Here is a 72,089-nt window from a genome sequence, read left to right as displayed (position 1 = left end):
ATTCCATAGAGCACATCCTCTATGTCCCATAAGCCACACAGGCCAAGCTGCTGGAGAAGTCAAGACGCCTTGCCTGTTCGCTTAGACACAAGATTAAAATTAGGAGGAGAGGGAGGATAGAGGTTGAGGGACGCAATTAGCAGTCCATCTTTCCTCACTCTGCAAGTGAGTATATTTTCTCCTTGGATGATTTGACAATCACTACAGATCCAATTACCATCAATAGGCTGATGATAACTTAATCTAAAACTTCAGCCCTGACCTTCAGATCCGTATTTTCAACTCATACTGAACACATCCAGTTAGATATTTCTCATTAATCTAAGATTAACTAATTACCTTCCCATCAAAACCTATTGTATCTCTCTATTTCTTACCCTAGTCAGAGGACTCATTAGCTCTCCTGTTTCCTAATCTAGAAAACTTGGGCTCCTTCTCAGCTTCTACTCTCCTTTTAAATCAATTATTTGATCTACTCCCAAACCATCTTCTACTCTAAAAATAGCCATTCTTACAACACTTTTATGCTCTTATGTTATCTTGTGTTAATCTTTTCTAATTTGAGCTGTTTAACAGTCTCTTAACCTCTCACTTTACTACCATTCTTTATTTTTTTATTGAAGTACAATTTACACAATGCTTTGTTAGTATCAGGTGTACAGCAAAGTGATTGAGATAGATATATATGCATATACATGTATATATATATATATATATATATTCCTTTTCATATTCTTTCCCATCATCAGTTATTAGAAGACATTGAATATAGTTCCTTGTGCTATACAATAGGACCTTGTAGTTTATCTATTTTATACATAGTTGTGTGTATATGTTAATCCCAAACTCCTAATTTCTCTCTCCCCCCTCATCTTCTTTGGTAACCATAACTTTGTTTTCAATGTCTGTGAGTCTATTTCTGTTTTGTAAATAAGTTCATTTGTATCATTTTTTTAGATTCCACATATAAACAATATCATATAATATTTGTCTTTCTCCATCTCACTTGTTTCATTTAGTATGTTAATCTCTAGGCCCACCCATGTTGCTGCAAATGGCATTATTTAATTATTTTTTATGGCTGAGTAATATTCCATTGTATATATATGTACCATATCTCCTTTATCCATTCATCTGTTGATGGACATTTAGGTTGCTTCCATGTCTTGGCTATTGCAAATAGTGCTACTATGAACACTGGGGTGCATGTATCTTTTTGAGTTAGAGTTTCCTCTAGATATATGCCCAGGAGTGGGATTGCTAGGTCATATGGTAACTCCATATTTAGTTTTTAAAGGAACCTCCATACTGTTCTCCATAGCGGTTACACCAATTTACATTCCCACCAACAGTGTGGGAAGGTTCCCTTTTCTCCACGCCCTCTCCAGCATTTAATATTTTTAGACTTTTTAATAATGGCCATTCTGACTGGTGTGAGGTGATATCTCATTGTAGTTTTGATTTGCATTTCTCTGGTAATTAGCAATATTGAGCACCTTTTCATGTGCCTATTGGCCTTCTGTATGTCTTCTTTGGACAATGTCTATTTAGGTTTTCTGCCCATTTTTTTGGATTGGATTGTTTGTTATTTTGATATTAAGCTGTATGAGATATTTGTATATTTTGGAAATTAATCTCTTGTTGGTAGCATAGTTTGCAAATATTTTCTCCCAGTCTGTAGGTTGTCTTTCACCACCATTCTTTTGCTCATTCCTCCTCCAGAAATTACCATTAAAAATAGATCCAATCAGGTCTTTCTCCTGCTTAAGGACTTATCTTAAGGTTGGGTTAAAAGGTTTTATCTTTGCATACAAGCTGTTTCACAAATTGATCTCCTTAGGCCTCTACAATCATTCACTTTACACTTCAATTACATTGAATTTATCACTGGTATTGGGATACCAGCTCCTTTAAAGATTCTGTGCCTTTCCCTATACTGCCTAGAAGCCTCCCCTTCATCCCTTAAAATACAGCTCAGCAATGTTCCTTCTGTTACCCTTTCCTTAATGCCCACCACAGAACATAGGACCAGGAATTGTTCCCTGAGCCCTAATAGTTTTTGTGTACATCTCAAAAATAACACAGTACATCTCTAACTCTGCCATATTTGTTTATGTTATTATGGCACCAGATTGTGGATTCCTTTAAGGCAGTGCTCATTCCTAGTGTCTCCTGCCCTGAACAAGACCGAATCACCTTAGATAGCCTCATCCACCAGAGGGCAGACAGCAGAAGCAAGAAAAACAACAATCCTGCAGCCAGTGGAACAAAAACCACATTCAAAGAAAGATACACAGGATGAAAAGGCAAAGGGCTATGTACCAGATGAAGGAACGAGATAAAACCCCAGAAAAACAACTAAATGAAGTGGAGATAGGCAACCTTCCAGAAAAAGAATTCAAAATAATGATAGTGAAGATGATCCAGGACCTCGGAAAAAGAATGGAGGCAAAGATCGAGACGATGCAAGAAATGTTTAACAAAGACCTAGAAGAAATAAAGAACAAACAAACAGAGATGAACAATGCAATAACTGAAATGAAAACTACACTAGAAGGAATCAATAGCAGAATAACTGAGGGAGAAGAACGGATAAGTGACCTGGAAGACAAAATTGTGGAATTCACTGCTGTGGAACAGAATAAAGAAAAAAGAATGAAAAGAAATGAAGACAGACTAAGAGATCTCTGGGACAACATTAAATGCAACAACATTCACATTATAGGGGTCCCAGAAGGAGAAGAGAGAGAGAAAGGACCAGAGAAAATATTTGAAGAGATTATAGTTGAAAACATCCCTAACATGGGAAAGGAAATAGCCACCCAAGTCCAAGAAGCGCAGCAAGTCCCATACAGGATAAATCCAAGGAGAAACACATCGAGACACATAGTAATCAAATTGGCAAAAATTAAAGACAAAGAACAATTATTGAAAGCAGCAAGGGAAAAACAACAAATAATACACAAGAGAACTCCCATAAGGTTAACAGCTGATATCTCAGCAGAAACTATACAAGCCAGAAGGGAGTGGCATGATATACTTAAAGTGATGAAAGGGAAGAACCTACAACCAAGATTACTCTACCCAGCAACGATCTCATTCAGATTTGATGGCGAAATCAAAAGCTTTACAGACAAGCAAAAGCTAAGAGAATTCAGCACCACCAAACCAGCTCTACAACAAATGCTAAAGGAACTTCTCTAAGTGGGAAAAACAAGAGAAGAAAAGAAACTACAAAAACAAACCCAAAACAATTAAGAAAATGGTCATAGGAACATACATATCTATAATTACCTTAAACATGAATGGATTAAATCCTCCAACCAAAAGACACAGGCTTGCTGAATGGATACAAAAACAAGACCCATATATATGCTGTCTACAAGATACCCACTTCAGACCTACGGACACATACAGAATGAAAGTGAGGGAATGGAAAAAGATATTCCATGCAAATGGAAATCAAAAGAAAGCTGGAGTAGCAAAACTCATATCAGATAAAATAGACTTTAAAATAAAGAATGTTACAAGAGACAAGGAAGACACTACATAATGATCAAGGGATCATTCCAAGAAGAATATATAACAATTATAAATATATATGCACCCAACATAGGAGCACCTCAATACATAAGGCAACTGCTAACAGCTATAAAAGAGGAAATTGACAGTAACACAGTAATAGTGTGAGACTTTAACACCTCACTTACACCAATGGACAGATCAACCAAAATGAAAATAGATAAGGAAACAGAAGCTTTAAATGACACAATAGAGCAGATTGATCTAATTGATATTTATAGAACATTCCACCCAAAAGTGGCAGAATACACTTTCTTCTCAAGTGCACATGGAACATTCTCCAGGTTGATCACATCTGGAGTCACAAATCAAGCCTCGCAAAATTTAGGAAAATTGAAATCATATCAAGCATCTTTTCTGACCACAACGTTGTGAGATTAGAAATCAATTAGAGAGAAAAAAATGTAAAAAACACAAACACATTGAGGCTAAACAATATGTTACTAAATAACCAAGAGATCACTGAAGAAATCAAAGAGGAAATCAAAAATTACCTAGAGACAAATGACAATGAAAACACGATGATCGAAAACCTATAGGATGCAGAAAAGCAATTCTAAGAGGGAACTTTATAGCTATACAGGCCTACCCCAAGAAACAAGAAAAATCTCAAGTAAACAATCTAACCTTACACGTAAAGGAACTACAAAAAGAAGAACAAACAAAACCCCAAGGTAGCAGAAGGAAGAAATTATAAAGATCACATTAGAAATAAATGAAATAGAAACAAAGAAAATGATAGGAAAGATCAATAAAACTAAAAGCTGGTTCTCTGAGAAGATAAACAAAGTTGATAACCATTAGTCAGACTCATCAAGAAAAAAAGGGAGAGGATGCAAATGAATAAAATTAGAAATGAAAAAGGAGAAGTTACAACAGACCCTGCAGAAATACAAAGCATCCTAAGTGACTACTACAAATAACTCTATGCCAATAAAATGGACAACCTCGAAGAAATGGACAAATACTTAGAAAGATATAAACCTCCAGGACTGAACCAGGAAGAAACAGAAAATATGAACAGACCAATCACAAGTGATGAAATTGAAACTGTGATTAAAAATCTTCCAACAAACAAAATTCCAGGACCACATGGCTTCACAGGTGAATTCTATCAAACATTTAGAGAAGAGCTAACACCCATCCTTCTCAAACTCTTCCAAAAAATTGCAGAGGAAGGAACACTCCCAAACTCATTCTATGAGGCCACCATCACCCTGATACCAAAACCAGAAAAACATACTACAAAAAAAAAGAAAATTACAGACCAATATCATTGATGAATATAGATGCAAAAATTCTCAACGAAATACTAGCAAACAGAATCCAGCAACACATTAAAAGGATCATACACCATGATCAAGTGAGATTTATCCCAGGGAAGCAAGGATTCTTCAATATACACAAATCAATCAATGTGATACAACATATTAACAAATTGAAGAATAAAAACCATATGATCACCTCAATAGATTCAGAAAAACTTTTGACAAAATTCAACACCCATTTATGATAAAAACTCTCCAGAAAGTGGGCATAGAGGGAACCTACCTCAACATAATGAAGGCCATTTATGACAAACCCACAGCAGACATCATTCTCAATGGTGAAACACTGAAAGCATTTTCTCTACGATGAGGAACAAGACAAGGATGTCCACTCTCACTGCTATTATTCAACATAGTTTTGGAAGTCCTAGCCACGGCAATCAGAGAAGAGAAAGAAATAAAAGGAATACAAATTGGAAAAGAAGAACTAAAACTGTCACCTTTTTCAGAGGGCATGATATTATACATAGAGAATCCTAAAAATGCCACCAGAAAACTACTAGAGCTAATCAATGAATTTGGTAAGGTTGCAGGATACAAAGTTAATGCACAGAAATCTCTTGCATTCCTATACACTAATGATGGAAAATATGAAAGTGAAATTAAGGAAACAATCCCATTTACCATTGCAACGAAAAGAATAAAATACCTAGGAATAAACCTACCTAGGGAGACAAAAGACCTGTATGCAGAAAATTATAAGACGCTGATGAAAGAAATTAAAGATGATACCAACAGATGGAGAGATATACCATGTTCTTGGATTGGAAGAATCAATATTGTGAAAACGACTATACTACCCAAAGCAATTTACAGATTCAGTGCAATCCCTATCAAATTACCAATGGCATTTTTCACGGAACTAGAAGAAAAAATTTTAAAATTTGTACAGAGACACATAAGACCCCGAATAGCCAAAGCAGTCTTGAGGGGAAAAAACGGAGCTGGAGGAACCAGACTCCCTGACTTCAGACTATACTACAAAGCTACAGTAATAAAGACAGTATGGTACTGGCACAAAAACAGAAATATAGATCAATGGAACAGGATAGAAAGCCCAGAGATAAACCCATGCACCTATGGTCAACTAATCTATGACAAAGGAGACAAGGATATACAATGGAGAAAAGACAGTCTCTTTAATAAGTGGTGCTAGGAAAACTGGACAGCTACATGCAAAAGAATGAAAGTAGAAAACTCCCTAACACCATACACAAAAATAAACTCAAAATGGATTAGAGACCTAAATGTAAGACTGGACACTATAAAACTCTTAAAGGAAAACATAGGAAGAACACTCTTTATTTTTTAAAATAATTTTATTTATTTATTTATGGCTGTGTTGGGTCTTTGTTTCTGTGCAAGGGCTTTCTCCAGTAGCAGCAAGTGGGGGCCACTCTTCATCGCGGTGTGAGGGCCTCTCACTATCGTGGCCTCTTTTGTTGTAGAGCACAGGCTCCAGACGCACAGGCTCAGTAGTTGTGGCTCACGGGCCCAGTTGCTCTGTGGCATGTGGGATCTTCCCAGACCAGGGCTCGAACCCGTGTCCCCTGCATTTGCAGGCAGATTCTCAACCACTGCGCCACCAGGGAAGCCCTATCAATGTGTTTTGATTTGCATTTCTCTAATGATTAATGATGTTGAGCATTCTTTCATGTGTTTGTTGGCAATCTGTATATCTTCTTTGGAGAAATGTCTATTTAGGTCTTCTGCCCATTTTTGGATTGGGTGGTTTGGTTTTTAATATTGAGCTGCATGAGCTGTTTATATATTTTGGAGATTAATCCTTTGTCAGTTGCTTCATTTGCAAATATTTTCTCCCATTCTGAGGGTTGTCCTTTGGTCTTGTTTACAGTTTTCTTTGCTGTGCAAAAGTTTTTAAGTTTCATTAGGTCCCATTTGTTTATTTTTGTTTTTATTTCCATTTCTCTAGGAGGTGGGTCAAAAAGGATCTTGCTGTGATTTATGTCATAGAGTGTTCTGCCTATGTTTTCCTCTAAGAGTTTGATAATGTCTGGACTTACATTTAGGTGTTTAATCCATTTTGAGTTTATTTTTTTGTATGGTGTTAAAGAGTGATCTAATTTCATACTTTTACATGTACCTACCGAGTTTTCATAGCACCACTTATTGAAGAGGCTGTCTTTTCTCCGCTGTATATTCTTGCCTCCCTTACCGAAAATAAGGTGACCATATGTGTGTGCATTTACCTCTGGGCTTTCTATCCTGTTCCATTGATCTATATTTCTGTTTTTGTGCCAGTACCATACTGTCTTGATTACTGTAGCTTTGTAGGATACTCTGAAGTGCAGGAGCCTGATTCCTCCAGCTCCGTTTTTCTTTCTCAAGATTGCTTTGGCTATTCAGAGTCTTTTGTGTTTCCATACAAATTGTGAAATTTTTTGTTCTAGTTCTGTGAAAAATGCCAGTGGTAGTTTGATAGGGATTGCATTGAATCTGTAGATTGCTTTGGGTAGTAGAGTCATTTTCACAATGTGGATTCTTCCAATCCAAGAACATGGTATATCTCTCCATCTATTTGTATCATCTTTAATTTCTTTCATCACTGTCTTATAATTCTCTGCATACAGATCTTTTCTCTCCTTATGTAGGGTTATTCCTAGATATTTTATTCTATTTGTTGCAATGGTAAATGGGAGTTTTTTCTTAATTTCACTTTCAGATTTTCCATCATTAGTGTATAGGAATGCTAGAAATTTCTCTGCATTAATTTTGTATCCTGCTACTTTACCAAATTCATTGATTAGCTCTAGTAGTTTTCTAGTAGCATCTTTAGGATTCTCTATGTATAGTATCATGTCATCTGCAAACCGTGACAGCTTTACTTCTTTTCCAATTTGGATTCCTTTTATTTCTTTTTCATCTCTGATTGCTGTGGCACAAACTTCCCAAATTATGTTGAATAATAGTGGTGAGAGTGGGCAACCTTGTCTTGTTCCTTATCTTAGTGGAAACGGTTTCAATTTTTCACCATTGAGGACAATGTTTGCTGTGGGTTTGTCATATATGACCTTTATTATGTTGAGGAAATTTCCCTGTATGCCTACTGTCTGGAGGGTTTTTTCATAAATCGGTGTTGAACTTTGTGGAAAGCTTTCTCTGCATCTATTGAGATGATCATATGGTTTTTCTCCTTCAATTTGTTGATATGGTGTATCACATTGATTGATTTGCGTATGTTGAAGAATCCTTGCATTCCTGGGATAAACCCTGCTTGATCGTGGTGTATGATCTTTTTAATGTGCTGTTGGATTCTGTTTGCTAGTATTTTGTTGAGGATTTTTGCATCTATATTCATCAGTGAAATTGGCTTGTAGTTTTCTTTCTTTGTGACATCTTTGTCTGGTTTTGGTATCAGGGTGATGGTGACCTCATAGAATGAGTTTGGGAGTGTTACTCCCTCTGCTATACTTTGGAAGAGTTTGAGAAGGATAGGTGTTAGGTCTTCTCTAAATGTTTGATAGAATTCACCTGTGAATCCATCTGGTCCTGGGCTTTTGTTTGTTGGAATATTTTTAATCACAGTTTCAATTTCAGTGCTTGTGATTGGTCTGTTCATATTTTCTATTTCTTCCTGGTTTAGTCTTGGAAGGTTGTGCATTTCTAAGAATTTGTCCATTTCTTCCAGGTTGTCCATTTTATTGGCATAGAGTTCCTTGTAGTAATCTCTCATGATCCTTTGTATTTCTGCAGTGTCAGTTGTTACTTCTCCTTTTTCATTTCTAATTCTATTGGTTTGAGTCTTCTCCCTTTTTTTCTTCATGAGTCTGGCTAATGGTTTATCAATTTTGTTCATCTTTTCAAACACGCAGCTTTAATTTTATTGATGTTTTCTATCATTTCCTTCATTTCTTTTTCGTTTATTTCTGATCTGGTCTTGATGTTTTCTTTCCTTCTGCTAACTTTGGGATTTTTTTGTTCTTCTTTCTCTAATTGCTTTAGGTGTAAGGTTAGGTTGTTTATTTAGGATGTTTCTTGCTTCTTAAGGTAGGATTATATTGCTATAAACTTCCCTCTTAGAACTGCTTTTGCTGCGTCCCATAGGTTTTGGGTCCTCGTGTTTTCATTGTCATTCGTTTCTTGGTATGCTTTGATTTCCTCTTTGATTTCTTCAGTGATCTCTTGGTTATTAAGTAGCGTATTGTTAAGCCTCCATGTGTTTGTATTTTTTACAGATTTTTTTCCTGTAATTGATACCTAGTCTCATAGTGTTGTGGTCAGGAAAGATACTTGATATGATTTCAATTTTCTTAAAATTACCAAGGCTTGATTTGTGACCCAAGATATGATCTATCCTGGAGAATGTTCCATGAGCACTTGAGAAAAATGTGTATTCTGTTGTTTTTGGGTGGAATGTCCTATAAATATCAATTAAGTCCATCTTGTTTAATGTATCATTTAAAGCTTGTGTTTCCTTATTTATTTTCATTTTGGATGATCTGTCCATTCTTGAAAGTGGGGTTTCAAAGTCCCCTAGTATGATTGCATTACTGTTGATTATCCCATTTATGGCTGTTAGTATTTGCCTTATGTATTGAGGGGCTCCTATGTTGGGTGCATAAAAATTTACAATTGTTATATCTTCTTCTTGGATTGATCCCTTGATCATTATGTAGTGTCCTTCTTTGTCTCTTGTAATAGTCTTTGTTTTAAAGTTTATTTTGTCTGATATGAGAATTGCTACTGCAGCTTTCTTTTGATTTCCATTTGCATGGAATATCTTTTTCCATCCCCTCACTTTCAGTATGTATGTGTCCCTAGGTCTGAAGTGAGTCTCTTGTAGACAGCATATATATGGGTCTTGTTTTTGTATCCATTCTGCAAGCCTGCATCTTTTGGTTGGAGCATTTAATCCATTCACGTTTAATGTAATTATCAATATGTATGTTCCTATGACCATTTTCTTAATTGTCTTGGGTTTGTTTTTGTAGTTCCTTTTCTTCTCTTGTGTTTCCCACTTATAGAATTTCCTTTAGCATTTGTTGTAGAGCTGGTTTGGTGGTGCTGAATTCTCTTAGCTTTTGCTTGTCTGTAAAACTTCTGATTTCTCCATCGAATCTGAATGAGATCCTTGCTAGGTAGAGTAATCTTGGTTGTAGGTTTTTCTCCTTCATCACTTTAAATATGTCCTGTCACTTCCTTCTGGCTTGCAGAGTCTCTGCTGAATGATCAGCTGTTAAGCTTATGAGGATTCCCTTGTGTGTTATTTGTTGTTTTCCCTTGCTGCTTTTAATACTTTTTTTTGTATTTAATTTTTGATAGTTTGATTAATATGTGTCTTGGCGTGTTTCTCCTTGGATTTATCCTGTATGGGACTCTCTGTGTTTCCTGGACTTGATTAACGATTTCCTTTCCCATATTAGGGAATTTTTCAACTATAATCTCTTCAAATATTTTCTCAGTCCCTTTCTTTTTCTCTTCTTCTTCCAGGACCCCTATAATTCGAATGTTGGTGTGTTTAATGTTGTCCCAGAGGTTTCTGAGACTGTCCTCAATTCTCTTCATTGTTTTTTCTTTATCCTGTTCTGCAGTAGTTATTTCCACTATTTTATCTTTCAGGTCACTTAATCGTTCTTCTGCCTCAGTTATTCTGCTACTGATCCCTTCTAGATAATTTTTAATTTCATTTTTTGTGTTGTTCATCACTGTTTCTTTGCTCTTTAGTTCTTCTAGGTCCTTGTTAAATGTTTCTTGTATTTTCTCCATTCTATTTCCAAGATTTTGGATCATCTTTACTATCATTATTCTGAATTCTTTTTCAGGTAGACTGCCTATTTCCTCTTCATTTGTCAGGTCTGGTGGGTTTTTGCCTTGTTCCTTCATCTGCTCTGTGTTTTTCTGTCTTCTCATTTTGCTTAACTTACTGTGTTTGGGGTCTCCTTTTCGCAGGCTGCAGGTTCGTAGTTCCTGTTGTTTTTGGTGTCTGTCCCCAGTGGCTAAGGTTGGTTCAGTAGGTTTTGCAGGTTTCCTGGTGGAGGGGACTAGTGTCTGTGTTCTGTTGGATGCGGATGGATCTTGTCTTTCTAGTGGGCAGGTCCATGTCTGGTAGTGTGTTTTGGGGTGTCTGTGGCCTTACTATGATTTTAGACAGCCTCTGTGCTAATGGATGGGGTTGTGTTCTTGTCTTGCTAGTTGTTTGGCATAGGGTGTCCAGCACTGTAGCTTGCTGGTCGTTTAGTGAAGGTGGGTCTTGGCGTTGAGATGGAGATATCTGAGAGATTTTCGCTATTTGATATTACGTGGAACTGGGTGGTCTTGTGGAACGGTGTCCTGAACTTGGCTCTCCCACCTCAGATGCACAGCCCTAACCCCTGGCTGGAACACTAAAAGCATTTCATCCACATGGCTCAGAATAAAAGGTAGAAAAAAAAAGAAAGAAAGAAAGAAAGAAGATAAAATAAAATAAAATAGTTATTAAAATAAAAAATAATTATTAAGAAAAAAATTTTTTTAAGTAATAAAAAAAAAAAAGAAAAAACAGACAGGCAGAACCCTAGGACAAATGGTAAAAGCAGAGCTATACAGACAAAATCACACACAGAAGCATACACTTACACAGTCACAAAAAGTGATAAAGGGAAAAAATATATATATCGTTGCTCCCAAAGTCAACCTCCTCAATTTGGGATGTTTCGTTGTCTATTCGGTATTCCATAGATGCAGTGTACATCAAGTTGATTTTGGAGATTTAATCCTCTCCTCCTGAGGCTGCTGGGAGAGATTTCCCTTTCTCTTCTTTGTTTGCACAGCTTCCTCGGTTCAGCTTTGGATTTGGCCCTGCCTCTGCGTGTAGGTCGTCTGAGGGCATCTGTTCTTTGCTCAGGCAGGACGGGGTTAAAGGAGTAGCTGATTCGGGGGCTCTGGGTCACTCAGGCCGGGGGGAGGGAGGGCTATGGATGCAGGGCGAGTCTGTGACGGCAGAGGCCAGCATGACGTTGCACCAGCCTGAGACACACCGTGTGTTCTCCCGGGGAAGTTGTCCCTGGATCACGGGACCCTGGCAGTGGCGGGCTGCACTGGCTCCCGGGTGGGGAGGCATAGATGGGTTTTTTAAGTTTCTGTAAATATTTTTATTGTTTTTTTCTTTTACATTTAAATATTTCATTAACCTAGAATTCATTTTAATATGTTATGAAGAAGGTCAACTTTTGTTTTCTAGCCAGTTATGCTGAGGTCATTTATTAAACCATTCTTTGCCAGGGGAAAAGAAATGCCAATTTAATTAAAAGTCTTTTTGCATCTATGGAATATATACAGACTCTCTCCAGTGCTTACACTACCTTGGTCATCTTTAAACTATAGTTTTTGGACAAAGTGTTCTCCCTTTTACCCTTCACTTTTTTTCTTCCTGTCTAGAAAAATTCTAACTTAAATTTTTTCTTCTTTTGTTTGTTCTAGGGGCTATTTAGAAAAGCCTTTCTTAGTTTCCAATTAGTTCCTTTTTTAGGGGGTTCTGGTGAGTTATCTTTTTTTTTCTATAACCCTGACCTGATGTGGAATTGGTGAGTCATCTTTTAATTATTAATTTCCAAGTATTTCATCAACTATTTAGTTTAACCAATTTTTTCATTCTGTTTTAGAATTAAGATATTCTTTGTGGGCAAGTACATGATTAATTTTTGTGATTGTTTCATAGGCAAAAAGAATTATAATTTTACATTTATAGGTTACAAAATTTTATGTTACCAAGTTTGTTGATAATATTTAAATATTCTGTACCTTTTAAAATTTTATATAATTGATCTATTATATTTTAAAATATGTGCATGTATGCATGAACATATATTTATATACACATACATGTTTTTATGTGTGGTTCGTGTGTATATAATAAGGTCTCACTCAGTGTTTTGTGTATGTGTGTTTTCTTTTCCTGTTCTAGAAATTTTGTTTTGTGTGATTGGCTCTTTTATTATCTAGTGCATGAAAGTTTATGACTATTATACCTTCTCCATTGATTATACTTTTTAATCATTATATAATGTCCCTCTTTTACTTGTTTCATCCTTTTAGAATTGAATTTCACCTTGTTAAATATTAGTATTATCATTACTCCCAATTTCTTTGTTTTTGCATTTACCTAGATATCTTTACAAGCCATTTTATTTTTAACATTATCACTTTATTTAAAAAGCTTTCTTAAAATAATAAATACATTTTAAAACAATTTTAAGTTTATTTTCTTAATTTTATTATTGTTTCCTCTTTCTTTAATTTTTTGCATGTTGTTCCTTTATTTCCAAACTTTCTCTATCACTCAATTTAGAAGATTTTCTTACAGTTGATGATTTTTTAAAAAAGTTTTATTTTACATTGACTTTTTAAATTTTTTTGTTTCCTCTTTCCTTAACTTCTGCTACTTACTCATGGTGCTACTCCTCCTCCCACTGCCCACCCCACCCAAACCTCCTCTTAATCTGCAAGTTCTATTTAGATTACCCATTTCATAATAACCCCTAGTTGAATGAATGAATCAATAAATGAATTAAATAGATATGAACGTGAAAGTTTTGCCAGGAAAGTACATGGTTTTTAAATATGTCTGCTACAGAGGAAAATGCTGAATTAGGGATTTTTTTCCTGAGTAAGCAATGTAAAAAATATTCAGCTGTATCTTAATTTTACACCTAGATAGATCCATCTTCATCTGTCAGCCTGTAGCCACCTTGATGCTCTCTTTAGCATGCAGTGGTACATGAGAAACTTCTTGATTACTCTTTCCTTAAGTGCAGAGACTGTATTGTTTTCCCTACTACTTCACTCAAGGTATGGCACAAAGTAATGACCCAATAAAATATTTGTGAATTAAGAAATTTAAGGGTTAAAAGGAACTTTAAAGGTCTTCCATTTCAAGCTCCTACTGAATGCATAAATCCCTTCTGTATCTATTGATGTCATATTTCATTTTTATTAAAAGAAATTATTTACATTTTGATTCATGTATTCTATTTACATATTTATTTTTAGTGTCTGGAAACCTTTTAGAATAAAGTATTACATTTCCAGAAAATATTATAAGAATATTTTTAATTGATAATTACTAGAGTTCCTTTAATAAAGGTGAGGACATTCTATAAATTGATTTTTTGATGAGAAAATAGTAGCTTAGGGAGGTTAAATAATGTGATGATAAGAAACACGTCTGGGAATGAAGCTCACAACAGTGTTCTTACAGGCTCTAACCACTTAATTTGCCCACATAATTTATTCTAAGTTCTAGGATAATGATACTGTAGTTTAGATAAACATGAGCATATTACAAATAGCGTTTAATTTTAATTACTTTCCCAGTAGTATTACTGATCTAATTATACTCTGTCATGTGTTCCCCTTATAACCAACAAAATACATTTCCAAGTTAGCCGACACTAGGGGTGCAACTGGTGGATCAAACAAGATCCATCCATCCAAGTTCATTATTTATCTAAAATCTTGTCTAGAAAAGCCTGAAAGAAAATGATACCATATTAATATAAGTACATGCAGGATGCATAAATCATAAGCTAATTATTTGTTATAGTTGAACAAAGTAATACAACATTTACTATTTGCTGAAACAACTTGAGAAGTAGCAACATTTAGATTTTGGTGAAGATTATACAAATTGCTTGTAGCTAATGAAATTTACATAGAAACCATTCTGGAGCTATCGTATGTATTTATTTATGCATTTATTAATTCACCTATATCTTCTTTTTAATTGACTCTCAAATACTTTATAAATCTCATTTATGAAGAAAATTTTTAATTAATTGAGGGTGGGGGTGTCAGGGCCTTAAACATCATAGAAGGGAGTAAGTAGTATGGTGAGGAATTTGCACCCAAGGAAGAGATTCATATTCTCATACGAGAGTTAGACATTTTGTCTTCCATTTCCCCTTGTAAAAGCAACACTTCAAAACCACAGAGGCAAGAAAATTTAAGGTAACCTGCCAGGCTTGAGCTGAGAAATGCTTAGCTATTAAACAGTGGTCTCCCTCTTCATCAGCTCACTGCTGAAGGTGGCTACATGTTGATTGCAACAGAGCACTCTGGAAAATATTTGCTAAATCCACCTTTGGCTCTATCTGCAATAGATCTATGACCTCAGGGTCATATGCCTACATAGGCTGTTGCAAAACTGCATTAAAAGTATCTCCTTTTGAGAGATAAAGCAAATGTAGCAAACAGTTGGTGAATCTAGGTGAAACGGATAGAGGTATTCATTAAACTATTCTTACAATTTCTTTGTAAGACTGAAACTTTTCGAATAAAAAGTTGGAGAAATAAACATAATTCAGTCAAAAGACAAAACCAAAAAACATATCACCTGTTGGTCACATCTTGTTTGGGAGGAGAGAAAGGGTACAACGGTTAATATTCATACCAGTTAAGACTATTTGCATAAGCATATGACTCTCCCAGTGTAATCACCTAGGAAATAAAATATTTGAGTAAATAATAGGTAATATCAGGCTCCTGATTGCTATCCTACATACATAAATAATGGTTAAGAATTCATATAAAAGATGATTCTCCTAATAGAAAATTGGGGATAGGACCTGAAAGGGAACTCTCAAAACAAGATACACAAATGATCATTAAACATTTTAAAATCCCTTAGTTGCACCAGTAATTAAAGATATGAAAATTAAAGCAATTGTCAATATTTTAATCATAACTTTCAGCATTCATGAAGGAGAAGAAAAAAATATATATAAACACCTCTAATTCTGTGTGTTACAGGTAAATCAATGCAATCTTTATGGAGAGTTATTTGGCAATATATTTATTTTAAAAACTTTTAGAATGCCAAAACCTTTTATTTCCTCTAGAAATTCTGCTTCTAGGAATTTATTCTAGAAGGAAATAAATAAAAACCTATATTATAGATAATACAGATTATGTATATATGCAAAAAAGTTATGCATAAGGATGCTAATTGCAGTATTGTCTTTATTAGGACTAGGTCAGAAAAATCTAAATGTCTAATGAGAGACACTTGCTTAAAAAAAGAGTACATGGCACACAATGCAATATTATATGGCCATTAAAAATCATATAGAAAATAACATTATAGAAGAATATTAAGTAACATGGAAAATTTTCCATGCCACAATGTGAAATATTCAAGTTCTAAAACACGCATAAGATAAAAACAAAAACATCTACTGAGATATTAGCTGCTTCCCTCTTAGTGCTGAAATTATACATCGTTCTACATTTCTCTGTATTTCCCAAAACGTCTACACATAATATGTACTACTTTCGTTATTTAAAACCACAATTAATGTTAAAATAAACAGAACTTATTCCATTTGCTAGGTTTAGGCATAATTATGCACCAACACATTGTGACTTGGTGCAGAGCTGAGTGACAGTGGGAGCATCAAGCAGGGAGCATCAGATCACATGGCACAGTGGGGGAATGCATGGTGTTCAGATCACAGCTTCAGCTCTATGTACAAATGGTCGGTAGCATCTTTCATTTGTTTCTACACCTCAGAAAAACTAAAAGTCCAACTAAAGAATCAGCTGATACTGACAGATACCAGAATAGAAATAGTGGTTAGCTGCTAAATCCAAGTTGAGCTTTAAAGATAGGCAGTGGTCACAGTATGAAGTCACAGTAATTTCAAAGATGACCTCTTGCTCTAAATATTGCCTCATAGTCACCACTTGAGTGGGAAGAATGCCAGATAAGAAAGATGGGAGTCTCAGGTGAATGCAAATGTAGCCTGAATCACTCGTTCCAAAATCCAGCTGGTGATCAGAATCTCTTGGGGACATTTATTAAAAATATATATTCTTAGGATCTTCCCATGTAGAGGCTCTGATGTAATAAACCTGGGTTGACTCCAGGAACTCTGTATTCTAAATAAGCTCTGCAGGTTTAGATGATCAGTGTGTGTAATGGTGGAACAGAAATGTCAGTTCAACTACTGTGGCTCGTGGTATGCCAGATAATCTACGTTTTTGTCCCATGTGTTTTCACCTTAAAAAACAAGGCTTCAGTTAACATTGGTTACTTGTTTTCCTTGGTTCCTAAATGCAGAGGAATGGGAAATTTACATCCCAAGTACATATATCCTTTATAGTTTGTTCCATACTTTCAGTCTTAATTGTATAATAAATATAGTTCTCATGCCATAGTGTGGGATTATTAATTTTCAACTCATCTTTTTATTATCTTCATAAAAGTCATGAGTTAACCTTTTTAGATACTGTTTTATATATTCTAACTAGGGGACACTACCTTTTGATTGTATTCGAAATTGTGAAGCTTGAATGGGCAAAATCAGATAGGTAACATTTCTTACCAACTGATACCTTAAGAAGGCTTACTTCTTTCTAAATAGATATTACATATTACCCAGGTGTGGTCTCTGTTTTTCTGCTACTTGTACATTAACTAAGAAATTGACCATCGGATTATCTACTTTAGTGAGTTTTAATCTGTGGTTTTACTTTAAACTCTAGGATTCACTTAGTCCTGGGTACGTAAGGGGGTTGAGCAAAGATCTGAGTGATATTGCCCTTAGATTGGGCCCCTGCCACCTCCCCATCCTTTATTTCGTGGGCTTTTGATACACTCAGGCTTGCTGCAAAATTCCTACTTTCCAGTATCTTGCATATTGAGTTTCTATGTGTGCCTTTATTGGAAAATGGTTTCTACCTAAGAAAGGGCTATCCAAGATCTTGATAATCATTGGATTTAGTCATAGAATATTTATAAATTTATGAAAATCTGACTTTCTGACAGGCAGATGATTCTGGAATCAAAGATGAAGAAGAGCTCATTATCAGCAAAGGAGAAAGGTGTGTAGAACAGACAAATTGCATTTAAAGCGAAGCTTGAAATGGACAGCAATTTTGTCAGATGGTGTTGGAGGAAAGATGTTGTTTACAATGGGAGCACAATATAAAAGGGCCTGACCTTTCCGGGAACGGTGAAAAATTCACTGTGACAAGAGTGCAGATGTATCGTGAAGAGGAACAAGGGCAGGAGACAGTGCTGGGACCAAGTAACAAACCATTTTCACTCCCAGCTAAGAAATCTGGATTTTAACACTTGATAACAACGAGCTAACATTAAGCAGGAAAGTAACTTGGTCAGAATTTTCTGTGTTTAGGACGGTATATGTGATGGCAGAGTAACAGACAAATTGAATATAGGTGAGACAGAACCTACGGCAGGGAAACCAGGTAAAAGTTGAAGTTGGCTATGATGAGGAATTAAGGGAGTGATGGCATTCCCGTGATAGAAATGAATAACTTTTGCTTCGATGCAAAGCCTAAGAAGATGAGTGTCAGGACAATGTTTCCATGAAAATCAGTGGCAATGATGCTACAAGAGGGAAGGAGGATTAAGGGTCAGAGGGTTGCACAGGGCGATGGAGAATACAGAGTAAAAGAAAGTTGAGTTGATATACTCATTTGCCGAGGAGAAGTAGAAAGAAGAGAAATTCACTTCTATTTCAGTTCTGGTGTGACCATGTGAAAAACAAAAACCCAGTTGAGGCCAATAGGCCGAATTTCCAGGCGCAACAGACAAATGCTGCTTCCTCCCTCGCAGTTTCCCTCAAAAAACAAATGGTGAAGACTTGACCGTGACTGTCCTCTTGGGATCTCTGATCCGCAAGTCTAGTTCCCTGCAGAGCAGTGGATTTTCATGGTGCAGAGGGAGATGCTGAACCTTCAGGGGTTCACTGCCACTTCATCAGCTACTTGAGGTTGTGAATGCTTCTCTTTTCTCACAAGTTCACAAAGCCTCAGTTCTCACAAAGCCTAACTCAGTGGCCATGTGGAGTACAAAATAAGAAAACATTAATTTATTGTAACAGAAACCAGTTTAATGAATAAATCTTTTTGAGTTTTCTGTGACAGATATTACATAAATAAAGAGAGGTTTAAAAGTGGACTTTTAAACACAGGTTTTTAGCTCACCTCACAGTTTTCCCGCAAGGATAGAAAATTTCTCTTCCTAATTTGAAACTTTTCACAATCCACTGAAATTATGAACACTGACTATCCACAGTCATCCTTTTAGTTACATCTTGGTATGCAATAGAAATAATGAATATGAAAGAAAATCATGTGCTATTTTAAATGTCATTTGTCTAAATACTGTTTCCAAAAAGTCACACTTACTACATTTTGATAGCTTTAGAGGGATATAAGGTATGAAAAAAAATTCTGATGACATGATATATAAAAATGTTGTTACGTAGGGAAGAATAATAATCTATGTGTGGAGGACTATTGCTCTGGGAAGTAGGGCCTGATCTTCATGGACATCTTCTTCATCGAGTACCAGGACCCCTGCCAGTTCATCCACACCACTCCATCGTCTGTGCCGTGCTTTGCCATGTCCCAGGTATAAGGGCCACCCCAGTAGTATCTGCCATTTGGATTGGCTGCATGACATCTATTATACCACCATCCACCACCATCCTCTTTAGAACACTGCTTTTTGGGATCTGTAGTTTTCCTGAAAGGAAATTCGTTTGGGGTTATTAGAACTGCAGTGCTCTCAAGTTAATTCTTTGCTAAGTACGCACAGAGAAGTGCTGTGTGCAATATTCCTTCCCTCTGGTTCTATATGTAAAGTCACAATTACACAGTAAAGGTCTTCTCTGCCCTATAGCAAGAAAGGGAGAGAACTGGGCTTATGTGGCAAATTAATCTATATTTGTTACTTTATCCTGAAATGATAGCTTTCAGATCCCTTAGTGTTACAGATCCCTGGAAAACAAAATGGAGGTTTTGATATACACAGTACAATTTAGAGATAGGGAAATCTATTTAAGTACGCACTACTTAGTAACTGTGCTCAAATTCCAGTTGTATCTTTTATGGTTATGTGATTTTGTGTAAATTACTTAATCTCTCTAATCTTAATTTGTAAAATGAGGATAGTAATGGCAATCTTATAGCTGGAGTGCTTTAGAGTGACCCAGAAAGAGCTTAGCACAGTGGCTGGCACACAGGAAGTACCCAAGAAATGAGAGTCACTAATCACATTAGCGATCACTAATGACTCCAAGAAGCAATGTTAGCAGCGGTGCTAAAAGCAGGAGGGAAGAACCAGCACGTACCAGCCGTCATTGTCTCTGTCGTATGTGCTGAAGAACATGCTGTTGTGGATGGTCATAGTCCGGTTTTCTCCCACCAGTTGAGAAGCTCCTTCTATGAGGGCATTGCCAGCTGTGCCCTTGTATTTGCTCACTGAGAGTTGATATTTGTTGGCCTCACTCTGTACAGTGAATCCTTCATAGAGTGCTGTCACCTTATCTCCTTTCCAGTCCTCCATTTCAATAAAAAGCTTTGTGGGTCCCAACCTGGTAAGCTGGCTAATTTTGTCATTTCCAAGCCAATACTCACCTAAAGGAAAAATAAAATAAAATCTCACCAAAAATAAAACCTTTAAAAAAAAAAACTGGCTTTTCCCCCTCATCATTAGCTTTTATACTCTTTTTGTAAATTCTTCTTAACCTCCTAAAACTCCTAAAAACAGACTACCAACACTATGTTTTTTAAATGGAAAAAAAAACCATCTAAAAAAGAATGATTTTATTTTGTACTCCCAGTTTTTACCTGGTACACCACAGTATTTTTTCCCATCTGCATTGGTTGCAATATTTCCAAATCCTTCCTTATATGGATCCCATTTCCTGCCAAAGTCAACACTACCATCTTGACGGTTCTGAATTACTGTCCATCCTTTGGTTGAAAGAAACAAAATAACACACATTACCAGTAACAAATAATGTCGCTTTGAGGGCAATGTCTGAATTCCTTGTTCATTTAATTCATGCCCATCTATATTTAGTGCTCCAAAATAGATATAATAAGGAAATAAATGTGAGAGGAAAACTCGCAAAATCTTTGGAAACTGCAAGTGCCTTATCTTACCCCAAATTGTGAATCAGAGGTATTCTAAAACATCAGATTGAATTCCAAATCAAATGGCTCATTGTTAGCTATGTTAAACCTAGGTTTTATTTCCTGGCATTTTATGGTATCAAAATAATTTCAGCATAATACGTCAAAAGCTATCAAACACTTACCTCCTCTTTCTGTTTTCATATCACAGTATACTCTATATGGTTTGATAGAACTGTCAGGCTGAATGAGATACATTTCAGATGTTTCACCTCCATTCCTGATAATTTCCTCACATTCTGCAACCATAAGATAACATTATATTTAGGGACTACAACATCATTACCTTGTCTTTAGTCACTAATTTTGTAAGATAACTGATTACATAGATACTAAAGAACATTTTATTTTAGACATTTGAGAATATGTTGTAGAAACTTAATCTTCCTTTTACTAAAAATCAAACTCGGTTTCAAGGAATTCTATCTGCCAAGGGGGTGTAAAAGCTCTTCTCTACCTTTTGTGTCCTGTGATATCCATAAACTTCCAGAACCCACGTGATGGAGAAATCCCTACATCTATCCATGATTCCACCATCTTTTCAAGCAAGCATGTACATTACACCCATGGAGCTACCACCATCATTACACTGCTTCCTACTCATCAAAAACTGGCAAATGCATTAGGTATGGTAGGGATATCTTCATGATGTGCTAAGATGTCATTAGGATCTGTTGGGAAAATCCATTGGACTTCTTTTAGTTCTCTTATTTTTAGAGAGTGTGAGTTCTTCTGGAACCTACTAGAAATATGTATCTTAACTAGTTACCTCTGCCAGACACCACAGGAATATTGCAAGTGACAGTACACGGGCTGCGGCAGTATTCCATCTGAGCTGAGACATCCGATTCTAATTTTTGTATTTTGCTTCTCAAATTTTCCAGAATTGAACGGAGCACACGAAGTTTAGTTGGGATATTACTGTTCACAGTCTCATCTATATATAACTGGTGCTTTTCCAGTTGTGAGGAGTACTCATTTATTACATTTTCATTATCTGGAAAAATGAAATTATGTAGGAGTGGTTAGCATTTTCTCTTGATAAAAAAACTAAACGTATTCAACCACACAATTGTGATTCTGATTTTCTGAGAATAAACTAATAGACCCCGAATGAACATCGGGCAGTCATGATATGTAGTTGTACTTAGGGGAAATTATTTGCCCCATGGCATACAAAAATTAACATATAGTCTAGCTACTATAATAGTAATTTACCTTAGATTAAGCTAAAAGTTATGCCTAATAATAGATACAATAAGTTGTCTATTACTTTGGTGACAAAAAGAGGAGAAAGCAGGACTTAGGCTTTCCATCTCAGAAGTTCAACATCTTATGGAATAGACACACTTGATTTATTTATTCATCTTACCTTAAATACAGCAGAGCCTTGAAATATACAAGAGAAATGCCATGATTCCTTTGAAAAATGTCCAAATTTGGGTATGCTACTCCCTGAAACACCTATGCCATGCTGGCTCACTAGCTGATTCCTAACCACCAAGCCAATAGCACTCAAAGTTCAGATCTCAGGATTCAAAGGATAAGATCATTATCTGCAATTCAATTGAGTATATCCTGGACACAGTTATATTCAAAACCTCAAATGTTAAATCTATAAATGCTAAATTTTTACTCTGTGAATATACTGTCTTCGGAGTCACAAGTTTTTTTATAGACTAAAAATAAGGACTCACAGTGAAAATTTTCACAGAGAATCATCCTTGCTGATGCCAGACTGGGAATAAGAGTTGCATAGTGCTTGTCAGACAAGTTGCAGGTGAAGATGCCTAAGTGAGGACCTTGGGGTAATCAGGCTCATATTGAACTACTCGGACTCATCTAGAAACATGAATCTCCTCAGAATTGTGCATTCTAATGGCACTCTGACAGTTTCAATTTTATAATAGAATCAAACAGGAAACACAAGGACATCTACCTTTTACTTGCTTCTGCCTCTCTTTCCACATGTTTTTTAGCAGAGTTATATACTGAAAGGTGGAAGAAGAGGTTTGGGAAACAGACTCTATATTAGTAATTAACTCTTCTACATTCTTTCTGATTGGTCTTTCCTCTTTTACCAAAGTATCTTGCAATTGACATCCTGTAGGACACAACACGCCCTGCAAACAAAGAAAATAGCCAACATTAGATGAAGGATTGGGGTTATGGATATTTGTGAAAATAGCATATAGTGAAAATTCAATGACATCATTCACCAATATAAAAACTTGCAATTTGATTTTCTTTATGTGAGACCAGAAATTCTAGACTCATCATTATATTCCTCTGAAGATTAAAAATAATCCTTACCACAGAACAAAGGTAATTAGGCTATGAAAATGTTACCCTCTGAACAGACAAAGTGGGCAAAGTACAAAGGAGAGGCAACATCATGTGTCCTAATTTGTAATCTTGGGCCCAGACCAAAGAAAATTAGAAAAGCACCCTTAGCCCAAGGCCCAATAAGTTTATGTTTTGTATTTACATCCAAAAGATACAAACAAAATAAAAATGATGGTAATGTGGGTCAACACAACATCAGGAAGACATGATGAATACAGGCCTTCTTCGCACGGGAGGCCCACCCACCAGGTCTGGGTCAGCGTGCAGGCAGCCGTCAGCATCAGGGGGTTTTCTCTCCACTTTCTTCTGGCGGATAGCTGCTTTGGCTGGACGAGGCTGATAGCCATCTCCGCTGATGGGAGGGGGGACGGGTCTCAGGCTGGGAGCCTCCTCCCTCTTCTTGTCATAGGGTCGATGACCACGGGCATCCAAATGCAACTTCAGGGAACCAGGCAGAAATAAAATGTAGAGTGTTATAGGAGATTTTAGATGTAGCTATTCCAACACCCTCATTCTATAACTTTGGTTATCAAATGACTGAGGATTTGCTTAAGGTTCATCAACTAGCTAGTTGTTGTTCGTAAATCAATAGGTTCCTTACGTTTCTTCAGTAACAGTAGAAAGAAAAACAGTGCAAAAAGCTATTGTGCCTGGGGTAGTTTTTAAAAAGAGACTTTAAAAAATGTTGTATCAGATAATGAAAGGTAATGACCTCAGATTCCTGAAACCTATACATTGGAACACACAAAATAGTAAGAAATCTATACCATCAGGAGGAATAAATGTTCTCAAGGCACTGGATTACTAAATTCCTGTAATTATTGTTAATTATTTTTTTACTTTCAATTTTTATGAATTGATGATTAATTTGGCTAACTCCTATATAATAATATTTAAGAGGCAATACAGATTTATTAAAAGCAAAATTTACTTAGGATTTATTTGTAATAAGACAACCATTGGCTCTAACATGTTTGAAGAGGAATAAGGTATTCTGGAGCCAGACTGCTTGGTTTCAAGTCTTGACCCCCACCACTTACTAGCTATAAAGATCTTTGGCAAGTTACTTCATCTGTAAAATAGGGATGATAAAAGTATCTGCCATATAAGATGATTGTTAGGATTAAATGACTTATTGCATATGACACCCTTAGAAGAATACCTGGCACATATTGAGTTATTATTATTGTTTTTATTGCAATCACACATAACAGATACTACAGTGTAAGTGGCTTTTCCACTACTAACTTCAATCTTATCTTCTATCAACAAAATTGTTAAATCATTCTCATGAAATTTTCTACTTGATTTCCTTTATCAAATACCATGATTTTCTCATATTTAAAATAATTCTCAAGGTATGTGCATTGCAATTAAAATTATTTGCTAATTGAAAAAATATTACATTAAAAGATAGTGAAGTGGAAAATATGCAATGCAATACAAAAGTGCTGGCTTAGATTAACTATATTATCATCATATGACCTTTGTCAGTACTTACACCTTTTGAGACTTAATTACAAATTAACAAATGATTAGATTTGCTGCAGAGACTAAGCTCTCTAGCTATTTTGTGGGCCTAGAAGTCATTGAATGACTGTTTGGAATTTCATTGTCATTTATTCAGTAAGTTAGACTAATATTTAACATTTAGTGGTAGAGCACTAGGCTTTAAACCCAGGCAAGTTGGATCAAGATTCCCCTGCTTAACTGCTGAAATTAAACTACAGTATATGTTATGTGTGACTGCAAGAAAAATAATAATGTATGAAGATTTGTAGGAAATATACATATTTTGTGTCAAAGACATGGTTCCAGCCAGACAGGAATTTTATGAAATGTGATTCATCTGTTTACTACAAATCAAATTATAACAGAAGAAAAATATTTCTTTTTTATTTTAGAATATAATTAAAGAGGTAGTGTTGGTGATCTAGCTTTCCTAGAGAAAAGTAAATGAAAAATGTTAAACATCTTAAAAGAAATTATATGAAGTTTATGAAGACCACTTATTGAAATAACTAAAACTAGAAAATCCAATTGTAAGGTTAAACTAGTAAACTGTCTCTGTGTAGATTAGTTGGTGAGCAGGAATGTAAAAGTGCTTACCCAAGTACTTTATAAAAGTTTACTCTTACACATGTTTTACATTTTTCTTACCTAATTCAATTAACCAAATAACTATCTTTTTATATGTATAGTTTGATAATTAAAACACTTAGGTTCCCTTCAAATTCAACAAGTGATCCAAAATGAATCACTTCATTTATGTATTACTGTGTACTTTTATTTCTAGTATGGTGATACTATGCTATATAGAAGAAATTTGATCAGGAGTCATCTGATAATAAAATTTTAATTCTTTAAATATTCATTTCTCTAAATGCATTTTTGTATTTTTGACATCTGCAAACCAGTAGGAGTAAATCAGCAAAGATAGTACTTGAGGAAAAACTGTTCTATGAATGAATAAATTAAATGGAGCGATATATTTGATAACCACTAATAATAACAATATATAAATTTCTCATTTGAAAAAAACAATTTTTAATCTTCTATTACCACACTTGATCTCTTCTGCTTTTAGATTTAGTTTACAATTTTCATTCATAAATAGCCTGTAATTTCATGAGCTTTATATTACCCTCCTTCACCAAAGAGCCATCTAGCTACTACAGCTTTTTTCTTTTAAAATGCTGCTCTTTTATTATTTTATAGTCTGGGAAATTTTCAGATATTTGTTCTCAAATTGTAATAACATATTGCTAGAACTCAATGAAAATGATAGTACTCAGGATAGCAACAATCGGAAAAACACATCTTATATTAGATCTGACATCTTCTTCCTGGGAAAATAAAGGTGATAAACCAGAAAATGAGAAATTATTATTTTGTTTTTATATAAGAAATACTATGCAACAGTCTTTAAATAAAATAGGTCTTAGAGATTAACAATTCAATTTCATAATTAAAATCAATGTTAATTTCATTATAATATTCACATATGATTATGTTTTGGTTATATTTTATATTAATAATATTAGTAAGAATACAATAATATTTAAAAGTCACCTCATCGTAGTCATCAATAGCTTGGGCCTTAACTATAAAAACACACAATAGTAGCAGTAGTAGATGTTTCATGGTTTTAAATTTTTGGAAGTTCCAAGAAACCATCCTTTGCTATAGACTTAACTGAGAGATCTTCAATCCTATATATACCTGAATCCTCTGTTAGCTATGCCTTTCCAAGTGATTACCTTCCTTAGTTAACGTTTAATTTTTTGGTTCACTTGTTGGCTGAACCATTTTATCCCTTAAGCAACATGTTCCCAGCAAGACTTATTTACTTGTCATACAACTGTTCCCTGTTGGCCGAGTTTAGTAACACCGAAGTTCCTTAATTCATTTAATCGGACAATATGACGGGAAATTGGGACATTCCTAAAAGAGTTGTGTATCACATTTCCTGTAAATTAACGTGGATGCTACACAGGCTCCCAAGGAATGTGTGAGGAAAAAAATATTTTTAATCCAAGCACAAAAAAATTCGACCTACTTACAAGGCACCCACTAACATTGTGAACTCACTAGAGGTTTACCATAAGTGCTGTTTTGAGGTAATCCTGTAATTCAGTTTTTAAAAAGGCCATTAAACTAAAGAATAATATTACCATGTGTTCATCTTCTCTTTCAGACATTAATCAGAATAACAAAATTATCGATAATATTCATGCCTTATGCTATGATAGACTAACATGAAAAAGAAAATGTAGTCTTCTTTTTTTGCTCTGACCACTTTCCATATTTTGTTCTTTACTAATATGTTAAAATGTTTAAATAATTCTAAACTTTATTAAAATAATTAGTAGGTTACAGATTCCTAAATCAAAATCATTATTATGGTGATTGGATACATATCTAACATTTTATTTTTATATTATATTTATATATATATATACATTTTATATATATAAATATAAATATATTATATATATTATATATAAATATAAGTATATATAAAATATATATTTATATATAATATATATAATATATTATTAATATTTATAAAAACAATGTTATTTTAACATTAGTGAAGCCTTCATATATCTATTTCAAATAGAAGCTCAGACACCATTTCCTTTCATAATTTCCTATAAGCTAACAAATGCATCTTTGTCGTCTTTTCATTGTTTTTTGCAATCAGGATTAACAACTCTTACAAGAATCAATAGCAAAACCATAGCCAAAACAAAAATCCCAGCAAGTGTGCTCTTTATAGCATTTTTCTGGGTTTCTTTGGTATGCAAAGTGAAACATCTGTTGTTAAATTTTTTAAGTGATTTTCTTAAAAAGATAGCAGGTTATCCAGGTTTGGAACAGGAGAATATGTTTTAAACAATGCTTTGAAGCAGTCTCTTGATAATGGTACGAAACACACTAAATTTCTTTCTTCTCTGGGTAGCATAAGTTGCATTCCTAAATCCTTTTAACTCAGATTTATAGAAGCAAAATGTTGAGTTTAAATTAAGTAAAATAGTTGATTGGATTTTTCCAAATTTATCTCAATCATTAGTACTGGGTAAATACTATACTTTAAGATCAGCTTAGTTTTATTTTTTCTTAGAAGAATACATACTCTGACTGAGAAAGCAAATTTGTGTGTATGCCTGTGTCAACTAAAAGAAGATGCAATATTTCCCTTCAAAATGTAACTGAGGAAAAGTTTATTTTAATCATCCGGGCAGGTTTTTATTTTAGTGATGTCAGGTTCTTGCTGATTTAAAAAGACAGAGAACGTTAAGACAACTAAAAAATTTTTTTTCTTTTGCGGTAACATTATATTATCTTCATTTTCAAGCACTGACATTACATCAACTAGCAATAGAACCATTATTTAATTCCCAGAAGTTTGTTAATTTTTTGTTTCTTCTAGCATATTATAGTAACTTGTGCAACATTAACGTGAAAGTTCCTTTATAAGTCGCACTTTTTTTCTACTCTGACAGGCATTCTTGCCATCTTCACCAGGAAGGTGGAAGGAAATCACTGGAAATCACTCCATAACACCAGACACTAAACATTCATTCCACAAATAGTTCTTGAGGGCCTCCTATGTGACAGGCAGTGTGCTAGAAGCTGGGGATACACTGGTGAATAAGACAGACCATAGTAGGCATTTGATAAAAAAAATCGTAGAATGAATGAGTGAACTAGCTTTCATTGAAACAGGCCTCTGATTCCAAGCTCTGATAATCATTTATCTGCTTTAACTTTTACAGATGATGAAACAGCGACTCAGAGAGGTTAAGTAAAGTACTCAAGGCATACAAGTAGTAAGTACTGGTAGCAGGACTTGACCCATGTCTGTCTGACCAGACAGTTCATGCTCTGTGCCCGTTAGACCATATTGCCCAACAAAATGTAAACATGATAAAGAATTGACCTGTACCTTTTTGGTTTGCTGTTGTCGTTGTTTTGGTCAGTTCTTTTTCCTGAGACTACAGTGTCTCAGACGGGCACTCCCATCCTTAGCCTTTATTTTCACTTACATTTTCACTGTAATATGTGGGTGTGGGTTGGATATTCATGTCTGTGTGAGAGGCATGGTTGATGCAGTGAATAATAACTATGAGTTTCTTTAATTCTACTTCTTGCTAGATTTTTTATAGAGTTATATACAGCTATACTAACATTTTAAAGTGCCTAATATTACAAAGTAAATTACCATGTTTTCAAAGAGAAGAAATGCATTTACAGAGATCCTGCTCGCTAAAATACTTAAATTTTTAAAAATGTTGTTGTCATTGGTGGAGGAGAAAGGGAGTACTATTTGTTCAGTTATGTTTTTAGATCAATAGTGCAGGGTTCTTCAAATTAGCTGATCCCCTTATGTAAGTCAAGGGCAGTAAATCAGTGACAGAAAAAACAGAAATTATCTGTCCTGCCCAGCAGCTCTCTGGCAAGAAGGGCAGACTTGCCAGCACTGATTGTCAAGCATTTGTTGTTGATACTTTTACAATTCAAGTCAGGCCCAGTTATAGCACACAAGGCAATTTGTGTTCATCAAATATTTATAGAACACCTATTTTGTGCTAGAGGCCAAGGATACTTTGGTCACCAAGATAGACAAAAGCCCTGTACTCATGAAGTTTTGTGTCTAGAGGGGAAGACAGAAAATAAAAACTACTTATATGTGCTGAACCTAAGACCCTGTGCTGAGCCAGGAAAGGTGAGGCTTTGGGAACAGTAACTTAGGGACCCTAACCTCCTTCCAGGGGAAAAATGACCTGAAAGGAAAAGGCTTTTCGACTTGAAACTTGTGGTTTGAATGACTGTGTGGTTTATATCAGACACCGGCCACATGATAGGTATTTGACAAATATCTGTTGAACTAGTTTGTGAACATAGAATGAGTGAATGATTGAATAAATAAAATGAAATACTGATTCTCTTTGTCTAAGAAGGCATAGGTTTTGAGAACCATATTAAATCATTGTTAGTCTCTGTATGGTTTTTTTTCTTTTTGTTTTTTGTCTTACCCTGAACCACAGTATGAGAACCACTATCCAAGGGGAAATTAATACTGAAGAGTTGGAAGCCAGCTTGGACCAGAGCTTGATGGGCAAACCTGAGACTAATGTGACAGTGACAGCCATAACTGGTTAGCATCTGCAATGGGAAAGCACATTGCAGGGAAGAAGGGTAGGGCTAGCTCTGTCTCTTATGGAAAGTCTCCTTCTATTGACTTGGTAGATATCAGTTTGCTTTTCTTACGGAAGCTGATACCACGGCAATAAGTAGAAAAATAGGACATTTTCTCCTTCAACCCAATGTCAATCACAGGAGCTAGAGAAAAGACAGAGATGCTCTTTTGCTTCTGTCACATTAGACTCAAAACCACAAAGGGTGTGACCAACACCAGTTGGAGTGCTGCTCCCTTCTCTTGGAATGACCCCTAAAATGCAGGAGTGGGGTTCCTGCAGTCCTGTTAGTATTGTGATACCCTGACCCTCTAGCCACAGGTGACTGAGTAGGGGTAGATCCCTTACCCAAGCTAGCCCTATCAGCTTCTCTCCCCCAGTTTTATGTTTGCAAAGGAAATAAGCAAAGGAAATAATTAGGTTGATTGGCCTGATGTCACATTCATGGCAGCATTCTAGAGAGAAAGCCTACCAACTTCAGCAGCAGGAGCCACCAAAACTTCCAAACTTGATCATTTGATTCTTCTGCCAAATCTGAGACACCTGATTGTCCTTTTAAATAGTACCCCCCCATTATCTTTTGGTAAGTTAATGGCAGGGGGCTACTATTTAAAAGGTAAGTAAGGGCTTCCCTGGTGGTGCAGTGGTTAAGAATCTTCCTGCCAATGCAGGGGACACGGGTTCGAGCCCTGGTCCAGGAAGATCCCACATGCCACAGAGTAACTAAGCCTGTGCACCACAACTACTGAGCCTGAGCTCTAGAGCCCGCGAGCCACAATTCCTGAAGCCTGGGCGCCTAGAGCCCATGCTCTGCAACAAGAAAAGCCAGCGCAATGAGAAGCCTGCACACTACAATGAAGAGTAGCCCCCACTCATCGCAACTAGAGAAAGCCCGCACACAGCAACAAGAGTCATGTACCACAATGCTCACTGCAGCTCTATTTACAATAGCCAGGATATGGAAGCAACCTAAGTGTCCATCAACATTTGAATGGATAAAGAAGATGTGGCACATATATACAATGGAATATTACTCAGCCATAAAAGGAAACAAAATAGAGTTATTTGTAGTGAGATGGATGGACCTAGAATCTGTCATACAGAGTGAAGTAAGTCAGAAAGAGAAAAATAAATACCTTATGCTAACACATATATATGGAATCTAAAAAAAAATGTTCTGAAGAACATAGGGGCAGGACAGGAATAAAGACGCAGACGTAGAGAATGGACTTGAGGACACAGGGAGGGGGAAGGGTAAGCTGGGATGAAGTGAGAGAGTGGCATGGACTTATATATACTAACAAATGTAAGATAGCTAGTGGGAAGCAGCCAGCACAGGGAGATCAGCTCGGTGCTTTGTGACCACCTAGAGGGGTGGGATAGGGAGGGTGGGAGGGAGATGCAGGAGGGACGAGATATGGGGATATATGTATATGTACAGCTGATTCACTTTGTTATAAAGCAGAAACTAACACACCATTATAAAGCAATTATATCCCAATAAAGATGTTAAAAAAAAACAAAACAAAACAAAAAGCAAACAAAAACAACAACAAAAAAAACAAAGACCCAACGCAGCCAAAAATAAATAAATAAAATAAATAAATTAAAAAAAAATACCTCTAAAAGGTAAGTTAATTAATGGCTGAGATAGCTTCTGGGGTTTGCTGAACTAATTCAAAGGGAAAGTTAAGATCAAATGTTTGGGAATCAAACTGAGTTTTTAAAAAAAGCATAAATCACACATTGGAAACAGAAGCTGTATTTTCACACAATGCAATAAAGCACTTAAAAGTGATTAAGTATATAGTACCAGTAGTAAAACTCTGTAGAAAATGAAAACTTTTTATTTGGAGTATTTTATAACATTCATTTAAAAAACCTTTCACTATTTAATAAAAATGTCTTGAATTAAATTAACAGTATTTTCTGTAAAATATGCCCAAGATTAGATTAATGACATAACAGACATTTATAATTTCGAGTCTTCTGATCCAAGAATAAGGTATGCATTTTCATTGATTCAAATCTTCTTCTTTATGTCCCTTAAGCTTTTTTTCACATGACTTGCATACTTTTCATTTATTGTTGTTATAAATGAGATTTTCCCCCATTATATGTTTTAACTGCATACATAAAAGCTATTGATTTTTGAAAGAGAATAGATGTCCTATATTGGTGAGTAAAAAAAAAAAATTAGCTTAACTAATGAAGGGAGATTTTCCTTAAGATTTGTACTATTGGTTTCACCCAAACAGACTTAATAATATATATTAATAAAGTATTCACCATGTGTGCTTTTGGGAACAATCCTTCTACGCTTATGAAGAGCAGCAGTGACCCCTACTGCTCAAATAAGGCAGCTCTAGGTGTCAGCCAGGACAGGGATTTTTTTTTTTTTTTTTTTTTTTTTTTTTATTGGAGTATAGTTGATTCACAATGTTGTGTTAGTTTCAGGTGTACAACAAAGTGAATCTGTTATAAATATACATATAACCACTCTTTTTAAGATTCTTTTTCCATATAGGCCATTACAGAGTATTGAGTAGAGTTCCCTGTACTATACAGTAGGTCCTTATTAGTTATCTATTTTATATATAGTAGTGTGTATATGTCTATCCCAATCTTCCAATTTATCCCTCCCCCTTCCCTGGTAACCATAAGTTTATTTTCTACATCTGTAACTCTATTTCTGTTTTGTAGATAAGTTCATTTGTATCCTTTTTTTTCAGATTTCATATATAAGCGATATCATACGATATTTGTCTTTCTCTGTCTGACTTACTTCACTCAGTATGACAATCCATGTTCCTGCAAATGGCATTATTTTTTTATGGCTGAGTAATATTCCACTGTATATATGTACCACATCTTTATCTATGTTGCCATAGATATATTAGAACGTTGCTTACCTTTCTATAATTTTATTGCCCTTTGCTGGTCATGTTCTTTTGTATAGTTATTTCTATCTATAGGTAAGGTATACTCTGATTTATTTTCCCAAGTACATATTTTATAATTATGGCATTTTCTTGCAAGGCCTACCGTCAGTGGCCACTGCTATAGAAAATCAGTTCTTAAGGCCAAACTTACACTCAAATTCAGAGATGACTGTATTTTCATATAGAAGGATGGCCTTAATTTTTGTAATGAATTAAAAATTAATTCCTAAATGAGATGATCAATTCACATTGTTATACTTTTGATAGATTTTTCTCCCTCTCAAAGTATACACAACATGCTCTGTGACAAGATCTGTGGAAACTGACTATGGTTAAAGGACAAGCAGAGCCAGTAAAATACTTGTCTATTCAAGTTTGCAAATGTCCAGTTCCATCAATTTTCCTTCTTATGTGGAAAAATAGGCACGACTGATCACAAACTGCAGATTTTACCTGGGTATAAAACAAAATGCCAATCCTTTGGCACCAGTCTGTATACACACAAAAATGGCTAAAGTCTTCAGTTGTGTTTTTCTTCCACCAGCTTTGACAAACTGTACCCTGGCATTGTTGAAGCCACATTCATTATCAGAAAACGAGGAAATGGCCAAGAGTTATGCCATTGTTGGGATATTGAAAAAAAAAAAAAAAAAAACTCTGCTGGAGGAAGATAAATTTGAGATTTTGCCATATGCTGTTAAAGCCAAAATCTTTTGCAAAATTTCTCAAATTGAAGCCATTCCGCAATATTCACTCAACAAGCGTTTAATGAACAGTGTAAGTGGAATTGTTTTTAGGCACCAAGACTACAAAGACTTCTAAATGCTTCCAGCCAAACTGAGCCAAGGAGCGGAATCAGGCGACAAAAATCACGGAGGCGACCCCCGAAGAAGGCAAGGAGGGGTAAGAGCCTTCGCGCTCTCTCCGGACCTTCCCTAGAACTGACTGCTCAGGTTGTCTGAAAAAAAAAGCATTAAGATTCCAGAGAACAGAGTGAAAACAACCACAGCCCTAAACCAAAATATTTAAGGCTGAGAGTAAGGCAGAAAACGATATTATCTCAAGATTTCTGCAGAAGCGAGTAAAACCTTAACTCCCGCGATTCCGGTAGCTTCCGCTCCGCAGTCCCGAAGCTCCGCCCCACAGGCGGCCCCCGAGGAGAAAGGCCCGCCCTTTGGCCCCAGACTGCCTGCGGGCCACTAGCGCGCGTGCGCAGAGTCTTACGTCACATCCGGCGCCAGGACGCCCGATTCCGGAAGGGGCTGAGTAGTTGTGGCGGCCGTTTCCGTCCTGTTGATTAGTGTTTCTTCCTTGCCGGAGCGACTGGGTAGACCGCGGCGTCATGGTCGAGGTAAAGTGACACTTGGGTGCCCAGGGGCCATCTGTTCTGGATTATTTTTCTTTGGCGGCGGGCGTGTGGGATCGAGGGTGCTGGGAGTCAGGGGAGAGTAGTGGCTGCGAGGGGAGGCTGTTTGGCCGAGGCCGGGTAGTCTTTTAAGGTTTTTAGGGAGGCAGAGAAGCCGGATGAGAGCACAAGTTGGAGGTTCCGTCTGGGCGGGAAGCCTGAGATAATTCCTCCGGTTTTCATTTGGCCCTTGGGCACTTGAGCTGGGCACTGTCCCCTGAGGCGGGGCTTCTGTCGATGTTCGACCAGTGGTACTCGCTGCCTGCTGGGTCGAGTCGGTGATTCTGTGTCTTAAAAAACTGGCGGTCTTCACTTTTTGTCTTACTAAAGCTCTTCCCCGGGAAAACCTGCCATTCTTGAATTTTTGCATTTTCCGTTAGCTTGAACAACTATTAGCAAGCCTTGTTCGTTTTATCTCAGAATTCTTGACTTGTCCAGGCCCACTGCCATCACCTGAATTCAGACCACATCATCTTCCACCAACGCTGATGCATTAACTCTTAGGTGGTCTCCTTGCTTCTGTTTCTGTCACCCCTCCCCCACCCCCAGTAAATTGATCAGTTTAAAACGTAGGATGTTCGAGCTTTTCTTGCTTAAGACCCTTTAGTGGCTCTGTGTATCTAGAGCAAAAATGCAGACCGTTGCAATGGTATAAAAAAAACCTTATCTGGACCTTGTCTATCCTTACAACCTCATCTTGCATCATCAATCCACCCTCTCACTGAACATACACAGCTGTACTGCAGGTTCTGGCATTATTTCGGTTACCGAACGCCTTTGTATTTACATGGCCTTTTCTCTCTGCCTGGATTGTTCTTACCTCTATTTTGTGCAAGGCTAACTCCCTCTCTGCTTAGCTGCCACCTCAGAGAGATCTTTCATTACCACCCTAAGGTCTTCCTCTGTCCTCTGTCTCAGCCCCCTGCTTGTTTCCTTCATAGCACTTATTAAAATGTGGAGTTAACTTTGTTTATTTTTATTTGCCTGTTTCCTCTTGAGCACAGGGACCGTGGCTGCCTTTCATCATTCTGTTGTTAGTTTCTGGCACAATACCTGCCACTCAATTAGTAGGAGTTCAGTAAATATTTATTGAGTAAATGGCTAATCTCAGGCATCACTCAGCTGGTATACCTGGGACTCTGGCCCAAGAGGAGCTTCTTCCTCTTCTCTGAACTTGACTCTTATAGCTTGCTACAGATAGCTGTGGTGAGTGGTACAAAGCTTTTTACATATTTAAACATGTAAAGTGTATAACTAATTTGACTTTAATTTAGGTGATGGTATATATAATTTGTAGCTAGACATGTAATTATACTCTTTTATTCTAGGAGGTACAGAAACATTCTGTGCACACACTTGTGTTCAGGTCATTGAAGAGAACCCATGACATGTTTGTGGCTGATAATGGAAAACCTGTGCCTTTGGATGAAGAGAGGTAGGGATAGTTCCTTTTCAATTGCTAGAATATTTCAACTTATAATATTGGGGGAAGAGAGCAGGGAGAGGGGAAGCTTTAAAGATTAGTGAGTAATACTAACTCATAGGATATCTATTCAGTAATGAGTGGTGTTTGGGCATAATTTAAGCTGATTTAACTTTTTTTTTTTTGGCCTTATCTTTTACAGTAAAAGTCCCATTAATTAATTGCATTTTACAAATACCCAGTAATTAGGAGAGTCCCTTTTAGGCGTTATATTTTATAATCAATCACTTTGTATGTGCTTTCAGCTTCCTGCTGCTCTCAGAGCCTTGCTGAGCTGAAATTGTACCTGGCCAGTACCTCTACTCCCATCTTTTCTCGTTAGTATGATGAAGATTTTTGAGTGGTGGCATATTTTTGGTTCTACATCTCCAGCTCCAGTCTGGGATTGCATTATGTGCAGTGTTCCTTCTTTGTCCTTTACCCTTCTTTTAAAATCTACCTAATTCCTCAAACAAGCATTTATATTTAATTTACCAAGTGGACTATCCTTAAAAGTAGCATAATAAGTACATTTGTTTCTAAAATGCTGAATTAAGTACTTGGATTAGTTTGAACTAATCTTTCTAGGTATATCCAGGAAAGGTTACTATAGAAGCTTTTACTGTATTTTTATATTTAGACATTTGAAGGAAAGTATGCTGACTGAGGTTTTTTAAAAGATATATTAGTTTCTATATATTTTAAAATCAGACCTTTGATAAATCGACATGAAAGTTTTTATATAATTGGTTAACAAACTAAACTATTACTTGACTTAATGGATGCTATGTGGTAGATTGTGAACAAAAGTGTGGAAATGCACTTGGAAATTTTTAAAAATATTGTTTAACTTTAAAATCTTAATAGTAACTTTTTCTACATGATTAGGCAAACTTAAGCTACTTAAAAACTTGTTTCCTGGCTATCTGTGAATATATTTACATTGGTGAATATATTTAAAGTACTCAAAGATACATTTTTATGTTTATAATTTTTAAATAGTCACAAACGAAAAATGGCAATCAAGCTGCGTAATGAGTATGGTCCTGTGTTGCATATGCCTACTTCAAAAGAAAATCTTAAAGAGAAAGGCCCTCAGAATGCATCAGATTCATATGGACACAAACAATATCCTGCCAATCAAGGTGCGTATGGCATTGTCAGAAATGTCAGGATTTATATGTGAATTTTAAAAATAGAAAAATGAAATGTCTTATTAGTGCTTCTTCTAGAAGGACTTATTAGAACCATACCCTATTTAACAGCTTGATTTCCTCATTGGAGTAGTGAGGGAGATTATTGGTTGGTGGATTTTTCCCTTATAGGAAATTAAAACAGTGGTATAGTGATGGCAGAAATTCTTAGGGTATGGAGATAGTCATAGTGGAGACTAAAGGAAAAATTCCTAACCTGTGGGGAATTTTTCTTTCATCTATCTGTTTTGGCTATAAATCAGAAAGATGATATTAAGTACTAAAATTGTAGTGAATAAAGATAATCCAAGATTCCATAGGAAAACCGTTGTTTGGAAGATAAACCTGAGTGGATTATTACTTGATAAGATGACCTCTCTACACACCATTGCTATGTAGCAAATGTACAAGCTTTCTTGACATCACATCAGCAAATGATCAAGGAACTACCTGTGTACATGGTCTTCAGAAGGCAAAGCAAAAATGATCAACTTACCTTATTTCTGAGGCTTGGGCTTAGTTGGGAAAACTGAGGTATCCAGTTGATAATTTAATATTATCTAATTCATTAAAAGACGTGATACTTGTATATAAGATAATTTTGCCACAGGTGAATTTTCTCTTTCTCTCTCTCTCTTTTTTTAATAGGACAAGAAGTTGAATATTTGGTGACAGGTACACATCCGTATCCACCAGGACCTGGTAAGTAGCTGTTATATTTGAAAATGTCTTATTGTCACTTATATTTCCATTACTGATCCAATAATATGATTCCCATTGCCTGTAAAATATAAGGTAAGCTCAATAACCAGGCATCTAGGCATAGCTTTTTAGATGATAACTAAGTTTCACATGCATTCATTCAGCAAACGTTCTTAAGCACCTATTTTTTTTCAGGCACTGTGCTAAGAATTCAAAGACAATAAGACTGCTCCAGGCTAAGACAAGCTTATTACTTGGAAGTTTAGTCAGACACATAAATATCACTAAGCTTATAAAAGTGTTAGAAGTGTTAGTATAGAAGCAGGTATGATAGAAACATATCCTGGGTGTGTTGTATGTGAAGAGGAATTAGCACACAAATGGAGTGGCCAGTATAACAGGGTGGAGGACAAAAAGCTTAGAATATTCAGGTTCTAGTAATTTTAGAGGACGAAATTCACCATATTCAAAGTGTAGATGAATTGGTGCTTCTTGTTGTAGGCATTTACATTTACCCTTCGACACATTCTGTTAGTGTTTGGGGAACTGCTTAATTTTTATATTTGAAGGTAATATCCCAAGATAATAGAAATTTAACTTTACTGTCTTCGGCTATGTTAATATTAAGCTGTTTTGATTAAATATATGAGATGAATTTGAGATATGTGTTGTTGGGCAATATTTATTGTAAAAGAATTAGAAACAAAAGACCTACAAAATGTAATAAAAATTTTTGTAATATCACCACCTGGAGATAATCACCATTACCTTTTTGTTATGTATTCCTCCACTATTTTACTGTAAATGCATGTAAATGGAAGCAAAGATAGATACTAAAAGGAGTTGATTTTTTTTATTTCAACAGGGGTTGCTTTGACAGCGGACACTAAGATCCAAAGAATGCCAAGTGAATCAGCTGCACAGTCCTTAGCTGTGGCATTACCTACTTCTCAAGCCAGGTAGGAGATATTATGCTTCTAAATAACAAAGATTTTGAAAGCATAGTTTACTGTTCACATTTTTTCTCATTTTTAAATTTGTTTCTTTGTGGTTACGTATTATATGACATTTTCCTTTACCAGTGCTTACAAAAACTTAAAATATAGTCAGGCTGCAGAACACGTGACTGGAGACATTAATTACTTAGAATATGGTGTTTCTTTTGCCTCAGGGTCGATGCAAACCGTAGTGCACCTGCTGGAGGTGAATACCGACACCCTGGGGCTTCTGACCGGCCACAGCCTGCAGGGGCGGTAAGTTTGTCTGTGTCAAATCACATCACACTGTGGGTTTCTAACTTTAACATGTTGCCTATTTCCCTTTATTCCAAGATTCTTACCTTAAATATTAAATAAATGAACATTTTCCTTGGACTTGTTCAAGTAAGTAGCAGCCTGAGCTAGTTGCTAATATTTCATAGCCCTAAAATTTAAGTTGCTAGTGAATTGACAAAATAAAGTTCTGTTAATTCTGTGTCTGCTTGCACGTTGGACATAACATTTATTTTGTTGAAGATAATGTGATGTTGCTCTTTATTACCCACTATTAAAAATGCAAGCACGGTTATTCTGAAGCTTGTATTAGTACGTGTTAGATACGAAAGTGTTTTTTTATTAAACTCTCAGTTGCTTTGTACGGTTAGAGTTGAGTGCTATTAGTATTGTAATATTCACAGGCTATACAACTAATATCTTATAAATGAGCATTTAGAAATATTTGTTTGTAAGTAAACGGCAGCTACTGTTTTATTGGTGAAAGTAGTTATAGAAAGAATAACTGAAAATATGCAGTTTGCTTTATTATGCTGTTACTTGAAGTAAGTGCAGTCTTTACTTCCTCAGTTTATTATGCAGTTGCTTTGTGAAGTGAATGAATTTGTAGTCTTCCTACCAGGGTCTTTAGCCTCCATTTACAACATCTGCCCAGGCTTTCTGCGTCCTTACGATATAACATAAGCTTCTTGAGGGCAGTAACTTTACAGGCTTCAGTGTTTTTTGGATGGATGGATGGGTGGATGCTAGCAGTAGATGGTTATATCAGCTAGTATACCCTTTAAGACAGTATTGAAATACTTTTGTGGGAGATAAATAGAAGGAACTTTCAGTCTCTCCTTTGTAGTATGAAATCAATAATGTTAAAATATGACAAAAGCAACGGCATTAGTGCACATATATTTACTTAAATAATAATGGGAGCTTACATTTAGCATTTACTACTCTGTTACAGTCTTCATAATAACTGTATGAGGTAGTTGCTGTTATTTCCATTTTACTAATGAGGCACAGAGGTTACATAATTTATACCCAAGGTCATTAGGTAGTAATGGACAGAGTTGGGTTTTGAACCCTTGCACAGTGATATGTGCTCTCAATGTTAAGGTTCTGCCTCTCTGAGATTTTTTAATTGTTTTTTAAAGTTAAAGTTAACATATGGAAAATACAGTTCTGATGGGAAGTCTTAGACTCATTTTCTAAGTATGCAGATATTTTTCAGATATCTTTTTTTCTTTACTTAAGGAAAAAAACTTTCCGCCTTTGACTTTACATTTTTGAATTGATAACATGAAACCTTAGGTAAGATATCGTTAATAATAATCTAATCTATTCTATATCTAGGTTGTTATGGACGGCAGCAATGCCAAGAACTCCGCACTGATGGCTAAAAAAGCCCCTACAATGCCAAAACCTCAGTGGCACCCACCGTGGAAACTCTACAGAGTGAGTGAATCTGTATATTATTCCACTACGTGAAACATGATCACTGCTTTCCAGTTAAACAAGAGCCGAGGAATGGAATAAGAAGGAAACAGAGTGAATATGAGAGCTGGTAGAGTGATCTGAGGTGGGGTGGAGTGAGGGGCTTAGACAGTATCCTAAAAGATACCTTGGGAAGGAGACTTCATTAAATGGAAGCTATACTTGTATTTTGTATAAAATACAGTATAAAATATTGATAGAAGGCTACTAAATGGAAAGCAGACAGAATAAATTTAGGAAAGTGTTTGAGGTGTTCTATGTGAGGTCCAAGGAGAAAATCCATACATCAGGACATTTCTATGGCCCTACCAATTATCTTTTTAATTATAGTAAATTGAAATGATTCAAAATGTACCAAATCTAAAATAAAATGTAAATAGTAGGAAACGTACAGCTAGACAAATTATCATACCTTAGGATAGACTTTCTTTTGGTTTATAGATCTAATAAATCTTAATAGATATATAAATTTGGGTAACCACTACCACAATCTGGATAATAGAAGTTCCATTTTTTCAAAAACACCCCTGTGCTGTTTTCTTACAATCATACGCTTTCTCACCCCTGCCAACCATTCATCTTTTTTCGATCACTGTAGTTGTGCTTTTCAATTGTACCATATTTAACATAAGTGTGATGAGTTGAAATTGAATAAACTTTAGCTTCTGTGTAGTGAGCCTGCTCATTCTGCCTTTTTAAATGCAGGTGATCAGTGGGCATCTTGGCTGGGTTCGATGTATTGCTGTGGAACCTGGAAACCAGTGGTTTGTTACTGGATCTGCTGACAGAACTATAAAGGTAATAAGGAAGCAAGAAAAAAGTAAACATGATTTTGTGTTTGCCATGTAATTTTAATGTTTTATTTCCTCTGGTGGGAATTGCTGTTCCAGTTCTCTGATTTCTTAGACCTGAGTGTGGAGTAAAATGTATTATCTATACCAGTTAAAAGCCCCGAATAGGGCTTCCCTGGTGGTGCATTGGTTAAGAATCCTCCTGCCAATGCAGGGGACATGGGTTTGAGCCCTGGTCCGGTAAGATCCCATGTGCTGCGGAGCAACTAAGTCCGTGTGCCACAACTACTGAGCCTGCGCTCTAGAGCCTGCAATCCACAACTACTGAAGCCCATGTGCCTAGAGCCCATGCTCTGCAATAAGAGAAGCCACCACAATGAGAAGCCTGCGCACTGCAACGAAGAGTAGCCCCTGCTCACTGCAACTAGAGAAAGCTGGCGTGCAGCAATGAAGACTCAATGCAGCCAAAAATAAATAAAATAAATAAATTAAAAAAAAATAAAAGTCCCAAATAAATATCTGTTTGAAAAGTGGTATTTAAGCAACAGGTTTTTTCCAAACAGTACATGCTGACTATTTACAACTAATTCCTTCATATTTTTTTCTCCTTCTGGTTACAAAATTAAAGCATGCTTATGTATAAAAAATGTGGAAAATGTAAAGGAGTATAAAAGAATACAGACCCAGGGCTTCCGTGGTGGCACAGTGGTTAAGAGTCCGCTTGCCATTGCAGGGGCCCTGGGTTCGAGCCCTGGTCCGGGAAGATCCCACATGCCGCGGAGCAGCTAAGCCCCCGCGCTTCAACAAAGAGTAGCCCCCACTCTCTGCAACTAGAGAAAGCCTGCGTGCAGCAATGAAGACCCAATGCAGCCAAAAATAAATAAATTAAATAAATAAATAAAAAAAAGAAAAAGAATATAGACCCATACATAATACTACCACTGTCAGATATTTGAATTTTCTTTTTAACATTTATTGCTGTGTATGTGTATCTGCATTTTCTTCTGAGTTTTTTTCCTGTGTATATAAATGTGTATCTTTAAAAAATCATGTTTGATAATGTACTTTTGTTCCCAGCTTTTTTTCAGTTAATATTGTGTCAAAGGCATATTCTTGTCAAAAACTGAACATCTTTGTTTTTAATTTATTTTAAGTATAGTTGATTTACAATATGTTAATTGCTGCTGTACAGCAAAGTGATTCAGTTATGCATATATATACATTCTTTTTCATATTCTTTTCCATTATGGTTTATCACAGGTTATTGAATATAGTTCCCTGTGCTATACAGTAGGACCTTGTTACATATTCATTCTATATATTATGGTTTGCATCTGCTGATCCCAAACTCCCAATCCATTACTCTCCTGAACATTTTTTTAAATGGTTCCATAGTATTATATCATTTAGATATTCTATAATCTATTTTCCTTTTGTTAGGCATTAAAGTTTTTTAGTTTCCTGATTTTTCACTAACATAAGTAATGCTGTAATTAATATGTGCCTAAAGCTTTTTCTGTATTTTAAAGTGTTTTGTTATGATAGTTTCCCAGAAAAAAGTATTAAAGGTCAGACATTCTTGAAGTTGACACCCAAAGTTAAAAATTTTTTTCCAAAATGGATGAATTGATACTTGCAGCATGCGAGAGGATCCTTTTCAACACATTGCTTGTGCTTTTTAAAAAATATCTACTCTTGTGATAAGCAGAAGTGAATATCTAATCTTTCAAAAACTGTATATAAAATTTATAGTTGAAGTTTTTGATACCTTTATTTGCTACTTTTAGGTTTTTTTTTTTTTTAAGTTGATGCCATCCTTGACTAATTTAATACCTCAGTATTCATACTTTTACTATCAATGATATCCTTTATATATTAAGAATATTAACTTTTTGTCATCTATGCAAACATTTTCCCAGTTTGATCATGCCCTTTAATTCTCTTTTCCCAGATTTTATTTTTGGTGGTGGGGTCATTTTGCAAACTTTTATATTTTTATGTGTTTTTATCTTTCACTTTTTAAAGACAATTTTAACATCAAGATTCTAAAAATTTGCTTTGGAATAATAAACAAGAAGAAAAATTAAATATTTTTTGATTGCAGATCTGGGACTTGGCTAGTGGCAAGTTAAAACTGTCATTAACTGGGCACATCAGTACAGTGCGTGGTGTGATAGTGAGCACGAGAAGCCCGTACCTGTTCTCCTGTGGAGAAGACAAACAAGTCAAATGCTGGGATCTTGAGTATAATAAGGTAAGCGTGGAGTTAAGGATTGGAGACATTATGAGCCCCTGTTTATCTTCCTAATTGTAGAAATTTTAACTTTCTTTCTTTATTTTTTAGGTTATAAGGCACTATCATGGACATCTGAGTGCAGTGTATGGTTTAGATCTGCACCCAACAATCGACGTGCTGGTGACGTGTAGCCGAGACTCAACTGCACGGGTAAATGGAATAGAGCTGATCTGTACATATATTGCATCTTACAGTATGCTTATTTGGTCCTAAAGTCATGTATTTTTTGATAGAGAATTTAAAGATAGTTGCCTTGACCCATCAATACCCTACCTAGTCTTCATCTTCTGAGTTCTGTGGCCCCACTATGTCTATAATTGGGAGGCCCCGCCCCTGACATGTGACCTCTCACATGCCAGTGTATCACCACAGCTGTGGTCCATTAGCTGTTTCATTCAGTAGCCCCATTATATCCATCCTAGTCAGTAGGTCCCCTGATCTTTTAGCTTTTTTCCCCATTGGCTGCCTCCTGTCTACATTCCCCAGCCAACTTACAGGTGATTATTTCATTTACTCACTTTCTTCATTATATTCAAGGCAGGCACACAAAGTTGTCGAGTAGATTCCCAGGCTTGTATTGATCTAGTTACCTGCCTGAGATATGAATACCTGTTCTCTTTGATAGTATGTCTGTTGTGTTTTGATAGATTTGGGATGTGAGAACTAAAGCCAGTGTACACACGTTATCTGGACATACTAATGCGGTGGCTACAGTGAGGTGTCAAGCTGCAGAACCACAAATTATTACTGGTACGATCGATACTTTTCAAGTTTACAGTATAGTCATATCAGAGTGCATTATGATTATATACTTTTCATATTTACTATGACTCTTGCTTTGTGTTGTATATACAGTGTTTCTGTGTGCACTTGAAATTTTTTGTGGTAACATTTCATCCCATTGTTTTTATCTCATACTTTTTACATATCATAGAATCTTTGTATCAGGTAATGTCTGACTAGAAATTAGTGCTATTAGATACAACTAAGCATTGTTTTATAGTATCAAAATTACCAGTCTAGGAAATTAAAGTTAGAAGACAAAATACTCTCAGACTTTCAGAGCTGGGTTGAATCTTGTTTTACTTAAAATATGGTTAATAACATTGTATCTTCAAGACTAGAAAATAATTCCTTCCCGTGTATTTTATTAACTAAATGATTATTAGAGTTTTTTCCTTCCTCTCCACTAGGGGATGACATCATGTATTTGTTTTATTTGTTATTCACATTTGTTCTAGTTATTCAGATGACAGTGCAACAAGCGTTTATTACATTTTTATAAGAATAAAACTTAAAATCAACCAAATATTTTGGAACTATAGAAAACAATTAGCCAAGGGTTAATTTGACTTTTATTTCATATATATATGTCTGTGGAGGAATGCTTCCAATTTTATTATATTTAACTTTCACATTCTTTTTTTCTGATCTGTGTGTATCTTGGGGATGTGTGTGTATTTTCCTTACAGGAAGCCATGACACTACAATACGATTATGGGATTTGGTGGCTGGAAAAACAAGAGTCACATTAACAAATCACAAAAAATCAGTCAGGGCTGTGGTTTTACATCCAAGACAGTAAGTGTATTTTCCTAAGTAGCTTCTCTTCTTTCTTCAGTTCTTAGTATAATACAGAAATATCAACATGAATACTACTTTGGTAGTCATTTAGCCACTGTCATTTTTGCACCTGTGCCACATATGAACATGCATTTCTCTTATTTTCCTTGTGTAGTATTTTGCTTCATGGCCTCTATAAAACAAGGAAAGCTTTCTACATGGTGAAAATGATGTCAAATGAGATAATACGAATAAATCATGGTTAAAAGTTGCATGTCATAATTGAAGCTAATAGTAGCTATATTTAATGTTTTGGACATAAATATTATTAGACACTGAGCTATACATAGAATAGTTAATTCTTAAGGAGGAAGTTAATATAATAGGAAAAAATAGTAGTAATCATGAATGTTATAGTTAGAGTATCCCGAGAGATGGAGCATAATATCACAACCTGTTGTCTATGAAACTATATCACCTGGCACTTTCCTGGTCACAGTCATATCTTGTCTCTCCTCCTCTCTTTCCCACTCTGCCTTAGCTTTATTTTCACTCTTGTCCTTCCTCCCTTTCGCTGTCTTCCTCATTCCCTTTATTCCTCCTCCTCCCTTTCTCTCTTCCTCTTGCCTCTGTTTCTTTCGTTTTCTCCCTTTCTTCTTGTTCTCTCTCTCCTCTCTCTCTCTGGCTTTCTTTCTTGCTTTCTTGAAAATAGTTACATCACCCCTTGCCCTTTATGTGAGTTTAGGGTTTTGTATGTTTATTGCTTTAGCTCAGTGTAGAGCATCAGGGAAATGAGAGGAAAGTAAAACTTCAACCTAGGACTTAACGTACATTTAAAATAATTTAAAAATCTGATTTAACTTGGAACAAATATCTTGATACTCTTATCTCTTGGTATGACGATAATATTTTGCTAAAACTGCATAGATCCTGACCACACATGCAAAATACAACCATAATCAGATTTTTAAAAATCCACCATTGTATTTAACTTGGTTTACTTTATCATTAATTCTTTATCTTATTTCAGTTACACATTTGCCTCTGGTTCTCCAGATAACATAAAACAGTGGAAATTCCCCGATGGAAGTTTCATTCAAAATCTTTCTGGTCACAATGCTATTATTAATACACTGACAGTAAATTCTGATGGAGTGCTTGTATCTGGAGGTAAAATGAGATTTTTATGATAAATATGTTTTAGTCTGTCTTTTTTTTCTTTTAGTGAGTAAAATTTCTAAGTCATCACACCTAAGTATTATAGCAGAACTTGCCTGTTTTAACGTGTGTTTGAATGTTCACGTGTGTTCATGCATATTCATAATGCACGTAGCATATTTAATAGTTTAGCTCTCTTTTAAGTTCCCACATTGATAAATCTAAGTTAGGGGTTTATGCCAGAAATCGCCTAAAGTTTGGTTGTGTGTTCTGGAGTTAAATGTTGTTTTGTTGTGCTTTTTGAGATCTATAATAAATGCTGAATTAAGTACAAATGAAAGTAGACAAACTGATATTAAGAGGAGCTTAAGTACCTGCATCTTATATATCTTTGTAGTAGTGACTGCAGTTACTACTGTGGTGCTTAATAAACATTTGTCAAGCTGAATTGTTGAGAGGAGACCAGGTTTAACTATATCTTTCCCTTTAAGCTGACAATGGCACTATGCATCTTTGGGACTGGAGAACTGGCTACAATTTCCAGAGAGTTCATGCAGCAGTGCAGCCTGGGTCTTTGGACAGTGAGTCAGGAATATTTGCTTGTGCTTTTGATCAGTCTGAAAGTCGGTTATTAACAGCTGAAGCTGATAAAACCATTAAAGTGTACAGAGAGGATGATACAGCGGTAAGTTCTCTGTTTCATATACATTGTAAAGTATAATAAAATAAATCAGCCGTGCCAATTTTGCAAGCGTTTTCTCATTTTAAAGTTACTGAAATTATCAGAAGGGAAAGTAATCTTCATAATATTAAAGTATTTGTCATCTTGAATAGTGTCTGCTCATAGATTTCTTTATTGGTTTCATTGATGACAGCAAATCCATAGTTTTGATTTTATCTCAACGTTCCTTATTAGAGTTATTGGGAAAATCTTACACTAAGAATCACAGCAAATAAGTTGATTACTATGCAAATTAATTCTAGAATCATAAGCTTTGGTGTTATTAGAATGTCTAAATAACAATTTTATTTAAAATGAAAAACCATAAACTGAATTTGTAGCGAATGCATTCATCCTTTATTAGATTCAGATAATGCCAAAAGTTTGTCACTTATCTTAAAATTGTTAAAGAACTGCTAAATATATAATGCCAAGTAATATAATTTTGAATAAGTGCCTTATTTTTGTTAGAAAGGAGCCTATTAAATATGAAGCAGACCAGAAATACTTTGTTTTAACTTACTCACTTTTCTATTTTTAGACAGAAGAAACTCATCCAGTCAGCTGGAAGCCAGAAATTATCAAGAGAAAAAGATTTTAATGTGGCATTGTCTTCATGGTGGTTCCAGTTTTGTTTTTTGTTTCTTTTTTAGCTTGGTGTTGATGAGAATATCCAGTCACTTGTGCTCTGGCTAGGAATATAAAGCAAAAACTCACATGCTTGAATCATTGCTTTTTCATATTTTACAATGAAGAGGACCCTCTCCCCATGTTTTTATTTCTAAAATAAACAGTTTGAGATCCTAGGAGGTAAGATGCAGATATCAAGCATATGTGGGTTTGTTGAACATAACTATCCTAAAGATAGAATTAAAACACACTTTTTTTTTTTTTTAACTTACAGAACTGCTTACTGTAGTAGGACATGTTTTGAGGGGAGCAGTCTTTCTTTTTAATCCTTTAAAAACTGGTATCTGTGACTGATAATTTGGGATTAAAGGATTTGAAGCGTTAACTTCTGTATGTTTATTCCACAAACAGTTTTTGAGTGCATGTTCTGTAAAGTTCTGCACTAGATACTGTTCAGGAAGTAGACAGGTGAGATGTGTCTGTCTTTTAAGACAGGGGTCCCCAACCCCTGGGCCACGAACCGGTACCGGTCCATGGCCTGTTAGGGACCAGGCCGCACAGCAGGAGGTGAGCGGCGGGCAAGTGAGTGAAGCTTCATGTGTATTTACAGCCACTCCCTGTCACTAGCGTTACCGCCTGAGCTCCACCTCCTGTCAGATCAGCGGCGGCATTAGATTCTCATAGGAGCGCGAACTCTACCGTGAACTGCACATACAAGGGATCTAGGTCGCACGCTATGAGAATCTAATGCCTGATGATCTGAGGTGGAGCTGAGGCGGTGATGCTAGAGCTGGGGAGCGGCTGCAGATACAGATTATCGTTAGCGGAGAGGTTTGACTGCACAGAGACCATAATAAATCAATTGCTTGCAGACTCATATCAAGACCCTATCAGTGAGTGGCAAGTGAAAACAGGATCAGGGTTCCCACTGATTCTGCATTATGGTGACTTGTATAATTATTATATATTACAATGTAGTAATAATAGAAATAAAGTACACAAAAAATGTAATGCGCTTGAATCATCCCAAAACTATCCCTCCGACCCCATCCTCAGTCCGTGGAAAAATTGTCTTCCTTGACACTGGTCCCTGGTGCCAAAAAGGTTGGGGACTGCTGCTTTAAGACTTCCACTTTAGTAGCTTATTACAGAAATGCTGTCATAGAGGTACCAGCGAAAAGCCAGGATAACATAGAGGAAAAGCCCATTTATTTTCCCTGAGGAGGATTATGGAAGACTTCTTAAGAGTCAGCGGTGTTTGAGCTGAGCCTTGAAAGAGGTCAGAGAAGAAAAAGGGTGCTCTAAGATGAGGTGTGAAGTGACAGACCAGACATGTGAGAGGTGTGTGTCCCAGGAGTACAGAGTTGTCTGCTGTAGTTGAATGAGAACAACTGGTGGTGGCAGGGAAATCTTGTGTTTTGAGTTTCAATTGTATTCCACAAGCAGTAGGTTACCAGTATAGGTATCAAACCCTGGAGAAATAACTGGAGATACCAATGGACGTATTTGAAGCTATAGCAAGGGCTGCAGTCTCTTGTGAAGACTTCATAGAAAAGTGTTATTTAAGTTTCTGATGCCTGTGCCTCTTTCTGGCATATACTGAGTTTTACAAACCCTTTTCTTAGGATCCTGATTCCCTATCAGGCAAGAAAATTTGTCACACTTCACTTTCTATAGTTAGAAAACAAAATTACAGGAACAATCAGTTTAAAATTTGTTTCAAATTAAGAAATAATACCATAATTTTGAATAAGCATTTCCAAATATACATATCCCATCTTGCATGCTGAAGGTGGGAGTGTAGTTGTTACAACCTTTAGGAGGGTAGTTTTCCAGAGTATACTGAAGACGCTTGGAATCTTTGGCTAACTCCTCATTAGAAATGAAATCACTAGGAAACTGCCTAATGGGAATAATCTGACAACTGTACACAGCAAATTTATTTCACCTTTGTCTTTAATTAAAACTAGCCCATATGTCCTAACAATAAAGGACTGGTATAATAGATTATGGTATCTTGATGCAGTTTCTCTCCATTAAGAGTAAGAAATATCTCTGGAATAATAAGATGTCCAGATTTTACCCTTATATAAAAAAGGAAGCTGTGCAAGCTTTCTTTTTTTTTGGTAGAGTAAGTTGTTAATGCTCTAAAAAATACTGGAGAAGTTAACACCACATTGTTATCAGTGGCTTTGTGAGAGTGGGGTTATGGGAGAACTTTCATGATTGGCTTTATATATTTCTATAATGTTTTAATTTTCTATAAGCATGTATTTTGTAAACTTAAATAAAGAAAAAAAACCCACTAGACTTGCATCCCTGGGAGATTCTAATATGCCTTCTAAAAGAAGAAAAATCACAGAGGTGAGTACTATCCCAAAGCCTAGTCCAAAGGCCAAGGAGAAATTACTAGCACAAGGTGGTGAGAATGTTGGCCCCTGTTATCCTGCCTAGCAGAACTTCAACTATTAACGTTTGTTAGACACAAGTATCAAATTCTGAAGAGCGTGAAAAAATCCATTTCCCTGCTTCATGCTGTTCTGTATTATGGTGTTCTTGAATCCTCTTGCAAAAAGTTCATCCACCATGTATGGTCATGAACCCCATGAAATTTTAAGCAGAATTTCATGCATGTGCCTTTTTAAAATTTACTTGGCAGAACCCCAACCTAAATTTCCTACTCTGCCTATGCCTTGGGTACACTCAAGCTGTAAAATAATGTTAGAGAAAGACAGCTGTGCTAACTGGACTCATTTTTGGTTTATGAGCACACACCTCAGGTAAGCCATCAACAGTGACCACACACATTTCCACAGTTACTCCTGCCTCCTGTTAACAAAGGGTGAACTACCCACCTAAGAACAACTTTGCTGAGTATGTGTACAATCGTTGCCTTATACTCTCACCTACTCAAGAACTTTGCTTCCACAATTAACCCCTTTTTTTTTCTGCACCATAAATTCCTTCCCTTGTTGCCAAATTATTCTCATCAACAAATATGTTGTATTTAAATAAGTAATATATGTTTTTAAATATGACTGTCTTTAGAAAAAAATCACTAAATGTAATGTTCCCTTCTAGGTATGCACCATTTCTCTGTTCCCTTTTATAACCTTCTAACCTCATCTCTGACTCCTCACTTCCCTTTCTCTTAACTGACTAATCCAAAAGTAATGAAAATAAATGTGTTAAACATAAGTCTTATAAAAAGAGAAGAAACTTCAAAAAATAGTGTAAAAGTTGATAAGAAATAGTGAAAAAAGATGGAGAGTTAGTATATAAACCTAAATGTTAATTTTTTGGTGCAAAAATAAAGTAGATAAAACTATTTAGATAAACCAATTAAGAAACAGAAGAATGATAGATATCCTAATAAAAATGATAAAGGGGAAAGGGGAGACAATTATGTCCAAATCCATGCCATTATATTTAAAGAGTCAAATAAAATGGTTAATTTTAAGTTTTCTTACATTTATTTTTATAAAGTCCTATGACTGCAGAACATGCAAAAAACCATACACAGATTACCATAGAAGAAATAGAATGTCAACTTCTACCAAAACCACCTGCATACATCACAAATCTCATGGAAATTCAGAATGAAATTCTAATTACAATGCACTTTAATTTTTTCTAGGACCTAGATAAAGAAGGAAAGCTTTCATGTTTTAAAATGTAAGTATAACAGAGATACCCAAATTCCATAAAGCACAAAGGAAATTATGATTTTGCTTATGAATATTGATGCAAAAATCATTAGTAAAGTCTAATAAAAAAATCAAGCTTCACATATCTAAGTGGAAGTTATTCTAATAGTGCAAGGAAGATTTCATTAGACAAATTTCCTATAGGGAAACAAAATGTAATTCACCATATTGTTTTATATAAGGAGAAAAATCATGAGCGTCTTTATAGAAGATAGAGGCATTTCAGTACTTAAAATCCATTCTTCATTAAATAAAAAACTAAACATAGGAACAGATGGATACTTTTAAAACTTGATCAAGTCTAACTACTCTACCTCAGTTGTTATTTGGGAAACACTAGAAGAATTCCTATTAGCATCAGAAACAAGGATGTCCACCATCACTACTTTTTTTTTTTTTTTTTTTTTAACTTTACATTTAGATTCAAGTAAGAAATTAGAAGTATAATAATTGGGAAGTAGGAAATAAACTTACTAGCAGATGACTCATTATGTATCTGGAAAAAGAATCTGAAAACTGGTTAAATGTTAGACAACATTTTATTGTAAATAATTCAGATAAACAAGATTATCAACCAGTATATGCAGAAAAGTCATTTGACAGAATTCAAGAAAAATACCAGGCCTGAGAGAAAGAATGGGGAGATATGTCAAAAATTTCTTAAAGTAATTATTAGGAAGTATTTAATACTAAATTATTCTTTGTGGTGGAACATAGAGGCAGGCACAGGAATAATAAAGGGATATCTGCACTCATTTTTAAATTCAATATGTTTCTGGGAGTTTTAACAGAATAAGAAAAGTCAAATTATAATGATTTGTAGGTAAGGCATATAAAGGAAGCAAATAGAAAATCTGTTAAAACTTGAAAGTGCCCTATAAGATGATTCCATACAAGATGAATATGGGACATGAAAATTAGTAGTTTTTCTTGACAACAGCAGTGAGCTAGCTGTTTTATATTGTCTACAAAATAACCACTTTTACACTATGAACAAAACCTATAAAATAAGAGTAGCTTTAATAGGAAATGTGGAAACTCTATGTAAAGGAACAAAAAACTGTAAAACTCGGTTGAAGGTTTTTAAATGGAAAGGCACACCTTGACCGTGGAAGAAAAGACACAAACTTATAACTATGCTGTTTCTATGAAAATTAACACATAAATTTAATATGATCCCAATCAAACTTTCAATGAGTTTTGTTGGAAGAACTTGACAAATTGATGGTCAAGTTTATGTTGTAAATAAAAGATACCAAATATTTAAGAAACTTTCAAAAGATCAGAATCATGAGAGGTGGGGGCACCAGGTATAAAAAACATATAGTTATGTCAGAGTTGTTTATTAGTGAAGGAAAAAAAATTCAAGTCAAGAGAACTGAATAGATAGCCCAGAAACAGATATAGTTATATATGGAAATTTAGTAGGGCTCTGATATCGAAAAATCCCAGTACTTTATTAAAATTTAAAAAGCTGGACACTAGTCTAAGATTTATTTACACTTATCTAAATGTAAAATTTATTAATATAAATTCTATGACATATATGTTGAAGGCCATTTAAGAAACTAAACATTGATACCTTCTGAAATGGAATAGGGTCTTGGGTAGATGATACACTTTTTTTTTTAAAGGCATACAATATGATGATTTTATGTATATATACATATACATAGTGAAATAACTACCCCAGTCAGGTACTTCACGTATTATCTCCTCACATAGTTACCTTTTTTGTGTATGGTATAAGATAAAGAACCAATTTCATTCTTTTCATGTGGATACCTAGTTTTCCCAGCATCATTTATTCAAGACACTGTCCTTTCCCTGTGGTGTATTTTTGGCACTCTTGTTGAAAATAGTTGACTGTATATTTTGGTTTATTTCTGGGCTCTATTCTCTTCCATTGGTCTCTGTGTCTGTTTTTATGCCAATACCATATAATTTTGACTAATGCAGATCTGTAACATGATTTGGAAGAAGGAAGTGTGAGCCCTCTAACTCTGTTCTACTTTTTCAAGATTGCTTTGGCTATTTGGGGTCTTTTGTGGTTCCATATGAGTTTTAGAATTGTTTTTTCTATTTCTGTGAAAAGTGCCATTGGACTTTTGATAGGGATTGCATTGAATCTGTATATCACTTTGGGTAATATGGATATTTTAACAATATTAATTCTTCTGATCCTTGAACATGGTATATCTTTCCATTTGTTTTTGTCTTCTTCAATTTATTTCATCCATGTTTTATAGTTTTCAGTATACAGATCTTTTATCTCCTTGGTTAAATGCATTCCTAATATTTTAGTTTATTCTTTTTGATGCTAGATGATACACTCTTTTAATGTACATTCTTTGGTATACAGAGCATCTTCCCATGAATAGAGGATTGGTTAACACATTTTTCAGTACCAAATAAATAACATGCTTTTTTTGAAAAGAATGTAGTAGACATTAATGTTGATGTAGAAAGATAGCCACAGAATATTGGAGAAAATGTGAGGAACAGAATATATAGCATGATCTTAATAAAAAATAGGTATTGATATAAATCTAGAATGACATCAATTAAACCCTTAACAGGAGTATAAAGTAGAAGCTAAGGTAAATCTTTTACTTTCCATTTCACTGGAAGTAACTACTACTTCCAGTCAAAATAGAAAATATCAACCAGATAATCACACCCATTAGTTATTTCCTCACTCATACATAACTGTTCCACATCCAGACACATTCATGGAAAGTGTTTCCACATGTGTCTTTATCTCCCAGCTCTTGGAGAGAGCTCAAAGTTCATTCAATAAAAATTAGTTTAGTAGTAACTTCTGGTGCATGGAGATGGTGGCACAGGGACTACTATGCTGCCATTAAAAAAAATGAAGTAGATTTAAACATGCTGATATAAGAAAAATGGCCAAAATAGATAGAAAAAGAAATGCAGGAATCTATTAAATAAATGTAAAGGTGGTTGATTGAATATATACATCTACTTTTGCTTCTTCCCAAAACCTCATTAAAATGACAGTATAATTGTTTTTGTTTGTTTTAGGCATAAAACCACAAGGATAGGAATAAGCAAAGAGAAAAAACAGGACTAAAATTTTGGAAATCAGAAGGCATGTAGACAAGTGGTAACCAACACACTGGAGAAGGCTGAATCTTAAGCTGTCAATGAGGGAAGCCATAAAGGGAAACCTACTTCATGCAGCAGAATCAGTCCTCAAAGACTCAGAAATGGACAGTATCGAACCAGAAACTAGGGTAAAGGAAGATAATTACACAAAATGCTGAGGCCTTGTCATTAGAGTTGACAGGTAAAATACAAGACACCCAGATAAGCATGAATTTCAAATAAACAATAACTTTTCAGTATTAAGAGTGTTCCAAATATCATATGGGATATATCTATAATAAAAAAGCATTCATTGCTTACCTTAGTTTCAAATTTAGTTGGCTGTCTTTTATTTTTATTTGCTAAGTCAGGCAACCTTACTTGGAATGGACAACCCCTCCCCCCCCAAGAATGCTTCTCCACAAAGGAAGGAGAGAGGTGTAGAGAGAATAAACACTGGCTCCTCCCATCTCCCTGCCCTGTGAGTTCCTAATGGTGTGTTCTATTACCAGGATCTAACTGGAAGCCAGTTGGCAAAAAAGCCTAGGAAATGTTGGTTTTTTTGGCCCCTAGTCACAGTTACAGAGCAAAGGATAGAATGAGGGGTCTGGGGATAACAGACTGTAAGTAAATAACCAGCAACCTCTTATATGAATGATGTAGAATTTTAGCTTAAGATACCTATAAATATGAAGGTGCATCTTGGTTAATTTCTTTCTATCCATGCTTTTGGTTGCCTACTTTGGCGATCAAACATTTTCACTGCTTCTTTTGGGAGTGGGCAAAAAATAGCAATGATAAGTGAATGTGAGGTGTCATAAAACAAGTACCACACTGGAGGTCCACTTGGAAATGCCATAGGAATGTGAAAGAAGGACTTCATTCTGACCAGGGGCCCTTTACAGAATGAGTGGCATTCGAATGGGACTTCATTTGCATAATGAAAGAGGAAGAAAGGGAAAGACATTCCCAGATGGACAATGAAATCAAAACCAGAGTGAGAAAGTGTGCAGTGTAATCTGAGAATAGCCTAGGTTGGGTGCAGCTGAGTAAAGATGATGTGTGGATGCGGGATGGGGATTGAGTCTGGTTCTGTGGGAAGAGAACTTTGTTGGAGGAGGGCCTTGAATACTCAGTTAAGAACTTGGTTTTTATTCTGCCATATAATGCATAAGCAATGGGAAATCATTCAAAGACACTGAAACCAAAGAAGAAGTTAGATGTGAACCAAGTGTATTTGAGGCCAGATTAATGGATGAGATTTCTCAGGAAGCAAGAATAGAGAAGTGGGTCTTAACCTTGTAGAACCCATGGCCCTTATTGATAAAGAGATGAATACTCACAGATGCCTACCCTGGGGGATCTTTATGACACTTACTGTAAACCACTGCTTTCTTCTGCTTACCCCAGCCAAACCCAATTTTGTCAACTTTTCTTCTAGTATTTTGAAAAAAATAATAAACTTTTCTCTCCTAAATCAAAATATATATAATCCAAAAATGTTTTGCTTGTCAAAATATATTAATGCCACACTCATAAGCTATTGAAGTAAATGTAAATTGTTAAAGTTATTTCATGAACAATTTGGCAATGTGCAGTATATTTCATCGTAATTTGATGTGCCTATTTTTTCTATTCTTGTGTGTATGTATGTGTGTGTGTATATATATATACATACTATATATATATATATATACACACACACCATAAATATATAAATATATAAATATATAAATAAATAAATATATATATATATATATATATATATATATATATATATATATATATATATATATATATATATGGGCTTTACTGGTACACCTGTATTTAGGCAGAATGTTATGGACTGAATGAGTGCCCCAAAATTCATATGTTAAAATTCTAACCCCCTCTAATTCTATCAGGATGTGATAGTGTTAGGAGATGGGACCTTTGGGAGGTGATTGGGTTCTGAGGGTGGAGCCCTTATGAAAAGGATTAGTGTCCTTGTAAAGAGACCTCTGAGAACTTTCTGATGAGGACACAGCAAGAAGATGGCCATCTATGAACCAACAACTAAGCAGGCCGTCACCATACACTGTGTCTTGATCTTGGATTTCCTACCCTCCAGAACTGTGAGAAATAAATGTTGTTTAAGTCACCAGGTCTATAGTATTTTTGTTACAGTGACCCGAACTGAAACTGACATGATTTCTATAAATGGCATCACATTATACCTATTGAGGTATGCTTTGTTTTCTTAACCAATGTACTTAAGGATCTTCCCCTGCCCCGTATTTGTACATTATTTCATTGTTTTTAATGATCTTGTATTCTATAGTGTGAGCGTGTCATTATTCATTTAAATATTACACTACTTGAAGAAATGTATTTTTTTTCTTTTTTAATTGGTTACTACAAGCTGTCCTGGAATTCATATCATTGATCTTTGTGTACATAATGAGTATTTCTATAAGATAATAGCTAGCAATAAAATTACTGGGTCATATATATAGATCCCCCCATTTTCATATAGACAGCCAAATGACAGCAAAGTCTTCAACAATTTATGTTGCTTTTGTATCTTAATTTCTTTGAATCCACTTATTCCTTCTCTTTAAAGTTTGTAAATGAGTTAAGGTGCAACAATGTAAATTTCTCCCCCTCCGCAAGAGGAGATTATGCGGGACATCCTTAATCCCCCTCCGCAAAAGGAGATTATGTGGAACATCCTTAATATCTAACAATAGGAGAATCTGTTGGAAAAACCTAAAAGTCCAACAATTTGAGGACACTTGAAACATTTCAGGAAACAGAAGGGTTTATTTTGGAGTTATCTTTTCTTTAAAATATCAAAAATTTGTAATACTATTCTGCTTGTTTGACAATATTTTTGATTGATAATTTTAAAATACTGATCATGCTTGATGAAATGTAGGATTGGAAAAAGTTAATATGGGCCTTCTTTTGCTGAATTACCCTTTTCTAAACAGCATCATTGGGATGTAATTCATATACCATACAATACCTCTACTTAAAATATACAATACAGTGGGTTTTAGCATATTCACAGAGTTGTGCAATCATCACCACAATCAATTTTAAAACATTTTAACGTGATGTACCAGGTGTCAGCACTTCATTTATTTTTACTGTTGAATACTGTTCCATTGTATGGATATACACTTTTCCATCCATCAGTTAATAGACATTTGGGTGAAAAAACTTCTCTATTTTCAGAAACCTTAATAAATATTTGCTCAAGGATAGCTAACATGTTTAGAGGAAAGATCATAAGTTATTTTAGAATCCTTAAATTTCCAGTTGTTGTACATTTGAGCCATTCCAACATTTCTGTATTACAAATGGTACAAAGCAGGGATGTTTACCTAACATAAGTTAGAAACTAGGAAACAAAATGGTAAAAGAAATATATGACTTCCAGAAAATGGGCAAACACGTGAAGTTACATGCAAAGGGATATTATGGTATATCAAAATAGCCATTCAAGAAATACAAATAACTAGGAAATAGTCACATTTATTAAAATAAACCCTCTTTCAGCATTGTATTACAGGTAATACCTCTATAAGCAGCATGGGGATGAATTTTACCTTTGTAAAAAGAAATTATCTGAATGTCTGTGTCTTTTAAATAATAATGACAGTAAAAGCAAACACTCAAAAAACACTTGCATATAGCCTGGAATTAGTCCAAGTGATTTTATATATATTAACTCATAATCCTTAAGACCACAGTCAGCTATGTAATTTGTGGGGCCCAGCGCAAAGTGGAAATGCAGATCCTGCTGTTTAAAAAACAGGAAGAAAGTGCCATTAATAATAGATACTAAAATATAAAGCTTTTCTCTTTCTTATAATTTGTTTTTAAAATTTGCTACTTAATGTCATTTAAGTAAAAAATAAAAATTTACATTATTAAGATAAATTTTAGCCTTCACCTTTATATTGTACTATGCCCATTTTAAATGCAAATATAACAGCATTTAACTCATATGACAAATATCCAAAATTACGGTTTGTATTTCATAACTCATACGTGCATAGATATTTTGTTCTTACCAAACAGTGGAAACTCTAAACAAAACTAACTCAACTGTTTTTCTTCCATTTCTTAATACATGTACATCTTACCAACATTCTGTCTTTGGCTTATTGATGACTAAGGAAGGCCTGAAAGGAAAAGGAACAATGAGTTGCCCAACCTTTCCCTTTCCTTCTGTGTTTTACCATTTTCAGCATAACTGGTTGGCTAATATGAGAAGCAACATGAATAAAAAATGCTATGACAGGACTCCTTGGTCATCTGTTTGTTTGTTTTTAACATCTTTATTGGAGTATAATTGCTTTACAATGGTGTGTTAGTTTCTGCTTTATAACAAAGTGAATCAGCTATACATATACATATATCCCCATAACTCTTCCTTCTTGCATCTCCCTCCCTCCCACCCTCCCTATCCCACCACTCTAGGTGGTCACAAAACACCAAGCTGATCTCCCTGTGCTATGAGGCTGCTTCCCACTAGCTATCAGTTTTACATTTGGTAGTGTATATATGTCCATGCCACTCTCTCACTTTGTCCCAGCTTACCCTTCCCCCTCCCCGTGTCCTCAAGTGCATTCTCTAGTAGGTCTGCGTCTTTAGTCCCGTCCTGCCCCTAGGTTCTTCATGACCATTTTGTTTTTTTTTTTTTAGATTCCATATATATGTGTTAACATACGGTATTTGTTTTTCTCTTTCTGACTTACTTCACTCTGTATGACAGACTCTAGTTCCATCCACCTCACTAAAAATAACTCAATTTCATTTCTTTTTATGGCGGAGCAATATTCCATTGTATATATGTGCCACATCTTCTTTATCCATTCTTCTGTCGATGGACACTTAGGTTGCTTCCATGTCCTGGCTATTGTAAATAGAGCTGCAATGAACATTGTTGTGGTACATGACTCTTTTTGAATTATGGTTTTCTCAGGGTATATGCCCAGTAGTGGGATTGCTGGGTCGTATGATACTTCTATTTTTAGTTTTTTAAGGAACCTCCATACTCTTCTCCATAGTGGCTGTATCAATTTATATTCCCACCAACAGTGTAAGAGTGTTCCCTTTTCCCCACACCCTCTCCAGCATTTATTGTTTGTAGATTTTTTGATGGTGGCCATTCTGACTGGTGTGAGGGGATACCTCATTGTAGTTTTGATTTGCATTTCTCTAATGATTAGTGATGTTGAGCATCCTTTCATGTGTTTGTTGGCAATCGGTATATCTTCTTTGGAGAAATGTCTCTTTAGGTCTTCTGCCCATTTTTGGATTGGGTTGTTTGATTTTTTGATATTGAGCTGCATGAACCGCTTGTAAATTTTGGAGATTAATCCTTTGTCAGTTGCTTACTTTGCAAATATTTTCTCCCATTCTGAAGGTTGTACTTTCATCTTGTTTATGGTTTCCTTTGCTGTGCAAAAGCTTTTAAGTTTCATTAGGTCCCATTTGTTTATTTTTGCTTTTATTTCCATTTCTCTAGGAGGTGGGTCAAAAAGGATCTTGCTGTGATTTATGTCGTAGAGTGTTCTGCCTGTTTTCCTCTAAGAGTTTTATAGTGTCTGGCCTTACATTTAGGTCTTTAATCCATTTTGAGTTTATTTATGTGTATGGTGTTAGGGAGTGTTCTAATTGCATTCTTTTATACGTAGCTGTCCAGTTTGCCCAGCACCACTTATTGAAGTGGCTGTCTTTTCTCCACTGTATATTCTTGCCTCCTTTACCAAAAATAAGGTGACCATATGTGCGTGCATTTACCTCTGGGCTTTCTATCCTGTTCCATTGATCTATATTTCTGTTTTTCTGCCAGTACCCTTCTGTCTTGATTACTGTAGCTTTGTAGTATAGTCTGAAGTGCAGGAGCCTGATTCCTCCAGCTCCGTTTTTCTTTCTCAAGATTGCTTTGGCTATTCGGGGTCTTTTGTGTTTCCATAAAAATTGTGAATTTTTTTGTTCTAGTTCTGTGAAAAATGCCAGTGGTAGTTTGATAGGGATTGCATTGAATCTGTAGATTGCTTTGGGTAGTAGAGTCATTTTCACACTGTTGATTCTTCCAATCCAAGAACATGGTATATCTCTCCATCTGTTGGTATCATCTTTAATTTCTTTCATCAGTGTCTTATAGTTTTCTGCATACAGGTCTTTTGTCTCCTTAGGTAGGTTTATTCCTAGATATTTTATTATTTTTGTTCCACTGGTAAATGGGAGTGTTTCCTTAATTTCACTTTCATATTTTTCATCATTAGTGTATAGGAATGCAAGAGATTTCTGTGAATTAATTTTGTATCCTGCTACCCTACCAAATTCATTGATTAGCTCTAGTAGTTTTCTGGTAGCATCTTTAGGATTCTCTATGTATAGTATCATGTCATCTGCAAACAGTGACAGCTTTACTTCTTTTCCCATTTGGATTCCTTTTATTTCTTTTTCATCTCTGATTGCTGTGGCTAAAACTTCCAAAACAATGTTGACTAATAGTGGTGAAAGTGGGCAACCTTTTCTTGTTACTGATCTTAGTGGAAATGGTTTCAGTTTTTCACCATTGAGGACAATGTTGGCTGTGGGTTTGTCATATATGGCCTTTATTATGTTTAGGTAAGTTCCCTCTATGCCTACTTTCTGGAGGGTTTTTTTCATAAATGGGTGTTGAATTTTGTTGAAAGCTTTTTCTGCATCTGTTGAGATGATCATATGGTTTTTCTCCTTCAGTTTGTTAGTATGGTGTATCACATTGATTGACTTGCTTATATTGAAGAATCCTGCATTCCTGGGATAAACCCCACTTGATCATGGTGTATGATCCTTTTAATGTGCTGTTGTATTCTGTTTGTTAGTATTTTGTTGTGGAATATTTGTGTCTATGTTCATCAGGGATATTGGCCTGTAGTTTTCTTTCTTTGTGACATCTTTGTCTGGTTTTGGTGTCAGGGTCATGGTGGACTCATCATCTATGTTTCTTAAAATACAATTGCCTTCATTTTGTGTTTGGAGCAGGTTGTGGTTTGAATGATATTTCTGTGTTCTTATCATGCCCCACCCAACTGGGCCTCACCTAGGCACCCTGGGGTTATGGGCTCTCTAGGAGTGGAAGAATAGAAAAGGCTTCTGAAGCTTTCTTTTTGTCACATGCTTTAGGAGTTACTACCAGACACCAATATCCAACATTATGGAATTAGCTGAGGTCTCCTGAAACTATTTCGGAAAATGTTAAGATTCAAATTTGGCTATTACCATTTACTTACCAGGAGCAAACCTGCTTGAAGCCTTTTAAAATTTTCATAAATTTTGACAGAAAATGCATTTTAAGAAATCCATAACATGATGCAATATGAAAACTGTTTCTTCCTGAAGATCTGGATTTAAAGGTGGAGGGAGATAAAATAGAGATGAAAGTGAATGGATGAGGAGTGTGGACAACAAAAGACAAATCTTAGCTCCAGAATTCTCTACTGAACTTTCCTTTCCAATGGCTTGGAAGCTGTTTTAGCAAAGGAATGTCTTGGAAGGCACCAACGCATGTCTACACAGATTCCACTAAGGATATCATTGCTTTGTTGAATCAATAGTATTCTTGTTATTGTCCATCTCAGAATTTTTCACAGTGAAACAGGCTTTCTAGTACATTTATCAACAAGCATTCTTTGACAACTTATTCTATTACAGTCAAGGTTGATGGCACTGGGGCTATAATAGTGACCAAGAATTTTTAAATCTCTATTTTCTCACAAAAACGACTGGATCCATAATAACTCTTCCTAAGTTGGATGCATGCTTACCATCTAACGGAAGGTCAAGATTTCTTCTCTCAACTTTGCTCTTACTTTTATTTTTTTTCAGGCCCATGTGTAGAAATGTTAAATGCTGAGCAAATTTTTCTTTAGTACGTTTAGACTTCTGCTGTGTGCAATTTGTTGCCATATGTGAACTGATCTCTTTCATTTTAGAAGCTACAGAAAAAATTCCATGCACACACTTGCATTCACATCCTTGAAAAACACCTTGGAGCATTCCACAGAGTTTGATGAAGTAGGGCATGCAGGGTTCCTTTGTAAATTCTATGATATTTATAATACAAATCTGTTTTGAAAAAGTATATTGGTACTTGGTTAGTAATTATATTAATGTGTCAAAATAGAAATATTGATACTTAAGAGTCATACCTTGTAGTTCAATTTGGTAAAAATTGAAGTTTACTGAATTCCTCTGTCTTATGATGTGGGAATGGGTGTGCTTTCTACCTGATTTTAAATTGTGACCCTCCCATTTTTTATTTATTTTTTAGGTAAATTTGACATGTAAGATTGTGTAAATTTCAGGTGTGTACACTGTGTTACTTTGATACATTTATATATTGTAATATAATTACTATCATAATGATATTCATCACATTACATACTTATAGTACAATATTATTGTCTATGTTCAATAAACAGTACATTAAATTTCAATGCCTATTTTAGTACTCATTGCTGGTTTGTACGCTTAAATACCATCAGTTTTATCCCCCCACCCCCCTTCCCTGGTAACCACCATTTTACTCTCTGGTTTTGGTTTTTTTTAACAAGTTTGATTTTTTTAGATTCCACATATAAGTAAGCTCATACAGTACTTGTCTCTCTCTGTCTGACTTATCTCGATTAGCATAACATGCTCAAGGTCAATCCATGTTGTTGTAAGTGGCAGAATTTCTTCCTTTCTCACTGCTGAGTAATATTCCATTGTGTATATATACCACATCTTTTTTATCCATTCATTTGTTGATGGGCATTTGGGTTGTGTCCATATCTTGGCTATTGTGAACAGTACTGCCGTAAACATGCGGGTGCATATATCTCATTGAAGCAACTGGAAATTTTTGAAACTGGAATAGAAATGGCCTACCACTCAGAAAAGCAATATTTGGTTGTTCTCTCTGACATCATTTTAAAATAATGCTTATGAATTTCTTTAAAAGTATCAGATATTTCAGTTTTTCCACCATCAGCACCATCCTGATGATTGTGTTAGGAAGATGAGAAAGCAGTGGTTCAGAGCACAGCCCACAGAGTACCCACCTGGTTTCATGCTTGGCCCTGCCAAGGTTAACTGTGCAACTTACCATGGGCAAGTTACTAAACTTTTCTGTTTCTCAGATTCCTAACTGATAAAAGAGAGGTGATAATAGTACCTTCCCATAGAGTTGCTGTGCCTATTAAATAGTCAAGTGGTCATAACAGGGCCAGGCAACTAGTAAACACTCTATAAGTATTAATTATTAATTCCCTGGATACAGTGATATCCATGATTCTTAGTCACTGCTGCTTACGGCTTTTATAATTGCCTAAAAAATGTTGCAGGTTCTTCACTCCAACTTCTAGTTGGAGCTGATAAATTAGTTCTGGACGCCAGGACATTGATCTCTCCCAAGGTCATTGGCAAAGCAGCTCTTTTTGCTTAGACACAAATCAAGATGTCCCTGTACAGCACCATCCACAGTCTTGGAAGAGGCGTCTGGGCTACTTACAGGCTTCCCTACAAATGTGTTTCAGTGTCTTTCCACACCACATGCTTTTCTTCTTCCACAGAGTGTGTATATATTTTTATAAAAGTGTATATATATATATATATTTTTTTTTTACATATGTGTATGTATGTATATATATATACATTTATACTGTATAGATTAGCACATTTTTTATGCCACTCACAGGAATTTATACTTCCATTAAATAAGACTATAGCAATTTGAATTGTCTATTTAGTGCTGCAATTCCATCCAAGATTTATGCTAATTAAGATTTTTTTCTTAAATCAAAAATAAGACTCCTACAAAAAGAAAAAAAAACACTCGGGAAAATAATTTAAAGCTTTCGAAAAGAAGTACATTTCATTTACATTTGGAAATGAGAAAGGTAGCTGTTATTCCTTGACACTGATAGATGCCACAGAATGTGCTAATCTACACATATACACATATATGTATATATATATATTATATATATATATATACACACACATGTAAAATACATATATATATAATACACTTGAAATCTTTGACTTTGCTAATTGATGTTTAATTATTTAAAGATATTAATGGAAACTTATTTACTTGGTTATTTATGATGAAACAAGGTTGAATTTCCCCACTATCCAGCCTCTTACACAGGTATGTACCTCTACATTCGATTCTAACAAATTCCCTTTCAAAGACCCTGTTTTTTTGTTTGTTTTTGAGGGGAAAGGCATATGATAGAGACTGTGAGTTAATATCCAGTATCCATTCTCTTTCTTTGTAAGAGAACCCTTATTTTTTTGTGGGGGGAAGGGATAATTCATCACATCTCAGACTTTCTTGCAACTATGTGCAGTCACAGGGGAAAGTCTTAGCCAGTGAGATTTAATAAGAAATGTGAGGGACTTCCAGAAAGGATGATTAAAAGTTGTTGACTCAGTTGGGAGGGGTGGATTTTTCACCCTTTCTCCATCAGAAATCCAATGTGATAGTTGCAACTCCAGCCACCATCTAGGAATAAGAGGTGACCTTAAAGATGGTAACCAGAGCTAGGATAATGCAGCAGAAGAAGCCTGAGGTTTTTATGACCACAGGCAGCTATATCAGCCCTGGACTGCTTACCTCTAGACTTCTATTATGTGATAGAGAAATAAACTTCTATCTTCCTTAAGCTACTGTTTCTTCAGCTTTTCTATTATATATAGCCTTATTGAATCTTAACAGATATAGGAGAAGTGGGTCCTCATCTGGGGCAATTCAGATGGGAGCTCATCAAAGTCTCAGGGCAGGGAGGAGGATGGGTCTTTTGTTGAATGACCCATGGTCAAGGTGCAGACCACAGTGAGAGGAAGTTGTAGCTTCTCTCCCAGGGGCAAGATGATGAGCTCACAGGAATGACAAGGGATGGTCCCCAGTGTTGGCTTGGCTTCCTGCTGCTGCCAGGGGCTAGAGCTGGCATTTGGTTGACTCTCTCCTCTTGAAAACGTTGTAAACACTCTGCTCTATTCCTCTCTGTTTCCCTCTCTGTTTCTCCTTTAAATCTAAAATCCTAGTTTGGGAGTCAAAAATAATATTACAAATAGTTTCTTTCTCTTTGAAATTCTGCTCTAACAATCTTAATTTTCCTCTGGGCAATATGATTGCTTCTGAGTGATGAGTGAAAAGGTCAGGACGTAAGGGAAGAAAAACACAGAAATTAAAAGTTTATGGGGCTTCCCTGGTGGCGCAGTGGTTGAGAATCTGCCTGCCAATGCAGGGGACACGGGTTCAAGCCCTGGTCTGGGAAGATCCCACATGCCGCGGAGCAACTGGGCCCGTGAGCCACAACTACCGAGCCTGCGCGTCTGGAGCCTGTGCTCCACCACAAGAGAGGCCACGATAGTGAGAGGCCCGCGCACCGCAATGAAGAGTGGTCCCCTCTCGCCGCAACTAGAGAAAGCCCTCGCACAGAAACGAAGACCCAACACAGCCAAAAAAAAAAAAAAAAAAAAAAGTTTATGGTATTATCTCATTACAAGTACCTGCTACCAGGATGCCTTCTAACACTGTGGTAATATGAAAACACATTCAAGGAAATCACAATCAGTGTAGTTTCTGTTTACTTTAAAAAATACTAACAAAAGAAAAGTATCCATCAAATCCCCTAAGAAGTATTGTTCTGTATTGAGCATGCCTACTTCAAGAGAAAATTCTCAAAAGGAGAACCCATGAATATAGTATCAATAGATCTTGTCAAAAAGTAAGTATGACATTATCAACATTTAGTACATCATTTTATGTATGAAAACCAGCGATTTGAATATACAGCCTTGCTGTCTACCATCTTCTTAAAAGCTATTTGCAATCACACTGCTTCCAATACCTATGGTGGCATTGGAAGTGAATGAAACTATTGTTTTCCATAAGGAACTACTAGTAGAATTTTTCATTTCACTCTTACAGGGTGTGAAGTGGAGATGTTTTACAACCAACCTCTTACATTGGGAATGTTACAAGAACAAAATGTGGAGAGTGTCCGTGAGACAGTGGGGAGACCACAACAGCTATAAGAATGCAGGATGGAGTAAAAGTCTCAAGCAGTGACATGATTGGGAGTATTGGTGAGGAAAAAGAAACAAGATTCTAAGAATGAGTCTGTGACTGGGAGAAAGGACCAGAGTTCACTCTTACTGGGGTCAGGGTGCCACCCCCTTTTTGCTCTCCAGTGGTGTTTGACAAATTTGATATTCACTTATGATCAACAAAACTTCAAACACTAGTAGAAAGAGCTGCAGACATGTACTCCAGATGGAATGAAGTAACTGTCTTATTTCTGGGTCTGACTATTGCAAGTTATCTACTATCTATTTTAATAAGACAGTAGATCGTCTCATGATTCATTCATTTATCAGCAAACATTTCTTGACTTGTCCTCCTTCCTTCCTTCCAGCACAGATAAGAGTTTCCTCTGTTTTTATTTCTTTTAGTCATTTCAGCTGGGAAACCTCTGGAACTATATGCAAAATGTGCATATATATGTACATATTTATTTCCAATCATTGTTGAATTTTGAAAAATCATTTATGAAAAACAGAAGTTTGGCTACAATGTAACATATATTACTATTCAGGTGTATAGGAATTATAGTGTGGGCAAAAAAGTTATACTTGATTTTCAAATGTGCCATAGATTTAATTTTAAATTTTATTGCTTTGTAATATTATTGATTTTTCTAGTTCATTTTGTCAATTTTTAATTTATTAAATTATGCAACCAAGGATGGAACTTTCTAAGTATTAGTCCATTCTAGTGAGCAAGAATATTTTTATCAAGCATAGTAACAGGAAAGTGAGATACATGGGTTAGAAACTCATATCAGTGGAAAAATTCTTCAAGCACTTGACCATAATTGTAGCTTTATATTGGATTCTAAACTTAAACTTGGATGGGTACATTGTCATTTACTTGTGGAATCTAGTCACTTGCCTGTCAACAAATGATCAGAGTGCAGAAGCCTTTTCACATTTAGTCTGTTTATAAATTGCTTGGTACTAAGACAAATCAATTTTTGATAATAAAATTGCCTTATTGATAAATATGTATGAAGGAGAGAGTGGATGGATCAGTATTATTCTATAATTTGATTTGAATCGGGGATGAAAAATGGTGAGATATTCCTTTAAGTACTTTCTGTTAAATACTTTTTAAGTGAGGCTTGGATTTGACATAGTAATAAAAAATTCATTCTAGTTTAATTTCACAGGTAGCTGATTTTAAATCTCCGAGGTCTGTACTTATTAACAATGGCATATAAGAAAGGAAGAATTCCATTTATAAGTCTCCTGGTAAACAAAGAAAAATATAAATGCCACCTGCCATTGTTCCCTGCCCCCGTCCCACACCCAGCATAGGGTGGAAGTCACTTGTGGACAAAATCAACTTTCTCAGGATAACCAGTTTATGAATTCCCCTGGTTCTTGCATGCACTGCAGGGTTTCCATTCTTCCAGTCCTGGGGCAGCCTGGGGAGTGGAACTGGACATCTGGGAATTCTCCTCGCACAAAGGGTGTAAAGCCTACAGAGGGCTGTCTGTGGGCAGGGTGCCCAGTGGGCAGTGAATGCTCATTCCACCAGCTCCTGCCCATCCTGCAGAATCCTCATCTCCCTCGTCCTTCCATCAAAACCCAGGCAGTGAATAGAGATCTAACTTCTCTGGGATTAACTACTTTACCTTAAATAAGGAGACAAATTGAATAAACCACAACATTCTTCTGATTTGGTCACACTAACCCATAAAAATGTGATCTTTGCTATCTCTTGAAATAAAATATACATATTACTTTATTAAAGGCAGAAAAAACATATATAGGTGAAAATATCCAAAGCAAAGCCTGACACCAGCTTTACTTTTTAAAAAATTCCCAGCCAACCTTATAGAATCATCAGCAAAAATTTCACAAATACTCTTCTCAGAACAAAGTGAAAAACATTAAAAAAATCTTTCTAACACTCTAATGAGACTTCTTTTCTTCAAAGGTTTTTCTCTCCTCATGTCCTTTGCTGTAACCTTCTCTGTATCCTCAACGTCCTTGGTCTTCCCAGGACCTCGTAGATAAACCCGTCCTTAAACTCCTTTCTTTTTTTTTTAATTTAACGTCTTTATTGGAGTATAATTGCTTTACAATGGTGTGTTAGTTTCTGCTTTATAACAAAGTGAATCCCTTCTTTTGCTTTCAAGTCCTGGTTCTCATTCATTTCCTCTTTAAGTTGCTCTTTTTCAAGAAACAAATTTTAAATATGCTGGTTGCTTTATTTTTATATGATAGGTAAAAATTTAATATATATGATTTATGATTGTAAAGTAAGTAAATGGGGGAAAGACTTGGGAATCAAATCTTATAACGTCTGTTCTTGTATTGAAATCAGTATCAGCTGGAGACACCAGACACCGTTTTCAGTCTCCAGAGCCTTTACCTCACACTAGACTTGCTTTAACTCACATGGATCAGGATCCTACTGACGTGCTCAAGGTTTTGTTCCCCTGGGGATATTTAAGACCATGCTTTATTTTTGTTTTCAAAAGCCAGGGCCTCCTGTCACTAACATCCTGTATTTCCCCGAAAATTTTCATTTATTCTAATTTCTTTTAATTGTGATAAAATACACAATAAACATAAAGTTTACCATCTTAATCACCTTTAAGTATACACATCAATAGTATTAAGTTCACTCACATTTTTGTGTAACCAATTTCCAGAACTCATTTTATCTTGCAAAATTGAAACTCTGTACCCATTAACCAATGACTCCTCATTTCTTTTCTCCCCAAGACCCCAACAGCCACCCTTCTAAATTCTGTCTCTATGAATTTGGCTACTCTAGATACCTGATACAAGTGGAATTATGCAGTATTTGGCTTTTTGTAACCGGGTTATTTCACTTAGCATTATACCCTCAAGTTTCATCCATGCTGTAGCATGTGTTAGAGGTTCCTCCCTCTTTAAGGCTGAACAACATGCCATGTATTGTGAAAAACCCAAAAATAGCAAACTTAAGCCACCCAATCAATAAAATAGTATTTAGTAAGAGTTTATTGTGTATATAAAACAGTTCACAGACTGGGTGTTCTCAAACCAAGAGTGGAATGAAGCTCAGAGATATATTGTTACAGACAGCTTATATACAGTGAAAATGCAGAAGTTGTTTATTCTTTACAATGATTGGTTATAGAATTAGAGCTTTCCTGGTGATAGGGTACCCATTAAAAGTTGTTATATTGGATTAAAGTTTTACTGAGCTCTGACCACCACAGCAACAGCCAGCTCTACCCACCACCAGGGCCTCCCATCAAGCCTCTTAGATAGCCTCAACCACCAGAGGGTAGACAGCAGAAGCAAGAAAAACTACAATCTTGCAGCCTGTGGAAGAAAAACCACATTCACAGAAAGATAGACAAGATGAAAAGGCAGAGGGCTATACACCAGATGAAGGAACAAGAAAAAACCCCAGAAAAACAACTAAATGAAGTGGAGGTAAGCAACCTTCCAGAAAAAGAATTCAGAATAGTGATAGTGAAGATGATCCAGGATCTTGGAATAAGAATGGAGGCAAAGATCGAGAAGATGCAAGAAATGTTTAACAAAGACCTAGAAGAATTAAAGAACAAACAAACAGAGATGAACAATAAAATAACTGAAATGAAAACTACACTAGAAGGAATCAATAGCAGAGTAACTGAGGCAGAAGAATGGATAAGTGACCTGGAAGACAGAATGGTGGAATTCACTGCTGTGGAACAGACTGAAGAAAAAAGAATGAAAAGAAATGAAAACAGCCTAAGAGACCTCTGGGACAACATTAAATGCAACAACATTCACATTATAGGGGTCCCAGAAGAAGAGAGAGAGAAAGGACCAGAGAAAATATTTGAAGAGATTATAGTCGAAAACTTCCCTAATGTGGGAAAGGAAATAGCCACCCAAGTCCAGGAAGCGCAGAGAGTCCCATACAGGAAAAACCCAAGGAGAAACATGCCGAGACACATAGTAATCAAATTGGCAAAAGTAAAAGACAAAGAAAAATTATTGAAAGCAGCAAGGGAAAAATGACAAATAATATACAAGGGAACTCCCATAAGGTTAACAGCTGATTTCTCAGCAGAAACTATACAAGCCAGAAGGGAGTGCCATGATATACTTAAAGTGATGAAAGGGAAGAACCTACAACCAAGATTACTCTACCCGACAAGGTTCTCATTTAGATTTGATGGAGAAATCAAAAGCTTTACAAACAAGCAAAAGCTAAGAGAATTCAGCACCACCAAACCAGCTCTACAACAAATGCTAAAGGAACTTCTCTAAGTAGGAAACACAAGAGAAGAAAAGGACCTACAAAAACAAACCCAAAACAATTAAGAAAATGGTCATAGAAACATACATATCAATAATTACCTTAAACATGAATGGATTAAATGCTCCAACCAAAAGACACAGGCTTACTGAATGGATACAAAAACAAGACCCATATATATGCTGTCTATAAGAGACACACTTCAGACCTAAGGACACATACAGACTGAAAGTGAGGGAATGGAAAAAGATATTCCATGCAAATGGAAATCAAAAGAAAGCTGGAGTAGCTATACTCATATCATATAAAATAGACTTTAAAATAAAGAATGTCACAAGAGACAAGGAAGGACACTACATAATGATCAAGGGATCAATCCAAGAAGAAGATATAACAATTATAGATATATATGCACCCAACATAGGGGCACATCAATATATAAGGCAACTGCCAACAGCTATAAAAGAAGAAATCAACAGTAACACAATAATAGTGGGGGACTTTAACACCTCACTTACACCAATGGACAGATCATCCAAAATGAAAACAAATAAGGAAAGAGAAGCTTTAAATGACACAATAGACCACGTAGATTTAATTGATATTTATACGACATTCCATCCAGAAATAGCAGATTACACTTTCTTCTCAAGTGCACACGGAACATTCTCCAGGATAGATCACATCTTGGGTCACAAATCAAGCCTCAGTAAATTTAAGAAAATGGAAATCATATCAAACATCTTTTCTGACCACAACACTATGAGATTAGAAATGAATTACAGGGAAACAAACGTGAACAGCACAAACACATGGAGGCTAAACAATACGTTACTAAGTAACCAAGAGATCACTGAAGAAATCAAAGAGGAAATCAAAAAATACCTAGAGACAAATGACAATGAAAACACGATGATCCAAAACCTATGGGATGCAGCAAAAGCAATTCTAAGAGGGAAGTTTATAGCTATACAAGCCTACCTAAAGAAACAAGAAAAATCTCAAGTAAACAATCTAATCTTACACCTAAAGGAACTACAAAAAGAAGAACAAACAAAACCCAAAGGTAGCAGAAGGAAAGAAATCATAAAGATCAGAGTGGAAATAAATGAAATAGAAACAAAGAAAACAATAGCAAAGATCAATAAAACTAAAAGCTGGTTCTTTGAGAAGATAAACAAAATTGATAAGCCATTAGCCACACTCATCAAGAAAAAGAGGGAGAGGACTCAACTCAATAAAATTAGAAATGAAAAAGGAGAAGTTACAACAGACACCACAGAAATACAAAGCATCCTAAGACACTACTACAAGCAACTCTATGCCAATAAAATGGACAACCTGGAAGAAATGGACAAATTCTTAGAAAGGTATAACCTTCCAAGACTGAACC

General features: G+C 35.6%; 2 protein-coding genes across 3 annotated transcripts; one reads left to right on the top strand and one right to left on the bottom strand.

Annotated features, from left to right (window-relative positions):
- Positions 1-18,741: 18,741 nt before the first annotated feature.
- FGB (fibrinogen beta chain) lies at positions 18,742-26,393 on the bottom strand. Its single transcript, XM_007176701.2, has 8 exons — positions 26,274-26,393; positions 23,448-23,639; positions 22,795-22,978; positions 21,625-21,852; positions 20,981-21,094; positions 20,508-20,633; positions 20,009-20,294; positions 18,742-19,401 (listed from the first exon to the last, which is right to left on the bottom strand). The coding sequence occupies exons 1-8, from the start codon at positions 26,376-26,378 to the stop codon at positions 19,170-19,172; spliced, it is 1,467 nt and encodes a 488-aa protein (XP_007176763.2). The 5' UTR covers positions 26,379-26,393; the 3' UTR covers positions 18,742-19,169.
- Positions 26,394-34,079: 7,686 nt separating this feature from the next.
- Positions 34,080-47,909, top strand: PLRG1 (pleiotropic regulator 1). 2 transcript variants are annotated; one of them, XM_057547294.1, is made up of 16 exons: positions 34,109-34,198; positions 35,581-35,687; positions 35,981-36,052; positions 36,717-36,859; positions 37,556-37,609; positions 38,475-38,568; positions 38,781-38,862; positions 40,225-40,326; positions 41,071-41,163; positions 43,261-43,410; positions 43,501-43,602; positions 44,100-44,202; positions 44,925-45,033; positions 46,046-46,185; positions 46,665-46,858; positions 47,436-47,909. In XM_057547294.1, the coding sequence occupies exons 4-16, from the start codon at positions 36,730-36,732 to the stop codon at positions 47,493-47,495; spliced, it is 1,413 nt and encodes a 470-aa protein (XP_057403277.1). In that variant the 5' UTR covers positions 34,109-34,198; positions 35,581-35,687; positions 35,981-36,052; positions 36,717-36,729; the 3' UTR covers positions 47,496-47,909. The 2 variants fall into 2 exon arrangements, with proteins under 2 accessions (XP_007176761.2, XP_057403277.1); XM_007176699.2 differs by lacking the exon at positions 35,981-36,052 and having other exon boundaries at positions 34,080-34,198.
- The last annotated feature ends 24,180 nt before the right edge of the window (positions 47,910-72,089 follow it).

The sequence above is a fragment of the Balaenoptera acutorostrata genome, chromosome 5 (genome assembly GCF_949987535.1).
Source record: "Balaenoptera acutorostrata chromosome 5, mBalAcu1.1, whole genome shotgun sequence".
Classification (NCBI taxonomy): Eukaryota; Metazoa; Chordata; class Mammalia; order Artiodactyla; family Balaenopteridae; genus Balaenoptera; species Balaenoptera acutorostrata.
This window is presented reverse-complemented; position numbering and strand designations above follow the sequence as displayed.

Coding starts and splice junctions, on each gene's coding strand:
- FGB (XM_007176701.2), bottom strand. CDS start 26,378: ATGGTTTCTTGGAACTTCCAAAAATTTAAAACCATGAAACATCTACTA. Junction 23,640..26,273: donor CTATTGATGACTACGATGAG/GTGACTTTTAAA, acceptor GGTTCCCTGAAG/TTGCATTTGGATGCCCGTGG. Junction 22,979..23,447: donor TGCACGCTGACCCAGACCTG/GTGGGTGGGCCT, acceptor CTTTGTTTGCAG/GGCGTGTTGTGTCCTACAGG.
- PLRG1 (XM_007176699.2), top strand. Junction 38,569..38,780: donor TTACCTACTTCTCAAGCCAG/GTAGGAGATATT, acceptor CTTTTGCCTCAG/GGTCGATGCAAACCGTAGTG. Junction 40,327..41,070: donor CACCGTGGAAACTCTACAGA/GTGAGTGAATCT, acceptor TTTTAAATGCAG/GTGATCAGTGGGCATCTTGG.